Below are 72,089 nucleotides of genomic sequence, written 5' to 3' on the forward strand. Positions count from 1 at the left end.
AAGCTTTCTCAAAAAAGAAATGTTTAAAATTTAGTACATATTAGGAGGTAGGGCCCTCCGCCTAATAGACCATGCCCACCCCAAGTATTTTGCTGTTCCTAGTACAATGGGCATTTCGGTGGAGGTACAAATGATTCTCAACCCCTCTACACCGCTTAATATCCCAAGATTTCTACAAACAGGTGCCAGCCATAATTTCCTTGGGTTTGCATAGGCCTCGCACAAAAATAAAAAGTGAATAATACTTTCAATAGGGGCACCACATGCAGGGCAACACGAGCTATTACTACTCCTCCAACTACATGTCAATGACCTCAGGGGGAGAGAACCTGCCCTTAACTGGAAGAATAATTTCCTATCTAACGGAACAGTTATACTGTCCCAATACTGTTCCAGTGCAGGTCTCGTTTTAATTTCCATAAATCTATCCCCCATTGTTTCTGCATGTGTACTCCTCCAGAGCTTATGTTCTATATAATCCCAATATATGGCCTTAATAGTATTTTTACTTGGGAATACTTCCCCAAGAGGATTTTCCCAGAGATTAGAGAGACCGAGCTCAGCAAGAACATCCCTGAGCATCTTCAACCATGTAATTTTATGAAATACATCCGATTTAACTAGGGCTAGAAACCCATCAGCATAGTGTCTGATCTCTGGGGTCGTCCAAAGCCGTCTCCAATAAAGGATAGGCCTTAGTCGGGCACGGTCACTAACCAATCTCCTTCCTAAATCCAGGCCAAGTGGTATTAGTGGGGTACTCTGGGGGAGACTTGTTATTCCTCTCAGGAACCTATTCTCAGATATTTGTAGGGTGTGGAGCCTCTCAAAACCCCATGCTTCAGCCCCATACAGGGCTGCACCCAAGGCTTTAGCATCGTAGACCATGAGGACCGGTTTTATAGGCCTAGTTTTCGATTTTACTTGTTCTACCCGGAGCGCTCCTGAAATCTGCTGGTGTTTCAATACCGCCTTCTCAATGTGTCGCGACCAACCTGGCTTACTCGATATCTCTACCCCTAGGTAAGTAAAGACATTTACTACCTCAAGCTTAATGTTATTCAGAGATACCCTTGGTTGGGATCGGCGTTTTTGTCCGAAAACCATCAGCTTTGTTTTACTAACATTAACTTCGAGACCTTGTTCCCTGCAAAACATATCAAATATGTTCAAGGCTCGCTGGAGTCCTGCCGGAGTTTTGGACACAATCAGGGTATCGTCAGCGAACATCAGGATTGGAACCCTGATGCCCGCTAGCGATGGTGCGTCTACCCTTGCACCCAGCATCCTATCCACTATACCATTAATGAACAAGGAGAATAGCAGGGGTGCCATTGCGCATCCCTGCCGTACACCCCGCTTGACTGGAAAATTAATGGTAGATTCCCCGCTCCTCCCCCACTGGACTTTAGCAAAGTTACTTTCGTGGAGACGCATTATTAATGTAAGCAACTCTGGTGGGACCCCTATCTTTTTCAGAACTACCCACAACTTGCTCCTGGGCACCAAGTCGAAGGCAGCCCTCAAGTCTACGAATGCTACATAGAGGCTGCCTTCGCCAAGGAGTACAGTCCCCCACCATAACATGGTAAATCGAAATATTTGATCTACCGTGCTAGTTGCCCGCCTAAATCCTGCCTGGTAGGGGGAGAGGGCATTATTATTCTCATCTACCCAAGCCATAAGTTTGTTGACCACCATCTTCCCCACCACTTTTTGTATGGTGGCAATCAAACTTATCGGCCTATAGTTGGCCGGGAGTGACCGATCGCCTTTCTTAAAGATCGGTATAATTATTGCCCCCTTCCATATTTCAGAGATTTAAGCCCCTTTAGCTAGAGCATTTCCCAGTAAGGTCACGTACCTCGCCCACCGAACCTTGTCATGCTTAAATATATCTGAGGGAATTCCATCTAACCCCGGTGCTTTCCCCCCTTGTAGTGTTGAAATTACCAATTCAGCTTCTTCATTTGAGAATAGGTCTCCCTTGCAAAATACCACTGGGATAAGTTCTATGGCCATAATATCCCTATTCTCTGCATACTGGGGTTTAAAATACTCGACCCATGATGCCTCATTAACATTGTTATCTGGGCTGTTAGGGGTACCACCTCTGCCCCACTGCACGATTTTCCAAAAAAGTCTGGAATCTCTTGACCCAGAAGCTTCGAGTAGCTCCTCCCAATATTCCTCATCCCACTGTTTCTTAGCCTTACGGATGTTATCATTGTATTGTTTCCCGGCTATACTAATCGAAGCCTTATCCCTGCTTTTGATTTCCCTACCCAACTCCAATCTGGTTAACCTACACTGTTTGTTGAACCACCTCGCCAGTTTAATGGGTGATTTTCTATTTGCCTTAACTAATCTAGTAAAATGCGGTTTTATCAAAGAAAAGAATGGGTCATGTATGTCTGTTGTTGAGGAGGAACCAGGTGTTACAGGATTTACTGTTTCCATGGCGGCAATTGCTTTGTCCACCTCCAAGTTTATATGATCCAAGGAAGCCAGGTTTGCCAACACATTCGGCCATTTCACCCTTCGTGAGTCATTAGCCATAACCGGTACGATCACGCTACACGACACTGGGTTATCAGGCGTAGCCCTCCACCAGGAATGGGTGACACAAAGGGGATTATGATCGCTTTCTAATCTACCCTTGATTTCCATATCACCTACCCCACACCATAACTTAAGGCTACAAATGACATAGTCAATCCTACTTTTACTGTGACCATTGTCAAATGTGCAATTTCCTCCCTGGTCACTCTTTATCCTGCCATTAAGGGCCCTCAGGCCATATTCCAGACATAACGCGTTTAACAACAGTATATCTTTTGTCCACCGCTTGACTGGTACAAGATTTAGGTTTGGGACACCCCATTGAGCATCTTCCTCCTGCCCTATTGGGTGTTCCGTATTTTCTAGGGGCTCGAATGTCCTATTGAGGTCACCAGCCACAACCACTCTATTTCCCAGTGACTGTGATTCTAGGGAGGTGGATAGAGCTTCTAGGGTAGGGGAATTCCCAGCATATGTACCCCTAGCATAAATATTATAAATGTCTATCACACCCCCCTTTTCTGGTGATATTCTTAGCAATTGTATATCCTTACAGCCTAGGTCAAGCACTTTTATTTTAACTTGTAAGCTTTGCTTGATCCAAACTGTTAGACCTCCCATAGGTCTGCCCCTTGGGCCTCTACTCGCTGGTATACAAAAATTTAAGTAACCTGGGAGGAAGATTGGGTTTGAAAATATGTTTGTGTATTGATAATTATTTTACAGTTAATTATTAATTGGTAATTTTCTTATTAAGTATTCATTTTTTGTATTGAAAATCAATTTGTTGTTAATTATTTATTAATAGGTAATTAATTTTTAATAATTAACATGTATTGGTATATAAAATTAATTAATTCTTAAATAATTTGTTATTGGTAATTATTGTTTAAAAACTTTTTATTGGTATTGATAATTAATTTGTATATATTTAATTATTAAATCATTACTTTCCATACTGTTGCACTCACTGGAGTGGAAATTGGAATTTGTACACCTACGCTATCCAACACGTTTTTTACTGTTGCGCTCACTGGAGTGGGAATAGTAATTTTTACTCCTATGCTATCCAACACTTTCCCTACTGTTGCACTCACTGGAGTGGTAATAGTAATGTTTACCCCTATGCTATCCAACACTCTTCCTACTGTTGCACTCTCTGGAATGGGAATAGGTATTTTTACCCTCTCTATATCCAAAACTTTCCCTACTGTTGTACTCTCTGGAGTGGAAATAGTAATTTTGACCCCACACTATTCAACACTTTCCCTACTGTTGAACTCACTGGAGTGAGAATAGTAATGTTTACCCCTATGCTTTCCAACACTTTCCCTACTGTTGCACTCTCTGGAGTGGTAATAGTAAATTTTACCCTCCCGCTAACCAACACTTTCCCTACTGTTGCACTCACTGAAGTGAGAATAGTACGTTTTACCCTCCCGCTATCCAACAGTAAAAATATTTAATATGTTTTATTATTAATAAATTGACATATATATGTATTAAAAAATAAAAATGCAAGTTTATTTTTTTATTACATGAATTATTTTGTAAGTTTAAGGTTACTTAAGTATTTTTAAGTATGTTTTACTTAAATGTATTTGTTATTCCATTACATTACTTTTTAGACATTTAAAAAAATCGATATTTTAACGAACTATGGGGCATATTATCAAGGGGGTTATCTCTGCTTTTTTGGCTTTAAAAGCCAAGAAAGCGGAGATAAAATTATCTCCCTATTACCTAGCTGTCGCTAACACCAGTTAGCGACAGCTAGTAGGAGATAGCGACCATCTTGGGCCCCACTTTGCATGTCAGTGATATTTATCACTAATGACATGCAAAGTGGGCGTGCCAAGATGTTAGAGACTGAAAATAGTCGCTAACATCGCTATCTCCTATTACCAACTTTTGGAGATATTCGTGCTAAGCGCGAATATCTCCAAAAGCTAACACCTGCCCTGAGCAGTTCCTAGCCATGTTATCCAATGGGAGGTGGATAACATGGCTAAGAACATTAGCTCGGTAATGCATGAATATCGCTGACTTTTCAGCAATATTCATGCATTGCGGCGATTTTTATCGCATTTGCGATAAACCTTGGTAATACCAAGGTTTATTTGCGGTAAAAATCGCCGCAGCTCAGCGGTAAATTTTTGTCTCTAACCAAGCAACAGCGATAATAGCTAGTAATTTATACTCCTACCCTATCCAATGCTTTCCCTACTGTTGCACTCCATGGAGTGGGAATAGTAATTTTTACCCTGTCGCTATGCAACGCTTTTCATACTGTTGCACTCTCTGGAGTGGGAATAGTATTTTATACCCCTACGCTATCCAACCCTTTCCCTACTGTTGCACTCTCTGGAGTGGGAATAGTAATTCTAACCTCTACTCTATCCAACACTTTCCCTACTGTTGCACTCTCTGGAGTGGGAAGAGTGATTTATACCCCTAAGCTATCCAACGCTTGCCCTACTGTTGCACTCACTGGTGTGGGACTAGTAATTTTTACCCTCCTGCTATCCAACGCTTTCCTACTGTTGCACTCTCTGGAGTGGAAATAGTAATTTTAACCTATACACAATCCAGCACTTTCCCTACTGTTGCACTCTCTGGAGTGGGAATAGTAATTTAAACCTCTACACTATCCAACACTCTCACTACTGTTACACTCTCTGGAGTGGAAATAGTAATTTATACCCCTACGCTATCCAACGCTTTTCATACTGTTGCACTCTCTGGAGTGGGAGTAGTAATTTATACCCCTACGCTATCCAACTTTTTCCCTACTGTTCCACTCTCTGGAGTGGGAATAGTAATTCTAACCTCTACTCAAGTCAAGTCAAATATCTTTATTCGATTGTTTGCATTTAACAATCATAAAAGTAAATTTCAAAACATATACATTTGACACAGATAAAATTGTAATAAAAAGACATTACCAAAAAGGGAAGGACACAAGCGGAATATGTAGTTAAAAAAATAGATATACGATTAGATAAAAAGATATAACTATCAGTAGCATAATTAATTAACCTTCCATACTTTTTCTAAACTTAAGTGCTAATTTTAAAAAGCTACATGCAAACATGGTACAGTCACAGTTTAGCATTTGAAGGTAATAAAGTGCTGGTCTGATTTGTGCAAAATTCAGCTGTTTAAGAAGAGGGTTTTAAAAACAATTTACGAGGTACTGTATAATAAGAGCAAATGAATAAAAAGTGGGCAAGATCTTGCGGAGACTTACTGTAGCAGCCGCAAGCTGGCAGCACTTGACCTCTGTGGGCCAAACTTGGTAGGTGAAACAAATCAAAACGAAACCTTGACAACAAGAAGCGTTCATAACCAGACATGGGCCAAGATAAATAGGGTTCCATTTGTAGACAGGTTTTTGTCAAAACATGCTTCCTCACACTGTCTTTCTTAAGCTCTGTCTCCTCCCTAGCTTAGTACCTAGATGACATAAAGGTGTTCTTCACATAGGTTACATCTAGTTTAGTTATTGACTCCGGGGCTAGGAAGAGATCCAGCCGTCCCATTTCAAGAAGACATTTTCTAACATATTTTATCCAAGGGATCTTGTACCTCCCTTCCCACGATAGTGCTTCATGTAAGATGTTTTGGGTGAGGGGTATGTCTGCATTCAGCCAGAAATTTAGCCAGCACAGCAAGGGATTAGCATCTATTCTGTCGCTTAAATAGGACATACCTAATTCTTCATGAACAGAGATATTAGCCGTTCCCCTTGGCACCCTTAATACTTGTTTTAGGAAGTTATTTTCGATAACCTCAAGATCGCCTAGGGGAACAAAACCCCATATTTCACTCCCGTAACACGCAACGGTAGTGCTTTTAGCTTGGTATAGTTTCAACAGAGCAGCCACCGGGCTATTTCCCATTTTTCTTGCGAAATTTATTATCGCTGCATTTGCCCGCACTACCTCACCCTTCTTCTTTCGTACCGCAGGTGCCCACGTTAGATGGTGGTCAAAAAGAACACCAAGGTACGAAAAGGTCTTTGTTGTCAGTATTTTTTCACCATTTACTGAAAAGGAGTATAACTTTCTAGAGCCTAATCCTGTCTTCACAACAAATGATTTCGAATTATTGATACTCAGGCCTCGGGAGTTCATAAATACAAAAAAGGAGTCTAACAAGGTTTGGAGGCCAATTGCGGTTCTAGAAATTAGGACGGCATCGTCCGCATATAGCAGGACGGGCATGCCCTTCCTTCCTATATATGGGTAGTCTGTGCCTGTTTTTAAAAGATGATCCTCTAATTCATTAATATAAAGATTAAAAAGAAACGGGGCTAAAATGCACCCCTGCCTAACCCCCCGATTTATCCTAATATCCCTAGTTACTTTCATGTCTTGGGTGTAGCGGACATTTGCTCTTGTATCCGAATGAAGGTCGGCCAGAAAATTGATCAGGTTTTGCTCGACCCCCATTTTTGACAGGACATCCCAAAGCCTGCCTCTGTAAACACAGTCAAAGGCGGACGATAAGTCCATAAAGGCCATGTGGACAGTACCTTTTCTGGCCATAGTATATTTGCCATTGATTAAATACAAATTCAGACACTGGGAGACCGTTGAGTGACATGGTCTGAACCCGTATTGAGTTGGCGACATTACATTATTATCATTTGCCCATGCTACCAGCCTATTTAAAATTATACCCCCCACTACCTTAGCAACTGAGTTAATCAGACAAATAGGCCTATAGCATACTGCACTGTTTCGGTCACCCTTCTTAAATACAGGTACTATGGTTGAAGACCCCCAAGACTTTGGGCACCCAGTTAATACTCCTGCATTAACTACTGCAGTAAGGACTGGAGCCCATAGGTGGATGTTGGATTTAAATAGGTCTCGGGAAGGCCGTCAGGGCCAGGAGCCTTATTACAGGTTAAACCCCGAATCCCCTTCTCTACTTCCCCAACTGTAAAGCACAAAGAAACTTCCTCAGGAGTTTTAATGTCATATTCCACAAGTGGCTCATCACTTTTAAAAATTAAACTAAAATGGGAGACCCACTCTTCCTCGGGCATATTAGTGCCAAGCACTGAGTCACTAGGATCATCAAACAGTGGTTTGTTAATAATGTTCCAAAACTTTGAGCTGTTACCCAAGGTTGTAGGGTCGAGCAGAGATTCCCAGGTGTGTGCTTTTACTTCTCTTTTCTGAGAAGCCAGAGTTGCCTTATATTTAGCTCGCAAGGTTTTAATGCAGGCAGAGTCCCTTGGTTTAGTCTTTAAAGCCTTTTTAAGATTTCGTCTGGACTTGGAGCAAGCTTGGTTGAACCATCTTGGATGGCAATCAGACTGACCCTTCACTGGTACAGTTAACATTTGACCAACTCTTTGTACCACAACAGCAAAAGCAGTTAGGGTAGTTTCAGGCGATGTGGTTGGAGAAACACAAAGTCCAAGTTCATGGCCCCAACTGGTGTTAAATGAGCTATACAGAATGTCACTGTTCACCATTGAACATTTCAGTCAGCGATTTCCATTTATCGACTTTAGAGACCCACAGCCTTTGCGCGTCTTCCGCTGCTCAAAAATACCTGCTCCCACTACAATGGAGATAGGATTGTGGTCGCTGTGAATACTTGTTTGAATTGTAAAGTCAGAGGCTAGATTAGCAAGGTCAATGGAAAGTAAAATGTGATCTATGTAGGAACCATGACCAGAGCCTTTATAAGTGGGAACATCAAAGATGTGAGAATCCGCCGTCATGGACATAGCAACAGTTAGGTTCATATCATCAAATAGGTTATTGACATGCGTGCCACACATGGAGTGATCAAAGTGGAAACCTGACCTGGTATTACAACCTAAGGAGCCCATGGATGTCACTTCTGGATTGCCCCAGGAATGCGCATTAAAGTCACTAGCAATTAATATATTTTGGGGCAAACTCGCCACTTTGACTTTCAGAAAGTTGTGTAACTGAAGGATATTGCACTCCCCTTGTGGAGTTACTGCGTTGTAGAAGTTGACCAGGGTAAGTGCCCTTTTACCCCTCCTAAGCTCCAAAACTTGAATGTTTCTATTTTCAGGTTGTCTATTGGTGACCTGGCAAATAAGTGCAAGGCTAATGTATGTTACCAGGCCCCCCTTTGATCTGCCACTGTTCGACGGGTCTGCTGGTGAAAAAAAGCTCTGGTAGCCCTCAATGTGAACATTTTTTTCTTCCAGCCACGTTTCTTGAAAACACAGTACAGTATAGATCCTTATATATGCCACCCAGGTTGGATCCTTTACCTTAGCAGCCAGTCCAGCTATGTTCCAAGATAGATATGTTATGATGCTAGGTGCCTCATAGTCTAATCCTATTTCCTGGGCCAAGTTTGAGGGCGAAGATGGAACTTGATTGCCTCGGCCTGTCACTACAACTGCATGCGCTTCGCTGATAGGAAGCGGGTGATTGACCTCAGTGAGGGCAGGGCTGTAAACTTTGGTGATAGGATGTGATGAAATAAACCCGTTTTGTAAGAGCGGGCTCTCAAGACAGTGTGCTAGAGGCTCTGCTATACAGGTTATGTCTAACTCTAGTGTGGAAACTGGTGCACTCGCTGGATTAACGCTTTTTATTATATTAGGTGGTGCTACCCATTGCGAAGAGTCAGAATGGGCAGGTAGGGGCGAGAGTGCTGTTAGTCAGTCAATCTCATCCAGGTAATCTTGAGCATAAAAGGCATCAAATCTATTTGAGATTGGAACCCCATATTGCATGTTTAAATGATATGGGTATGAGTAATCTTGTTGATGTATATGGGGTAAAAACCCCCTTCTCTCATGAAATGTTGAGAGATAGTTTTTAGGCCTACTCTCCCATAGTGGTTCCTGCCTTTGGTGTGTAAGATCCGTTGTGATGACCTGGCCATGGTGCCATGGAGTTACCCTTGGTTGATAGTGGACTGATGGCTCAAGCATCCCCCCCTGTCCGTGGATCGACTGGGGTTGTACTTTATTTGGGCCAGAAAGATTAGAAGGGTAGAAATAGCTTAGATCCATCGTACGGATCAGGCTATTTGTCAAGCCACCCCTCCAGCTGCTAATAAAACTAGCCACGCGACTATCCCTAAAATTAACCACAATACAGTCGCCCTCAGTCGATTTAAATCTGGTGCCCACCCAGTCTACCCTCCTCACGTGAGAAATTTGACCCGTTATATGATGGGGAATCGGTCTGTGTGCGGACAGCCAGTGGCTCACCTTATTTTTTAGTTCCTCATGGGTCTCTGACCTCTCCCCGACTAGTTCGGGTACACCAATCACACCAATGGTGTATGGGTTGGATTCAGGAGGGAGGTTTATATGAAGGGGTCTTTTAGCTGCCACAGATTTTAACAGTTTATCCCCTACTGTATTTGTAGTTGTGGTCAGGTTTGGGGTTTTGGTATGGCGCAGGGGCTCTGTGTCAACTTTAACTAGCTCGGCAGGGGAACCCTCAGCGGCCCATTCGCTTCCATCATTTTCAATTACAGGCAAGATTGGGACACTGCTCGGGATTGTAGCCACTATCAATGGTGTATTGTCATCTATGTGTGGATTTGTTACTAATTTAGTAGGGGCTATATCACCCTGACAATGGAGAAGAGGCTGTTTGGTGGCAGCATTTTGTGTAACTTTCTTGGCCCTCGCATTTTTGGTGCTAGTTGAATTAAGAAAGCTACTTGCCGGTATGAAAGTGGAAGTCGATTTTGGTGCTTTCAGTATTTTTAACAAACTAGTAGATGCATCGTTTTGGGCCCTCTCAAATTTCCCTAATGCCTTCTCAATGTTGATGACTCTCTCGCTGATAGGCAACAAAAGAGACCTAACTAAGGTTTCTATTTCACTCAGGAGGGATTTATTCGTTGTCGGTAACTGGTCTGTCTGGCTTGTCTGGTGTATTACCATATTTGTGTGCACAGCCCGCTTTTCTCTTAAAAGTGGTTCTAGACCTTGGCTAGATGGTGGTAGGCCCGGGATTGCTGTTTTTTTGGCAAGTTTAGCCAGTCTGACGTTTGACCAAATATCCTTGACTGAGTGTTTCTGTTTGGCTATTGGGCGATAAATTTTCCTCGTTAAAGATTTTGTTTTGCATTTTTCCCACAGCGCCGATTTACATTTGATGTAACATAACGTTTTCCAGGGGCAGGTTGTGTTATAGGCAATAAACCCCCCATGGGTACATCCCCTGGGACTGGAGAGGCTGTGGGCGGAAAACGTATATTATCGCCGTGATTGCAGGTCAGCATAGAACTACTATCCCTGCTGTTACCTATAGAAGGTGTAAACAGATCTGATGGTGTGTTGTCTCTAGTTTGAGAGCTTGGGAGCCCCGTAAACGATTGCATTAGTATGGACTCTTGGGAATTCATTGTGTTGTCCATGATGTTAATGTTATCGGTGGTATGCAATAAATGATCAGGAAAGCAAAAATCTGGAGTTAATGAAAGGCGTCTCTCTGTATCTTGTATAGCATCCGCCACTACGCCGATCGTTTTCTGGATCATGAGATCGATAGCAGTTAAAGATGGTAGTAGCGTGTTGGAGACATTTTTAGTTCTTGTCGTAGATCTCATGGCCACAGGGGTTTTCTGTGCTTTAGACATCCTTTTACTTGGAATAGTGTGTAGTGTGTACTAGGTTACGCCTTGATTATCAACTATACTGCAAAATAAACAGAGTTCACCTTGGATGTTGTATGCGGCAGAGGATGTCAGGGGGTGGCATGTCCCGTCCTCTTCTGTCCCCAGAGGGCCACAGAGGGCCCGCCCTTTGCCCGGGCTTAGCCCGGCGCGGCCCCGCGCACTCCCGCGACGAGGGAGGTGAAGGCCGTTTTTAAGCGCCTCCTGGTGCGCTCCGCCTCAACGCGACTTGCGGTCGCGGAGGCCTCTGGTAGATGTAGTGACACACTCCCCCACACTGCGGCAGCACAGGTAGAGAGAGGCTGCGGCGGGGGGAGGTGGCAGGCAGCAATGGAGCAGCGGTGAAGGCAGCAGTGCCGGCGGCTCAACAAGGGCTCCCAGGCAGGTAAGGCGAGGATTATCTACACGCTGGAAAGAGTCTATGCAAGAACCTATCCAAGCACTCTATCAAACACTTTCCCTACTGTTGCACTCTCTGGAGTGGGAAGAGTAATTTTCAAGGCCAACCACGTCGTCCCTTACCTTGTCTTGACTGAAGTTCTCTTGGAAGACGTGGATGATTTCGCAGGGACGCAAGGGACCAACTTCCCTAATCACTAACTAAAACTCACTGACTTAAATATGCACAGCAAGGTTTAAACTAGAAATTAGGGAGGAGGGCCGGTACTGGGCGTTGAAGAGAAGACTGTGGATCTTGCTGTCGACCTGCGAGGCAACAAGCACCAAGACTTTAGTATTCAGTCTTAAGAATCAATATTCCTAAACTTTCCTAGACCCTCCACTACAATCTCTATCTAATTAGAGCTCCTAAAATCAAGTGATGCTTTTTAGAGGTCCCCCTACCTGCAATCAGCAAGTTGTAGGCCTTCGCCCAGTATGTCTTTGTAGGGATGTAGGGTAGTTGTGATGAAGTCGTCAGATGTCCTCTAGGATAGTTGTTTACTGGTGTGAAGTCAGCTTGTTCGTCTGGAAGTTCACATAAAGAAAGGAAGGATTAATTTACTATTCTTTAAGAGGCTCTTTGCATTCTTTCTATCTCTTCCTAAGACTTACTTGGCATTTAACCTTTTGCTTCTTGGTCTCGGGTTTCTAGTTCTTGTTATTATTGCTATAAAAGAAGCATAAAACAAAGACACACCAAATCCCACGTATCTTTCTTCAATCACACTATTTTCAAATAAAATCTAAAAGTTCTTGGTAAATCTCTTCAAAATTCAACACTCGTAAATGATTGGCAAATAGTTCTCAAATATAAATAAGCAAAAAATGTCCCAAGTCTCTTTCTTTGCGAAGACTTTCACAAAGTAATTGTTCCAAAAATTCTGTTGACCTTTCTTGCGAAGGGCGCCTTAAATCAAGCAAAAGTACTTAGCTTTCAAACTTAGTTGTTGAGGTTTCAATCTCCAGAAAATGAGAAGCACCGCCGTGGAGTCCTGCCAGGATAGAATTCTCCTTCAGGTGAGCACCTCCATCAGACGCGACCTTCTCCGAGGGAAATCCGAAGGCAAAGCGCCTTCCAGAAGGCTGGGTGCGGTTTAAATACCGGACCACACCCAGCCGCTCCCAGTCACGCTCTGTGAACGTGCGCGGGGACGCTGCATGCAGTCCCGGCTCTAGCGCGCACCGAATGGTAGCGTGTAGGGATGCGAGGAGAGATCTGTGAGACCTTCGCGGGGGCATTGTCTCTCACGAAGCTGTGCGCGAAGGTCATAATGCAAATACATTGCGCTCTTAATCTTCAATAACCACACAAGGCAAACAATAGTTTACAAGCAAGAAGGCAAAAGTAAAGGCATGGTTAGCAAAACCTTAAGAAGGTGGTAAACATGCATTATAGCAGAAGTATATGAAAACACCAAATCACACTGACAAGAAGCGTGCGTGGAGCACGGGACAGGGGTGGGTTTTCATAAGGGGGAAATCAGCACATGTCTTAGGAAATGTGTGCTAAGGGTAAGTGGAATCATGACAGTACTCCCTCCTCAAGATCCCCCCAAGAACAGTTGAGATGGGTTTTGGTTTCTCAGGATGTCTTAAATGGAAGAGTCGGATTAACTTAGGAGAGTTTTTTAGATGGTCCAAAGGTTCCCATGACCTTTCTTCTGGGCCATAACCTTTCCAATCAATGAGGTAAAACAGTTTTCCTCGAACTCTTTTGGAATCTAAGATAGTTTAAACCTCAAATTCAGGGTGATCATCAATCAAGATGGGAGGCGGAGATTTGGAGATACGGGTCTGGGGATGGAATGGCTTAACCAGAGAGACATGAAAAACCGGGTGTATCAAGTACTTGTGAGGGAGACTCAGCCTTACACAAACCGGGTTAATTACCTTTTCAATAGGAAAGGGACCAATAAACCTCGGATAGAATTTCCTGTTTCCCCTAAGTTTCAAATTCTTCATACTCAGCCATACTTTATCACCTACTTTATATTGAGGTTGTTCAGATCGATGTCTGTCCTTGGTCTCTTTCTGAGATTCTTTTGCCTTTGCCAAGTTGAATTTAGCCTCTTCTTGGATGAAAAATACTTTGGATACATAGTCAGAAATTGCGGGTACAGAATCATAGTTAGTAGAACTTTCAGGAATACATTTGGGATGGAATCCAAAATTACAAAAGAACGGAGACATCTTGATAGATGAATGCTCGGAGTTATTATAAGCGAACTCTAAGGGGCTTAAAAGATCAGACCATTCTTCTAGAACATTGGGCAACATACATCGGAGATATTGTTCGATTGTTTGATTAGTTCGTTCAGTTAAACCATCAGTTTGGGGATGGTAACTAGAAGACAATCGAACGTCCATTTGTAGCAAGGTACCCAATTTTTGCCAAACCTTAGAAATAAATTGGGAGCCTCTGTCCGAAATGACCACTGATGGAATTCCGTGTAATCTAATCACGTGTGACATAATTAGATGAGCAAGCTCTAAAGCAGTGGGAAGTTTCTTTAAAGGAATGAAATGGGCCATCCTCGTGAACTGATCCACTACTGTTAAAATTGTATTAAATCCCTTCTTGGTTTCAGGTAGTTCAACTATGAAGTCTAGCGATATCGTATGCCAGGGTTGAGGTGGGATAGGCAGAGGCAATAACAAACCACTAGGAGCTTGATGAGAAGACTTATGTTGAATGCAAACACTGCAAGTTTCTACAAATAACTGAATGTCCTTGAACATCAAAGGCCACCAAAAGGTTCGTCTTATGAGTTCCATAGTCTTCAAAATGCTAGGATGAGCAGTTAACATGGTATCGTGGTGAAGCTGGATTATGTATTTTTGAATCTTTTCAGTAGGAACGAAAATCAAACCATGTACCATCATTAAATCATTCTTCTCTAGAAGGTAAGGATGATCCTTTTTCAAAATCTCAACATCCTTATCTTTCAAGGCCTCCTTGATGTCATTTATAATGTTACTCGTGGTTAAACTTCCCTGAAAACAAGAAGTCGGGATTACAGGATGGACAATTTCGGGTTGTTCAAGGCCTTTCTCACCTATTCTAGACAAAGCGTCCGCTTTCAAGTTCTCTTTTCCAGGACGATAAGTTATCACAAAAGTGTAGTCATTGAAGAACATAGACCAACGTAACTGTCTAGCAGTCAGAGCTTTTACAGATCTTAGAGCTTGAAGATTTCGGTGATCTGTATAAATAGTTACGGGATGACGAGCCCCTAACAGGTAGTGGCGCCATTCTTCAAAAACCGCCTTAATTGTCAATAATTCCTTATCGGCAATGGCATAATTTTGTTCTGCTTCTGACAACTTCCTGGAAAAGTAAGCTATAGGGTGCATTTGGCCTGTATCAGTATTTCGTTGTGAAAGAATTCCTCCTAATGCATATTGAGATGCATCTGCTTCTACAATGAACGGTTGATTGGGGTCTGGATGACACAAGATTGGGGCCATGGTAAACCTTTTTTTTAAATTTTGAAAGGCTTCTTCAGCATCAGAGTTCCACAAGAATTTCACTCCTTTTCTCAGCAACTTGGTTATGGGTGTAATTAATTGAGAAAAGTTCTGGATGAATCTACGGTAAAAGTTTGCAAAGCCTAGGAAGCTTTGAATCTGTTTCACGGAAGTTGGACTGGGCCAGGTTGTTACAGCTTCCACCTTTTTAGGATCCATTTCAATACCTTCGGGACTAATTATGTAACCCAGAAAGTCTACCTTGGAGACATGGAACAGACTTTTTCCAATTTAACATAAAGAGAATTGGAGAGTAGTTTTTGAAGAATGGCGCGGACCTGTTGTCCATGTTCTTCCTCGGTATCAGAGTAGATGAGAGTATCATCAATATAAACTACGCAACAGATGTCAATAAATTCATGCAATACTTCATTTATAAAAAACTGGAAGGCGGCGGGAGCGTTACACAGTCCAAAAGGCATGACTTGATACTCAAAGAGACCAAACTTAGTGCGGAAGGCAGTTTTCCATTCGTCTCCTTTTCTTACCCTGACTAAATGGTAAGCTCCTCGCAAGTCCAGTTTTGTATAAATCTTAGCCTTCTTAATTTGGTCCAAAAGTGTTGGAATCAAAGGTAAGGGGTACCTGTTCTTAATGGTGACGTTATTTAATGCCCTATAATCTATGCACGTGCGCAATTCCCCTCCCTTCTTCGGAATAAAAAAAGAGCTGAAGATACTGGAGATTTGGAGTGCCTAATGAAGCCGTTTGCAAGATACTCGTCAAGATATGCTCTCAGATGAGTGTTTTCTGCCTCAGTAAGAGCATATATGCGGCTGCAGGGCAAGGTTGCTCCGGGCATGAGATCGATTCTACAGTCGAAATCTCTATGTGGAGGTAGAGTATTGGCCTTTCCTTTGTCAAACACATCAGATAAGTCGTTGTAAACCGATGGAACCCCTTCCAAAAGCAGGACATTAGGTGATTCAATTCCAAAATCAAAACCTTGAACTATGTCTTTAGATCTATTGATTAGAAAACACTGCTCAGTACAAAAGGATGACTTGAAGGTAATTAACCTGGTTACCCAATCTATGATTGGGTTATGTTTTATCAACCAAGGTATTCCCAAAATCATTTTAAACTGAGGGGCATCAATTATGTCAAATTGTATTCTTTCTCGATGTATGGGAGAACAATCCATCTCTAAAGGTTCGGTTTGTCTGTTTACCAACCCTGAAGTCAACTCTTTACCATCTACTGCTCTGACGGTTTCTGGGTGATCTTTAAACACAGACTGAAAGCCTAACTGTAAGAAAAATTGGGAATCAATAAAATTACCTGTAGCCCCGGAATCTATAATGGCTTCCACTTTTCTTGTGTGGGATTCTGGAAGCAGATCTCGGAGTTCTACTAAGATTGAAAAGTGTCTAAATCCTGCAGGAGGAAGAGTTGAGGCCAAACTAGAAAGACCACCCGATAAACTGACCTCTCCCTTTACCGAGTGTACTAGTTTTCCGACTTTTCCTGCGTGATGGCCAAATCGGAAGTTTTGGTTTTAAACTTGTTAGGTCGTGTAGGGCATTCCTTTACGAAATGTCCTGACTTTCCGCAATATAAACACTGGTTTAAACGTCGCCTTTTATCCTTCTCCTCCTTAGTTAAAGGACCACGGATCGAACCAATTTGCATGGGTTCGACAGAGTCAGACTTTGGACCTGATTCTCGATTCAAGGTTGACTTTTCCTTAAAGAACACTACCTTATGCTCAGTTTTCCCTCTTTCTCCTTTTCTCTCAGAAATACGATGATTAAGTTTTACCACTAAATCAATGAACTCACTTATGTCTTCTGGGGGTTCAAGAATCTGAGTTATCATGTCCTTCAACTCCTCCCTTAGACCTCTGTAAAAGATGGAAACTCTTTTGTCGTATGGCCAGTCAGCTTCTAATACCAAACGGTTAAAGGTGGATATGTAATGTATCAGATCCGAAGACCCTTGCTTTAAGTTTAAAAGCTCATTGTCTGCTGACTGAACGAAAAGATGTTTTGCAAACATCTTCTTTAAAGCTCTCTCGAAATCCTTAAAATTATACAAAATTCGATCATCTTTTTCCACTAAAGGAACTGACCAAAGGGCTGCATCTCCCCCCATATAGGATAACATAAATGCTACCCGGGAAGAATCGTCTGGGAAGGCTGTAGTCTTAGCTATAAAATGTAGGTGACATTGCTGTAAAAATACAGAAAACTTATTACAATCCCCATAAAATCTTTCTGGTGGGGCTAAGGGGGTGGGGAACGGAGTTACCACTTGGATCTGAGTCTTGGTATCTGCACTGGATGTGGAACTCTGGAAAGTGGCTGGTTTTTGTTGAATAGAGTCCTGAAGAGAGGATAAATCCCTACGTAAGGCTACGTTATCCTGCCTAATCGCTTCTAAAACTGCTGCCAAATCCTGCATGTTAACTTGATCCATTGCGTCCGGGCGAAATTATCTTCGTGGGCTTTGCCTTCTGTCAAGGCCAACCACGTCGTCCCTTACCTTGTCTTGACTGAAGTTCTCTTGGAAGACGTGGATGATTTCGCAGGGACGCAAGGGACCAACTTCCCTAATCACTAACTAAAACTCACTGACTTAAATATGCAGAGCAAGGTTTAAACTAGAAATTAGGGAGGAGGGCCGGTACTGGGCGTTGAAGAGAAGACTGTGGATCTTGCTGTCGACCTGCGAGGCAACAAGCACCAAGACTTTAGTATTCAGTCTTAAGAATCAATATTCCTAAACTTTCCTAGACCCTCCACTACAATCTCTATCTAATTAGAGCTCCTAAAATCAAGTGATGCTTTTTAGAGGTCCCCCTACCTGCAATCAGCAAGTTGTAGGCCTTCGCCCAGTATGTCTTTGTAGGGATGTAGGGTAGTTGTGATGAAGTCGTCAGATGTCCTCTAGGATAGTTGTTTACTGGTGTGAAGTCAGCTTGTTCGTCTGGAAGTTCACATAAAGAAAGGAAGGATTAATTTACTATTCTTTAAGAGGCTCTTTGCATTCTTTCTATCTCTTCCTAAGACTTACTTGGCATTTAACCTTTTGCTTCTTGGTCTCGGGTTTCTAGTTCTTGTTATTATTGCTATAAAAGAAGCATAAAACAAAGACACACCAAATCCCACGTATCTTTCTTCAATCACACTATTTTCAAATAAAATCTAAAAGTTCTTGGTAAATCTCTTCAAAATTCAACACTCGTAAATGATTGGCAAATAGTTCTCAAATATAAATAAGCAAAAAATGTCCCAAGTCTCTTTCTTTGCGAAGACTTTCACAAAGTAATTGTTCCAAAAATTCTGTTGACCTTTCTTGCGAAGGGCGCCTTAAATCAAGCAAAAGTACTTAGCTTTCAAACTTAGTTGTTGAGGTTTCAATCTCCAGAAAATGAGAAGCACCGCCGTGGAGTCCTGCCAGGATAGAATTCTCCTTCAGGTGAGCACCTCCATCAGACGCGACCTTCTCCGAGGGAAATCCGAAGGCAAAGCGCCTTCCAGAAGGCTGGGTGCGGTTTAAATACCGGACCACACCCAGCCGCTCCCAGTCACGCTCTGTGAACGTGCGCGGGGACGCTGCATGCAGTCCCGGCTCTAGCGCGCACCGAATGGTAGCGTGTAGGGATGCGAGGAGAGATCTGTGAGACCTTCGCGGGGGCATTGTCTCTCACGAAGCTGTGCGCGAAGGTCATAATGCAAATACATTGCGCTCTTAATCTTCAATAACCACACAAGGCAAACAATAGTTTACAAGCAAGAAGGCAAAAGTAAAGGCATGGTTAGCAAAACCTTAAGAAGGTGGTAAACATGCATTATAGCAGAAGTATATGTAAACACCAAATCACACTGACAAGAAGCGTGCGTGGAGCACGGGACAGGGGTGGGTTTTCATAAGGGGGAAATCAGCACATGTCTTAGGAAATGTGTGCTAAGGGTAAGTGGAATCATGACAGTAATTTATACCCCTACGCTATCCAACGCTTTCCCTACTGTTGCACTCCCTGGTGTGGGAATAGTAATTTTTATCCTCCTGGTATACAACGCTTTCCCTATTGTTGCACTCTCTGGAGTGGGAATAGTAATTGTAACCTAGACACTATCCAACACTTTCCCTACTGTTGCACTCTCTGGAGTGGGAATAGTAATGTATATCCCTACGCTATTCAACGCTTTCCCTACTTTTGCACTCCTTGGAGTGGGAATACTAATTTTAAGCCCTATGCTATCCAATATTATCTTTACTGTTGTTTTTTTTTAGTTGTAATATTAGTTTCATTCCCTCTGCTATATAATATTTTTTGTAATATTTTAGTTAATGTAGTATATGATTAATTTTAAAATTTTGAAAAGTAAATTAATTATTTCACATGTGTTATACATAATCATTTAATTTTCATTCATGTAATTGTGTTATGTGCATAGATGTATTTGTAATTTATCATATTTTTTCATAATTTATAAGTTATTACATTAATTATTAAACTGATTATTAAGTAAGTGTATATAATAGTTATTATATGTATATGTTTAATTAATGTTTCATTACATTTTATATATTACTTGTTAATTTGAAACAATATGAAATATTTGTAAACATGTTTATTTAGTTTGTTTTACATATTTTTTAACTAAAAATACGATTTTTTAATAACGATATTTTTGTCATCAATATTTTGATTCCAAGATTTTTGTACTTACCATGTTGTAGATATGATGTTGATATTCTTGATATCAATATTTTTGCTTCAATATTTTTGTAGGTTGATTTTTTGACCTTTGATATTTTGTCAGAGATCCGTTTGGGTGGTATCACTTTCCTACCACTTTTACGTGGCTCTCCCTAATCTTCTGAAGGTGCCTTGGTATGAACATTCCTCTCACTTTCAGTGACTCTTGTGTTCAACTGTAGACCACACCTTGTGTCTGCTGTTGCAACATAATGATAAAAGACTGAATCATCCCTGTCACATTCCAACAAGATTTGTAAGTTCATCTTTTCAACAATATGTCTTCAAATCTTATACACTCTAGAGATGTTCCACCAACTTTTCCCATTGGCTCTTACAGCATAGCAAGAAAGAGCATCCACTTTTATAGGTGGGCCAAACTTTGACAACTTGCTAAAGTCTATGACTTAGTGTGATTTTGATCCAATCTCCCACCCAGGCTTTGGATTCACATTTCTTTGATTCATTCACACATTCATTAATTTCATTGTTATCTCTTGATTAAAATGTAGACTCCTTCTTATGAGCACCAACACCTTTAGGCAAATTCTGTAAACCCAATGTTTTCAACCAGGCAGAACACATGCCAAAACTATGCACTCTCCACCACAAAAGTTCAAAAGGACTTTTGTCAGACTTTTGATTGGGGAGTAGTGCGATGCGCCCATTACATGCTGTATACAACTTCCTTAACATCCACCCTTTTGGTCACTGCCCATTGTATACACTCCATCAGCACGCATTTCATGGGCTCAATAAACCCATTGGGTTGGGGATGTTACAGGTCCACCCTGTGATGTAAAATATTGGGCTGCTGTAAAAACACAGTCATCTCCTTTGCAGTAAATTGTACTCCTTCGTCTGAGAATATTTCTTTGGTGAAACTCTCCCTTGGAAACAATGCTTGAAAAATGGTAATCACACCTTCAGTGTTGGGATCTGCCATGAACTGAACCTTCCACCACCACCACAGCATACTTATACTTATTGGGAAGGACTTGACGGAGTACAAATATTAATGGTCTTATTGCTAGTACAACATGTCACACACCCTTTGACAACTTCATCAATCTGATGGTCCATAGAGCGCCACCAATAGATCTTACAGATTCACCTTTTAGTGCTCATCTGTCCAAGATTACTTTCATGTCCTTATTCAATTATGCGACCCCTTAGCCTTTCAGAAGGTATACAGTTCTCACCGTGCATGATCATGTCCCCATCTTCCACAGACAATTATTCAGAAATGTTAGCATAGGGCTGAAGTTCAGCACTTAAATTATTTTCTTTAGGCCACCCTTGAATGATGTGCTCTTTGACAGCGTTAAGTACTCTGTCCAATTCTAGACTCCTAAACCACTCGATTTCAGGAACAAACACTGGCATTACGCACATCCACAGCTGCAATTAAGCATTCCTCAACATCCTCGAGAAAAATAGCATCATCTATTGTCAAAGGTAGGGATGATCTGGAAAGAGAATCTACTCTAGTATTTTCTCGTCCAGGAATGTGCTCAACCTTAAAGTTGTACTGCAACAACTTCGAACTAAGTCTAGTGATCCATGGGGATGATCTTTAACCAAATGACCGCTCACAGTGGGAACGAGATGCTTGTGATCAGTCAACAACTTAAAGGATCTACCCCATAAAGAACACTTGAACATCTCAACCGCCCAACAACCGGCCAATAGCCCCCTTTCAATGACAAAGTAATTCTTTTCACTTGGATGCAAAGCATGCAAGGCAAACCCTACAGTATATTCTTTGCCCTGTTTGATTTGAGTGCCTGTACCACTCAACCCATCAAGGCTAGCCACAACAGAGACAACACGTTTTTTTAGAGATCAAACAGAGTAGGAATTTTCTAAAGTTCCTCCTTTATTCAATCAAACTCTTTCTGACAAGCATCACTCCTAACAAACATGACCTTCTTCTTCAACAATTCACTCATGTTCACTGTCTTGTCTGCAAAATTGGGAATTAATTTACCATAAAATGTGCACACTCCTAGGAATGATAACACTTGATCCATTGATGTGGGACAAGGTGCTTTGGCAATTGCCTCAACTAAGCCAACACACGGTTCAACACTCTTGCCAGAAATACCATGCCCTAAATACTCAATGGACTCAACACCAAAAACACACTTCTGTTTATTGGCAAATATGCAGTTCTCCTGCAATCTGTTCAAAACCTCAGTTAAGTGTTTGTCATGTAGTCCTCTTGTTTTGCCAGAAACTAAGATATCATCTTGAAAAACTACAATGTCCTCCACCCGTTCTGAAACCTTTTCCATGATGCGCTGAAAAACAGAAACTGCTGAAGCAAGCCCCAAAGGCATCCTTCTAAACCAAAAATTCCCTATCGGAGACACGAATACAGTCAGGTGTTTTGTACAACGGTCTTGCTCTACTTGATGATAGGCTGAAGATAAATCGATCTTTGAAAAAATCGTGCCCCCCACAAAATTTGACAATGTCATCAATCCTTGGTAACGGATAGGCGTCTACCCAATTTACTCTGTTTATGCTGTGCAAATCAATGCATACCCTCAGATTACCGTATTCTTTGGGCTGACCACCAAAGGCAAAAGCCACAATAATGACTCATTTGGCTCTACTACACTTGAATCACACATCATTCCTGAGTTCTTCCACAAGATCATCTCTGTAAGGTACATTGCGCAATTTGTGTTTAATGGGAATAACATGTTCCTTTACTGTAATGCAATGTTTGAACCCTTTGATACATCCCAATTTGTCATTAGAAACTTCCTTGTGTTTATTTGCCCACGATTGCACACCATCTCCATTGTTGCTGTCTCCCACCAAAGGCACTTGCTCTCTAGTTCCAGGCCTTGGGGGGCGATTATGATGGTCGGCGGAGCAGCTTCAAAAGGGACTGGTGCGGCTGTCCTGCTATACGAATTAGGATGCGCCCGCCACACTGGCGGGTGCATCCTGTATTTTTACATTGTGGTGGGCTTCAGCACCCGCCACAATGTAAAAATACAATTTGTGCATTTGAATGTACAACGTGACAGGCCCCGTGCAGTGCCTTCCACCTTGCACAGGCAAATGCAGGGAGTACCATAGGTACCCCCATGTGCAGGACCCCACCCCCCCACCGCCCCCCTGGGGACCCGCAACGGGCCCCCTAAGGCATTCTCGGCCTGTCTTTTTGCGGCAGGATCTCCACCAAAAAAGACAGGAATCCTAATGCCCACAGCGGTGCCTGCACGGCACTGCTGCCATTGCCCCATTATACCGTGTACTGCAAGGCGTTCGGAAAAGGACCACCTAAACATACCACGGCGGACGGTCTTTCGGTCTGCCGCAGTACCATTCCCCTTTCCACTGCCATCCTGATGTGGTGGTGGGTATATTCAGGTTGATGGAGGGCGGCCCGCAACCGCCGGGCTGGCTGTCCTCAACACCGAGCCGGCGGTCCTCACCGCCGGCCCGGCAGTGGCAGACCGCCCACCATCATAATCGTGCCCTAAGAGTCTTACCAAAAAACGACCCTGGTGGTATCACCCCAAAATGTTGAGCCCTTTCCTTGTTACATTATCTTTGCCCTGAATACAACAGACTTTAAATAGTAAACTTGTTTCAAAGAAACCTTTAAGTTCTATCCTTCTGCCCTCATAGGATATACGACTTCTATCAGAAGGCTCAAGCCACTTGTCTGACGACTTTTTATCAAATAATTCTTCAGTGATCACTGTCATACACACTCCCCAGCCCACCAATAGCTTCAACGATTTACCATCCACAATTATGTCTACATAAGCGTCTACACATTCGTCTGATTCATCCTTAACAACCAGAGTCAAATCATTCATGGAATTCAGAAGTGTCACCCTTCGTATTATTAACATACACCAAATTCACCTTATCTTTGGACACACACGCCTTAGAAAAATGTCCTTACTTATCACATTTGCGGCAAGAGGCATTCCTAGCAGGACAAATATGTCTAATGTGTAAATTTGAGGGAATCCCACATTTCGCGCACATATTTTCATGAAAGGTATTTTTACTTTCTTTTATAACAACAACAGGATTCTTACTATATTTGTGATCATTGTTTTGTTTTTCCCCTTCTTCCTTGTGTTACTTAACTGCTCCCACTTCTGCTTTGTCTGGCTTCACCAACTCCTTCAATGCTTTTTGAAAGAGCTCGATGCTTTTGACAATGCTAATAGTGTCTTGCAATGATGGATTCTTTAACGTGAGCAATCTCTCCTGGACTTTTTTGTCTCTACAACGTAACACTATTTGGTCTCATATCAATTGAGTGGTAAAATGTTCAAATTCTCATTCTGACGCTAATATACACAACACAGCCATATACGAAACAATATTCACACAGCCATATACGAAACAATATTCACGTCAGATTCTTGTTCCTGTGTGAAAAACTAGGCACAACTGAACTCCCTTCCACATCAAACAGTTTTTTCTATGAAATGAAAAAGACAACACAGAGAGTGCTCAAGAGAATATACCAATGTACAACGAAAGGCAATAATATGTCACAGTGCACTTCTGCTTTAACACTGTGGTTGGGAGACAGGATAACAACATGAAGATGCCGACACACACTTACGCTAAAGCACGGAGGTCAGCGGTCTAGATGTCTCCTGTTCATTCCTCAACGGTATATGCATGGAACCCAGAATACTCATTTCCGCGTGAGAGCGAATAAATGTACTTCTACGTTAGTTTGAAGCGGCGTAGACTAGTGGCTCTTTCAATCCCAGCGTAATGACGAATTGCCCACATGTCATCAGACGAGAAACATCTCTCGAACAGGACGGAACTCCTCTGCCACCAAACTGCCAAGGGTACACCATACGCTGGCCACAGATCTACAGCAAGACCGCAACACTTGTCTTATCAATTTTCGTGCCCTCCACCTTTGGAAAACTGCAAATGTCTGCTCTTAGATACTGAAGCACTACAACTGCTGCAAATTGTCTTGAAAACAAAAACAGTCCCCAATGCCAGGTCACAGTGAAAAAGGTAAACTGCACAAGTGGGTGGTGTATATAAATCGTCAGCAACTTTGTAGTGATCACTCGGAGACAGGTGAGTGGTCAAGCACTACAGTTTATTCGTTGTATATCTCCGCAGTTTCCAGAAAGAATTGCAAGCAGTAACTGACCATTCAAGCAGCAACATTCTATGACCGAATGCAATGTATCGCATTGGATGTGCGCTAGCACAGATTATTTACTTCAGTTTCCTTTATGAATCATGTCCTAAAACGTCACACAGTGGTTCTGATTTACAAGAGTACCAGTGGTCACTCTTGTTTTTTTGTACTAACTTACACTCTGTTTTGTGAATAGTCAAAAGTAGTAAACTTACTCAAAAGTGTAAATTTACTCAAAAGTGATAGTTACCTTTGTAAATCAGGCCCTGCTAATCACAGACTTTAATCACTAGGCCAAAAGTGAGTCTTTTCTTCAATTTTAGATGAAAAAATAACTGACATTTGACTCCAAAAATAAGTCAAGGTGAAGCCATAAGGGAGTGTTCACTGCTAGCTGTCATAGTCTAGACCAATCCCTCTTTATTACAGTGGCTTTGTTCTCACAAGAAGGTATGAGGTAGGGTGAAAAGAAACGACTTTACACACAGTGGCAAAACTACAACTTTTCTATAACTAAACATAAATGCAAATGCAAAATACAAGAAACGATTTTGAGTCACAACCTGGATGTCACAGAATAAAATAGTAACTGTGCAACGGATAGACCATTTTCCACTTTACTGCCCTCACCTCAACAGCTTTGTGCTATTGTAGAGTTTAAACAGAAATGAAAGAGATATTGTCCATAACTATCAATGCACCCTCACATCTAGGAATAAACAGAAGGGATTTCAATGAAAGCACTTTAAAAGTCTGGTGCAATCACTTTAAAACTTACTGGGCATGTAGAATATCACAGCCAGCTCCATATAATGGCTGAAATATCTGAACTGTACACTAAAATGTAATATCTGTCAAGAGACTTGCATCTGAGCACTGTAAGGCAAACAAAAGTAACCCTGGGCATAGTTTGCATAGTAGCGCTATGCGTAGCTAGGCGTAGGGCACTTCCACTACGCACACTATGCGTAGCTACGCAAACTGCGTAGTGCGTTAGGGAAATGCTGTTCGCACTGATTGCCCAGTGCCCGATGCTTGCCTGCACCATGCAATCATTGCAAACGGCATCTTGCACAGTGCAAGCAGTCGTTTTCTTCTGCTATAGTAGATTTGTACTCGAGCGGCAGCTTTCTTAACACGGACTGGTAGTTTCTAATTGCGAGCGGTCGCGAACATACGACACCACTCACAGTGAGAAACCTGACCTTCCCACGTTGAGAATCTTGCTGGGGGGTTTACTTTCCATGCTCATGATTGGCAACTTGATGTTACTGATCACGAGCGTGGAAAAAGTCTCGCCGGGATGTTGATTTTGCTCGCTCACGGTTGCCAACTTGACATTGAGGACCGCGATCAAGCAAAAAATGCCCGCTACGCATTTTTGCACTGTGCTACTTGCAATTTGCATAGTGCCTAGTACCGTAAACTACGCACACTCCACCAGCGTAGCGTAGTCCTACGCCCAGGGTTAAACAAAAGCCCAGGAGATGTTACCAGGTGTCCAGTCCAATATTTGTGCCCTTTTATCCCCTGATGATTTACTGGCTTTGGTATTGTTACTTGTTTGATTGTCCCTTAATACAAGGGTCTCATGTCTTCCTTTCATAGGGTGACATTGGTGAATTGATTACTATGAGAGGGGGATGCAATTGTTATTCCTTTGTGAACAGTGTATTACAAAGATCACAATGATTAGCATAAAGCTGTGAACAGTACATTTTGAGTGTAACTCAAGTTTATTGTTGAGGATCTGTGAGTTGTTTAGTGGCACATTTTACTATTTCTTTTATTGATGAATGTCTCATTTTAAAATGAGGTTAAAGTTTTTGTTTCTTACGAGTACAAACTTGCCAATCAGTTTTTATGCAGTTTTGAATTGTTATTCTATTTTAATTTTGTTTTTCCTTCATACCACCTACCTAACCAGGTGCGTGTGATCTTGAGGATGTGTTTAGCTGTTCTTGATTGTATGAAAACACTGATGGCTACAGACCCTAGTGGAGAAGAAACAATGCTCAAGTTTCAGGCTTCCCTTGCTGTTGTGTGATACTCTCTTTGTCAGTCTGTCATTTGCGTTATTCTAAGCAGGTCTGTCTGAAGGCCATAATAAACTGTATGTGTTAACAGTCGGACACAAGTACCAGAAAAAAAATCTTCACTGCCATCTGTTTTACAGCCACCATCCCCACAGACACCGCTACTTTTTTAGAATAAAATAAAAAGGTAATCACTGGGCAGGGCAAAAAAACAGTAACATTTAATACAGGGGCCTCCAAGTGAGCTTAGTGTGGGTAGGAAAATCAAATATGTGCCTAATAAAATTCAAATGGCATAAAGAGGCTAACATTTCGCAGTCATTTAGCTTTGAAGTAATTAGTATTCAATGCTATTATCATGGAGTACAAAACAAGGTGATTTGGATGCTGGCGGCGTGCTCTGATTGTAACAGAACTCCCCGGTGTGCCTCTTCAAATTCCTCTTTAATGTATTCTCTAAGGCCTCGATTAAAAGTGGTACTATCCAAATCTTTGCACTATAGCCAGATTTCGGCATGGCTTTAGTGCAGCGCACTACTTGCCTTAAAAACAATCTCTGGCTTCCAGTCACCTTGTGCTGCGCATTCAATGAGGTAAATGAAAAGAGTGACGTAGTTTCCTTGTGAACTGAATTCAAAATGTAACTGGAAATAAACCTTAGCAAAGTCTATAGATATGATTTGGACACCGTCTTTTTTATTTGCTAATGCATGTTGTTTTTGTTCGCCGTGGTTTTACAAAATGTTATTGTTGCAAAATCTGCAGGTCCCTTCTCAATTTACTTTTTTTTTAAAAACTTTAGTTTAACGTAATAATATATTTTTTGTCTCAAAAGCACATTTTGCGTTCGCAATCCTACTGAGTGATGGCATATACTCGGTGTGTCTATGTGCTACGTGAGAAAGATCAGAATGCTGTTAATCACAGTGGTTAGCCAAAGGCTAAAGTGAGCTGACCGCATTGGCCTATCCTATAAGCTGTAATGGGGGGGAAAAAAAGGCAAATGGCACATCATCAATCCAGAGGATGAAGAGGGCTTGCTGAAATCCCATTCAAGTAAGTATATTATACATATAATTTAAATAAAATCAAAATATATATAATTATATGAAACAAGCAGTGAGTCGACCGCACTCGTTTGGACAGCCCATGTTTCTGCAGTGGCCTGAAGCCAGACTGAAAGAGGTTAATGGGGTCATAAGACTGATAACTTTTTTTTGTCGCTTCCGAATAACCGATTGTTAGTATCATGCATTAAAGGTGAATTCAATTTATTAACTTGACAACAGCACGCCCGTGTGTTTTTGAGTAATGAGGATTTAAGCAGCTGTAAGCTATTTGCAGAAAATATTAATATATGTTTTTGTTTTGAAACCTAGTATGACAAAAGATCTAACCAGCAAATGTGGGAGATTATATTTTCTTTTTTGTCTCGATGAATGCATGAAAACGGGTCGCTATACTGTAAAAAATGACCTTTCAGTAACAAACAGCACATTTTTGGCCACTGAATGCCAATATAATCTTCCATTCAATGCGAAAACCTAAATCTGAAACTTGCAGGTTTACCATTTTGCATAGGCGCATATTTGCGACTTTAACGAATTCACAACGGTTTCCAAAGGCCCACCTGGCAGTTCACCTGAATGCTGAGCCAGTCTCATGTTTCTAGGCATGCAATTCTACCATATGTTTCTTCTTTTTTTCCTCTGTGGGGAAAACGGGAACTGTGGAGAAACCCCTTCCCTTACACCCTTATCTATTTGGGGGATGCTCACTTCCCCTTATCACCATGGAAAGAGCCACACAGGGGTTTGGGAGCACCCATAAACACTTAGGGGCCGATTAGGATTGCGGTGAATCCGCATCCTCTGGGCCGGCGTAAGCCACCGCCGGCCTGGAGGATGCGGATTCACCGCTGCGGTGAGAGTAAAGACCCCCCCGCCAGATTAGGATGGCAGGGGGGTTGGGAAGACCGTCCGCAGCTTTTCCGCCATGGTCCCGCAGCGGAAAAGCTCTAATATGGTGGTGGTGCCTATCAGACACTGCCAGCCATATTAGGATACATGGGGAAACATGCTTTTCCACAGCAGCTTTTCTTCCGTGGAAAAGCATGTGGTCTTTTCTGTTTGGGGGCCCGTTGCGGGCCCCCAGGGTGTCAGGGGGTGGGGGGTGCACATGGGGGGTACTTTTGGTACCCCCCTGCATTTGCTTGCACATAGCGGCAGGCACCGTGCGGTGCCAGCCGCTTTGTGCTTGCAAATGCACTGCATATATTTTTAGCATTGTGGCGGGTGCTGCTTCAAGCAGCACCCGCCGCAATGGTAAAAATACAGGATGTGATCGCCAGGGTGGCGGTCACATCCTAATTCGCACGGAGGGACCGCCGCTGCCCCTGCGGACAGTCCCTCCACCTCTGTGGTGGCGGATGGACGCGGGTCCGTCCGCCATCATAATGACCCCCTTAATTGGTGTTTTTTCCCCAAACTTTTCAGGGAAACCCCATCATGCAACCCCCAAAGAGCATCTCTTGTGTGGGGTCTACTCATATGCAATAATACTCTAACATGGGGTAAATCTGCAAATGAATGAAAGGATTAATGAGTGTAAAGCCCCCTTAGTGACTAAATTGCACTCATAAAATGAGCATTTAGCTCATGTAAGTCTGACGTTTATTCACGAATTGCTCTGTGAACTGATCACTCATTCTGTTGCTAAACTGAAAGGAGAATAAGCTGCCTTTTGTTTTGGACCAATTAGCATATGCCTTGCACAAATAATGATGTAAGGATAAATAGGTGCGGGCATTGCAGGTAAGAGCGGCGAGGCCGAGTTGTGGTGGGGGATTTGACAAATGACCATGAGGGAAAATTAATACAAATAAATAAATAAATACTTTTCCCTTGCCCTCTGTCGAACCCGCTGCACCCCCCTCTCAAACCTGACCCCACTGCTCTTACCTGCATGGGCCGCTGCTGAATTATAAGTTTTTTTAATTATTATAGCAGCCAAAAGACTTGCATGGTGCCAAGGACTTCAATTTGATGTGCCCCGGGTTTGCAACTGTTATTCATTTTAACCCCGCCACTACTTTTGTTACCCTTGATCACGGGGTTCATGAAGACAGAAAGAGGCAGGAACAGAAAGTGAAAAGGTCTCTTAGAATCCTGCTTATTTTCAGTCGTTTCTGAACCACCGCCCCACTACCGCCCCATCTCGCTTCTTCCATTCCCGGCCAAAGTCATTGAGAAAGCTGTCAACAACCAGCTCGCCACCTTCCTCGAAGCCAACAAATCCCTCGACTCCTCACAGTCCGGCTTCTGAGCCAAACACAGCACCGAGACCGCACTTATCGCAGCAACAGACGACATTCGAACTCTACTGGACAATGGAGACACAGTCGCCCTCATCCTCCTTGACCTCTCCGCTGCCTTCAACACAGTCTGTCATAGCACCCTTCTACAACACCTCAGAAATGTCGGAATCCAAGGAAAAGCACTGGAATGGATCACCTCGTTCCTCACCGGAAGAACCCAGAGAGTCCGCCTCCCACCATTCAAGTCAGAGGCCTCTGAAGTCATCTGCGGCGTGCCACAAGGATCGTCACTCAGCCCCACCCTCTTCAACGTATACATGAGCCCCCTTACGGCCATCGCTCGCCAACACAATCTCAACATCATCTCCTACGCTGACGACACTCAACTGATCCTCTCACTCACCAAAGACCCTAACACCGCCAAAACCAACTTACACGAAGGAATGAAAGAAGTAGCCGAGTGGATGAAGCACAGCCGTCTGAAACTGAACTCAGACAAAACAGAAGTCCTCATCTTAGGCACCTCCCCCTCCGCCTGGGATGACTCTTGGTGGCCAGAGGCCCTTGGAAAAGCACCCATCCCGACGGACCACGCACGGAACCTGGGCGTCATCCTGGACTCCTCACTCTCAATGACCAGACAAGTCAACGCTGTTTCATCATCTTGCTACAACATCCCTCGCATGCTCAAAAAAACATTTTGCTGGATCCCCACCGAAACTAGAAAAACGGTCACCCACGCACTGGTCACGAGCCGCCTGGACTACGGAAACACCCTATACGCCGGTACCACCGCAAAACTCCAGAAAAAACTCCAACGCATCCAGAACGCTTCAGCCAGGCTCATACTAGACATCCCGCGTAAAGATCACATCTCTGGTCACCTAAAAAAAACCTCCACTGGCTCCCCGTAAATAAGAGGATTACTTTCCGCCTCCTAACCCACGCACACAAAGCACTTTACGAACTTGGACCCGAATGCCTCAACACACGACTGTCCTTCTACAACCCCTCCCGTCAGCTACGATCCTCCAACCAAGCCCTTGCCACTGTACCTCGCATCAACAAAACCACCATGGGAGGTAGATCCTTCTCCTACCTGGCAGCTAAAACCTGGAACTCACTTCCCACTCACCTTCGCCTTACTCAGAACCACCTAGTATTCAGAAAGCAACTTAAAACTTGGATATTCGACAAGTAATTCCCCACCCTGCCTCAAGCGCCTTGAGACCCTATGGGTATGTAGCGCGCTATATAAATCTTTTGACTTGACTTGACTTGACTTATCCTCCCCTGCCTCTCAGTTCCAAAACAGGGGACTGCCAAGGAATAAAGGGGTACACAAAGGGTAATTACTGTGATGCCCGGTGGGGACTGACAACTGATTCACAATGACACTTCTGTCAGCTGTGGCGTGCATGTTGATGCAATGATGTCCATGATATCACGCATATCTATGCTATAACACATATTCACTAGAAGCCTCATTGCTGAGGACTGAGACCTGGTGCGATATTTGACAAAAAAAACTATTTTTTTAAATTTAGCGTTGTGAATAAAAGGCAAACTGACAACATATGGCATGGTTACATTTGCATTTGAAGTACCACAGCATTTCCTATTAATGAGTCTCATTTTTTGTGCCTTCTTGACTGGGACCGAAAATAGGAGGTTGAGTTAAAAAACAAATTCAAATATTTCAAAACGCTGTTTCTGATCAGGTAAACAAGAGGTATATGGAAAATGTACAACACACCTGTTAGATTTATAGGTGGAGAGATTATATTCTTGAGCTATAGTTTATACAGTGCCCCTGAAGGCACTTTAACAGGATGCATCACAGAGGTTTTCTGTAGACCCATATGTAATAAAGATAGCGCTGGTGCAAATGCAGTACCACCTGTATCTTAAGGGATCATTCCCTCATATGTTTAGGGTGTGGTTCCATGAAAGTGAGGTAAACACTTTGGCTTAGAGCTCACCCCATATTTTGAACTTGGATGCAGGGGAAAAGAGCATCAAGAAAGCACACTGACCATCTCAAAGAGGTGGTGTGAAGTCAGTGTGAGCCTAGGGTGCCCTCTGACCGAGGAAAAAGGGAGTCCCATTGTCCTCTTGAGAGATTCCCATGGAGGGGGTGGAGTCACTTACTGCACAAGTCTGTGGCGGTGGGGGGATTTTTGTCCTCCAGATTTCAATTGCAGGCCAGGTGCTGCCTGCATTGTGAATGACAGAGCACTTGCTTCAAACAGACTTTTTTCCTATCACTAATGCACTGCACTCAGAGTAAACTGACCCTGTTTGAGCCAGGCACATCTCTTTAAAGGAGCACCACAGCACAAATAAGTACAGTACTCCCTAAGTATAATACAGAACTTGTCTTCCAAATATCTTCTGTCCCTGTGTGGAAATTTGGCAGAGATCGATGTTAGCATTTCGCTGAAGCCATCTTGTTTCCGGCAGCCATTTTGTCTGCCTTGTGCTCGCCATGTGCTCTTTCCTTCTTCTCTGTCATTTGCCCTTGTGCCTTGCTCAAAGAACTGGCTATACTTAGCTTCTGCTACTCTGCACATGGGCAGAGTAGGCTATAGCTGCCCATGCACCTGTTTAGGTCTGTTACTGTCAGGATATTTCTACTGAAGTCAGCAACTGTTAGCTCCTCCTTCTTTGTTGACTGTGCATTTCTGCATGCCCATTTAGGTATGTAACTCTCCTGTGTGTGATTTTACCACCTTGATTCGAGCCCATGTGTGGGTATAAAATACCCATGGTTCTTCTACTCCTTGTGCTACTTCATACTCTACCGAAGGGTGTAGTGTGAATGTAGTTCCACCTCATGAGTTTTAATAAATATCTTTTTTGACATTTCAGTTTCCGTGCCAGCTTCTATTTGCTGGTCTGAGGACTTGCGTGCAGAGAAGGGCGAACCCCTACCACTGGTAGGCCTGGTTGAGGCCCACCTCTACAGATTGGCGCCCAACCAAGTGGAGCTCATCGGCAACTCAGATGCCCGAAGGTGTGGTCGAAACGAAGGATTGGAATCTCGCTGAGGACGATCGCTGCCCGAGGAGACCCACGTCTTGGCACCCACAGCGTTTTACCTCTCTTTCTGATCTGACCCTCCAGGTGGTGTCAGTCCTCGACTGAGATCTCTTCTGGTGTTCGCCATGCAGAGACTATTTGGTCGATTCAGAACTCGGCAATTGGAATTTGGAGACTTTTGTTTGGTAAGGTCGTTTGATGTGACACTATGTATGTGGAAATTGGACAATAAATGGAAATGTATGGCAATAAGGGGCGGACAGTGGCAGTGTCTCCCAACCCCGCTTGGTGCCAGGTAACGAACTATCAGAGCGGAGCACTCTGAACAGCTAGCGGACGAATCTGTGTCACTGTAAAATTGATATAATAATTTTAAAGTCACTTGCGCCGCTTTTAATTTGACCGTATACTTTCAGTTCCTCACGTTATGTTATATTAGAATTGATTGCGAATTTTAATATAATTTCTGACAGTGCACTTACTATCTCCCCCGAACTGTAAGGGGCTTTAGGGGCCCAGTCCTTGTCTTTGCTCGGTGATCCAGCCTACCCGCCCGGGTCCGGCTTGGTATCCTATACCGTTGAGGGGAGGGCGGGCTAGACAAGAGCAAGACACGCCCAACAACCCTGAGACAGCCGAGCGGTTAGCGCTCTAGCAGCACTCCTCACAGGGCTTTTTAGGCTGCGAGGAGGCTTGGCCATTTGCGGTAAGGGGCGGACAATGGCAGTGTCTCCCGACCCCGCTTGGTGCCAGGTAACGAACTATCAGAGCGGAGCACTCTGAACAGCTAGCGGACAAATCTGTGTCACTGCAAAATTGAAATAATAATTATAAAGTCACTTGCGCCGCTTTTAATTTGACCGTATACTTTAAAGTTCCTCACGTTATGTTATATTAGAATTGATTGCAAATTTTAATATAATTTCTGACAGTGCACTTACTATCTCCCCCGAACTGTAAGGGGCTTTAGGGGCCCAGTCCTTGTCTTCGCTCGGTGATCCAGCCTACCCGCCCTGGTCCGACTCGGTATCCTACACCGTTGAGCGGAGGGCGTGGTAGACAAGAGCAAGACACACCCAGCAACCCGAGACAGTCGAGCGGTTAGCGCTCTAGCAGCACTCCTCACAGGGCTATTTAGCCACTCGTCGGCCAAAGCGCACAGCGGTTGCGCGCAGAGGGGCGCCATTGACGGCGCCGAAGACAAGCCAAAGACCAGCCCGTCTGCGCCCGTCCGCGACAGGACGCGGCCAGGGGCCATGGGGGCTGCTACAACAGACTCACAAAGACTCCCTCCAAAGTGGATAACGTATACTCCTCAGGTACTGCTGGGACTTAATACAGATCCGCTACTGGGCTGTAGGTGTGGAGATTTTCCGGAGGTTGAAGGGCCTTTTTCCTGCCTCCATAGCCACACCCAGTTTTCCACACATATGAGGGAGAATCACAACTTTAGATGTCCAAAACCCATCATTCCTGATAATAATAATGCTGCTAAAAACAAACACACTCCCCTGGGGAGGAAAAATATCCTTTGTAATATCAGGTCACTCCCCAAACACTCCGCGGAGGTTTGGGACTTAATTTCTTCTAAACAACCCGACATATGCTACCTAACAGAAACGTGGCTCAAACCACACTCCACTCCTGCTATAACAGTGGGAATTCCAGGTAACTATAAAATAGCTAGATTAGACCATCCCACTAAAATAGGCGGTGGAATCGCCATTGTGCATAAACAAGAAATTAACATTTCTGTCTTAGAAGAATTAAGCACTTCGGAAATTGATCTTTTAGTTTTTAAAATAATACTGTCCCCCAAAGAAAGTCAGAAGGGTGCCCTAGTATATCGGCCGCCTGGCCCATGTAATAACTTTCCTAACACGCTGATAGAGCTACTAGCCCCACATGTCAACAACGACAGTGACTTCACGCTAGTTGGAGACTTCAATGTACATAGCGACAGGTCGGATTGCAGCGAGGCGCAATCCCAATTAACAGATCTGTCCTCCTTAGGACTAATACAGAGGAACAGTGGGCCCACACATCAGGCAGGTCATACCCTGGACCTGATATTCTCCAACGTCCCGTTAATCTCATGCCTAATTGCAACACAGGTTAATTGGACTGACCATTTTATTGTAGAATTTACTACTCCATGCTCTAAACCCACACCCTCCCTAGCATGGGGTCCGGTTGGGAAAGCACCAGTGGGACCCACCATCAGACTACTCTGCTTGTCTTCCCCCCCCTCACCTTGGACGGGTTTGACAAACTTGCGTTGCAAGTCAAATCTGGATCTCCATCCGATCCAGTAAGGCCTGCTCTCTTTCGAGATCAGGCTTTTATGGGACGTGCAGCTGTATGTTCCCTTGTCAACCTTTCCTTGGAAACAGGAGTGGTTCCAGCTAAGTGGAAGCAAGCTCTGGTGTCCCCTATCATCAAAAAGCCCTCTCTGGACCCGTCCAAGCCCGAAAGTTATCGCCCCATCTCGTTGCTACCCTGGCCAGCCAAGATTACAGAGGCCCATGTCAATCTGGCCCTGTCTGAACATCTTGTACGGACCAATGCCCTCGATCCCACACAAAACGGATTTCGTGCCGGTCACAGCACAGAGACCGCGTTACTTGTGATGGTGGAACATCTCCGTGCAAGGTTGGATGCTGGTCAAACGGTAGCGCTTATATTATTAGACCTTAGCGCCGCCTTTGACACGGTAGACCACAGCATTCTCCTGCATCGGCTCGAGGAGACTGGCATTGGCGGCCAGGTACTGCAATGGTTCCGCTCCTTTCTAGACGACCGTTCCTTCTGTGCTGCCATCCCTCCCTTCAAGTCCAATTTCCAACCGCTGGCCATGGGGGTTCCGCAAGGGTCCTCGCTGAGTCCCACGCTGTTCAACCTTTACGTGAGACCGCTGGCTGATGTCGCTAGGCAGTGGGGCCTAACTTTGGTCTCATATGCCGACGACACACAGCTGGCGGTTACTCTCAGCGGGGATGCGGAGATTGAGGCCCCCAGGTTTCAGTCTGGACTGAAGGCGGTGGCTAGCTGGTTGACAGGCAACTGTCTCCAGCTAAATGCCACAAAAACGGAGGTGATGGTTGTCGGTAAGGGAGTGGAGTTGTGGGGTGACCAATGGTGGCCCCCAGAGCTGGGACCCACTCCGACCCCGGTATCGGAGGTAAAAAACCTGGGGGTTTGGCTGGATGTGGGCCTCTCCTTTGTAGGGCACACCAAAAAAACTGCGGCCTGTTGTTTCGGACTGCTCAGGGGCTTGAGACCTGTTCTCAAGTTCTTTGATGCCCCGACCAGGCAGCTGGTGATCCAGGCAACTATCATCTCCCGCCTGGATTATGCCAGCTCTCTTCTGGCCGGGGCCAACCAGGCCGAGTTAACCCGTCTGCAGCGGGTTCAGAATGCTGCGGCGAGGGCGATTGTCGGACTGCCCAGATTCAGCTCGGTGGCAGGTGTCCTTCGTTCCCTACATTGGCTCCCTGTAAGGAAGCGCATCCTTTTTAAGGTTCTGTGCCTTGCCTTTAAGATTCTGAGAGGTATAGGCCCGGAAATCTTATCTAGCTGTCTCTCCTTCTATGTTCCCACCCGTACTCTCCGTTCCCAGGGCTTGGCCCTTGCTGTGGTCCCCAAATTCAGGCTCAGTCGCATGGGAGGCCGCTCGTTCAGTGTAAAGGCCGCGGCAGCATGGAACTCCCTTCCTGTTGAAATCCGTCTGATGGAGGATCTCTTGACTTTCCGGAGGGCTATAAAAACATTTCTGTTTTAGCTGTTTTTATGTTTTTTACTCTCCTGTTGTGTTATGGTCTACCTTGTCTCTGCGCCGGGACGCTCCTTGGCTGGAGTATCTGTGCGCATAATAAATCAACATAACATAACATAACATAACATAACACGCCCAATTCTACTACCGAGTGTATGTAGACAGTGGCATAGAGTCACTGACACCACCTTCAAGAAAAAATGTAACTCCCCCCTCTTCGCCCCTAAGGAAAATGTTGTAACCGCTCTTAATAAATTTGAAAGGGCAACTAGGAAAACCATAGATATAATTGCCCCTCTGAAACAGTTCGAACCCAGACCGGCCAACAAGCAAGAAATCTGGTTCTCTGACCACTTAAGGGCACTGAAACTAAGTGCCAGGAAATTAGAAAAGAGGTGGAAAACTTCCCACCTGGCAGAGGATAAGAAAAAGTATTGGGATGCACTATCCATATACCATAAAGCTATTCGCACAGCACGCAAAACCTATATTGCATCGCAAATCAAAGAAGCAGGGAACTCTCCAAGGGTCCTCTATCAAATTTTACAAACATTTGTTAAACCTGTTGCCTGTGAATCCTCTGAGATGGCCTCTCAACAGCTATGCGATGACATCTCCTGCTTCTTCACCAACAAAATTAATATAATCTACGACAAAATAGTCTGCGCTAACAAGGCAATTACCACAGATTCGGTGCTCCCCCAGATAGATACCGAACTGAAGCAGGATACATACTCTTTAGATACCTTCCCTCCCATTTCCTTACGAGAAACTTCCTCATTAATACTACAGATTAAAAGTGATAGTCCAGATGATACCATCCCTGCTAGGATAATGCCTGCCCTAACAGAACAACTCTGCCCCACGATTGAAAAACGAGTAAATCTCTCACTCAGCTCAGGTACCGTCCCCAAAGAATGGAAATGAGCCCTTGTCAGACCCATTAGGAAAAATACTGCCACTCCATGGACTGATTTATCCAACCTTAGACCCATATCCTTACTACCATTCCTAGGGAAACTGACTGAAAAGCATGCAAACCATCACCTGTCCAGATACATCAAACTTGCTGGCGCCCTGGACTACTCTCAGTCAGGGTTCAGGCCAAAACACAGCACGGAGTCCACCCTCCTGTCTGTCACAGACGATCTACATATGTACCAGGACAAGGGCCAGTGATCCTGGTTCTATTAGATCTGTCGGCAGCATTCAACACCGTGTCTCACACCATCCTGACCGATCGGTTGTCGAACTCTGACATCAAGAACAACGCCCTTGACTGGTTGAAGAGCTTCTTATCCGATCGCACCCAGAGAGTCACCATGGGTGCGTATCGTTCAGCGGAAGTAGAGATCTCAAAAGGGGTGCCACAGGGCTCCTGTTTAAGCACAACCCTTTTTAACATCTATGTGGCACCCCTGACAAGAGTGATGCGCAGGTATGGTTTCATCCCAGTATCATACGCAGATGATACGCAGCTCCTCTTCCCCTTTAAGACTCTCTCCGCTGATGTAAGAGACTCTTTTTCATCAGGCATGAAAGGAGTGGCAAACTGGATGTCCTCCAATTACCTTCAGTATAACGTCAGCAAAACTGAGGTAATGCTGTTTGGGGAAGCTAAAACGCTATGGACTCCAGATTGGTGGACGCAAGATCTAGCAGCTGTTCCAGTACCCAAACAGGCCATGAAGAATCTGGGAATTCGATTTGACCAAGATCTGTCGACACGGTCGACTACACCATCTTGGTCGACCGTGTCGAGCAGGCAGGCCTCAGGGGCCCGGCACTGAGCTGGATCCGCTCGTTCATCTCTGGCCGAACTCAATCGGTTAGACTAGGCACTTTTACAGCTCCCACCTTATCCACCAACTGTGGAGTGCCTCAAGGCTCTTCGATGTCTCCCCTGCTTTTTAATTTGTACCTGCGTCCTCTTTTGTTCTCCCTCAGAAGCGCTAAGGTCACCATCTTCAACTATGCAGATGATTTGCAGCTCATCTTTCCTCTTAACACCAAGGACTCTGTGGTAGAATTTCAAAACACCATGTCCCACATTCTGAGTTGGATGAGCTGCAATCATCTGAAACTTAACCCAGGCAAGACCGAACTGGTCTTGCCTGGACAGAGTATACATAGTTGGAATCCCAGCTTCTGGCCCTCCTGCATGGGTGCCCCTCCATCGAAGTCACCCTCGGTCAAAAGTCTGGGCATCTACATCAGTGAAGACCTTTCCTTGAAAAAACAGGTGGGAGCAGTTGTATCCTCCAGTTTTTCCAGCTGAAAAAAATTGAAAAAATTGCATGTTTCTTTTCTTCTGCCGCTCTCACTCAGATCGTTATTTCCTTGGTCCTATCCAGATTGGACTTTTCCAATAGTCTCTATCTTGGACTCCAAAAAGGAGAGCTTAGACGCCTCCAGCTGGTTCAGAATCAAGCAGCCAGACTGCTTCTGAACATCCCCAGAAGGCAATCAGTCAGACATGGCTTGAAACATCTACACTGGTTGCCGGTGGAGCAACGCGTGGCCTTTAAAGTGGGCTGCATTTTATTCAAATCCTTACATGACATTGGCCCCAAATTCATGAGAGATCTATTCCAAAGATACAGCCCCCTTGCTATCTCCGTTCCACCCATAAATCCCTTTTGATTGTCCCTCCGTACAAAAGGAAACGTCTCGGAGGCAGCTGCTTTGAACATCTTGCAGCTGCCTTCTGGAACTCTCTCCCCCTCCATCTAAAACTAAGTGACAATCTCCTTAGTTTCAGACATCTTCTGAAGACCTGGCTCTTTTCTCAGGCACATCATTGAGCTGCTTCATACTATCAAACGATTGACACGCCCTGTTCCTTCCTATAGCGCCATGAGGCCTCCGGGCGTACGAGCGCTCAATAAATGACAGTTAACATTAACATTAACATTAACCTAAACAGCACACCAACTATATCTCAGGAATATGTTTCCATACCATTAGCCTGTTGCGCAAAGTTTTCCCTCTGCTACCTGACTCCGTTAGGAAAACTCTTGTTCAGGCATTGGTTCTAAGTCGGATTGACTATTGTAATGGCCTGTTGCTCTCGGCCAACGAAGGCGTGTTGGCTAAGCTTCAGGTCATTCAGAACACTGCAGCTCACCTTGTTCTAAATGTCCCCCCGATAACAGCATCCAAGCCTCTCCTTGAGCAGCTGCATTGGCTCTCAATCCGGCAGAGAACTAAATTTAAAATTTGTTATCTGATTCATAAATGTCTAAATGGACAAGGGCCCGCCTACCTTGAAAAGAAATTTGTTCCCTACATTCCAACTCGATCTCTCAGGTCTAGTAATAATCTTCTTTTAGTGGTCCCCCGTGCCAAAAAGGCCAGACACAGGAGTAAAGCTCTATCTATCACAGGACCCACTCTGTGGAACAAACTCCCTCTGTCTCTGAGACAATGTAAAGAACATCTTACATTCAGGAAACTCCTGAAAACTGTTTTGTTCAGAAATGAGATCTAGCTCCCACTCACTCATAACCTCCGTTACTACCGGCACCAAAAGCGCAGAGATACTCCAACAGGAGTCGCTTCGAGCGCTATACAAACCAGCAAATATTCAAATAATTAAATAAATATATAAATTGCAATTTATATAGGTAGGTAATGAGGAGACTTTTCTCTAACTTTCTGAATTATATATAACAGCACATTTTGTGTTAAGTGCCACTGCTGTATAGTATTGTATATACTACAATATTCTTGGGCATGCCTGTTTCAAGCACACTTCGTAGAATGTGTTACTTCTTTGGAGGTACCAATGCGAGTATTGAGAGAAATCAGTTGGCTCCACCCGAGGGGAAACCTAATAGTATATTAAAAATGGTATTTCTTCTCTAATGTGCAGCACATTATGAAATAAATATACTAGCAAGGATCCTGAGTTGCGCTGGCCTATGCATGGCTGATTTGATCTTGGAAAGATTCAGTATGTGGAACAATGTATGTTTAAGTGCAACAGTAGACAAGACATGTTTGACTGTGTACGAATATGGGAGAAGGAAGCGTGTGAATGAGTGAGAAGAGAGCAAGCTTTGATTGATAAGGATCAACGCAAAAATATCAATGCGAAAGCGCTGGAATTAAAAAATAAAGAAATTAATGTATAAAGAAGAGAGAGGATAGGGAGCGTTGTTTACAGGTAAATTTCCAATGCCCTGTCCGGCGCCCCCTCTACCCTCTCCTTAATAAACCACAGGATGATTCAATTTTGCTAGATCGTTCTCAACCTCCATATACATTTCCCTCCGCTCCTATCCCTGTCTGCTTAACCATTACATCAATAGGTTTTGATGGGATACCTTCCCTTAGCCCACTGTCACAACCACTTGCATTTCATGTTGATAAATTTACTGCTCCATGTTCATTTTTGCTTTTCCCCAACACACCGGACAATATTGTGGGTCTTGACATGCTCAAATATTTTAGGGCTACAATACGCTGTTCCCCAGCAGGTGTTTGTGTTATTTTGTATGATAACAATCCGGTGGTTGAGAAGTCCTGTTTTATTAGGGAGGTTGTTGCATTGGCCTCACTTCCTAGTACTTTGTGGGCGACTTCGGACACTGATGTTGGGCAAATTCCACTAGTGCACATTCATGTCAAAGACGGAAGTTCATTGCCATGATTGCCTCAATATAAATTTTCTCGAGAAGGTGAAGAGGCACTTGTGCGCATTGTTCATGATCTGATTGAAGTGGGGGTCGTGAATGAAGTCCCTTACAATATTTGCAATAGCCCTATCTTTCCTATTTTGAAGAAAGATACTGATTCTAAGATCTACAGGTTTGTCATTGATTTACGAGAGGTTAACAAGATTGTAGTGCCACAATATCCGGTAGTCTCTGACATCACAACACTTCTTACTTTGGTTCCTCATACTGCTTCTACCTTTACCATGACTTGATTTGAAGAATGCTTTCTTCTCAATCCCTATGTATCCTGATAGCCGATATTTATTCGGCTTCATTTTGAATAATCAATCATTTAGATTCTGTAGAGCTCCCCCAGGGTATACAAAGAGTCCTAGTATTTACAGCCAAGCATTGAAAAGACAACTTGATTCTTTTCCTGGGCCGACTGGGGTGGCTCTCATACAGTATGTCGATGACATCTTGTTGTCCACTGATATGCGTGAACAGTGTGAAGACGGAACGCTGTCATTGCTTTCCTTCCTTGCATCACACCATCATAAAGTTTCACAGAAGAAATTGAAATATTGTAGACAGAAGGTTACCTATTTAGGTCACCTCCTGTCTAAGGAGGGACGTGCACTTACACCAGATCGCATTCAAGCTATCTTAGACACACCAGTGCCCCGTACTCAGAAACATGTCTGTGCATTCATTTGTCTTACTTCTTTTTGTAGGCAATGGATTTAGGCTTCTCACACATTGTTAAACTCTTGTTGGCTCTTCTGACTAAAGAAACTCCAATGCCCCTTCCATGGACGAATGAATGTCAGAATGCTTTCCATCAGTTGCGTCAAGCTCTTTGTTCTGCACCAGTGTTAGACACTCCAGATTATACTAAGACTTTTACACTCTTTGTACACGAGAGAGATGGGTCTGCACTCTCAGTTTTAGTACAGACACACAGTGACAAGCAATGTCCGTGTGCATATTTTTTAGCTGTTCTCGATCCAGTTGCTCTTGCATTGCATGGGTGTTTCCGTTCTGTCGCAGTAGCAGCCGTGTCTATACGTCAGAGTGAAGGGATAGTTTTGTCACACAGAGTGTTGGTGTTAGTACCCCATGCAGTTGATGCCCTTTTGAACCAAAGCAAGACACAGCACTTAACTAGTGCTCGTTTGACAGGATACGAATTGACACTCTTTACCCCTCATATTACTTTGAAAAGATGTTCAACTCTGAATCCAGCCACTTTGTTGCCATACCCAGCGACTCAGTCACAGGAGCCTCATGAATGTATATTCCTTACTGAGGGACAGACAACGGGTCGTGTCGACTTGCAAGACACGCCCCTCTCAAACGTTGCTGGGGAACTGTGGGTTGATGGGTCTTGTTTGAAGTTACCAGATGGCACGACATCAGCTGCATATGCAATTACAACACTTCAGACGGTAATTGAGACAGCTCGTATCCCACAGAAGTCAGCTCAGGCAGCTGAGCTAATAGCTTTGACACCAGCGTGTGAACTTAGTACTGACTTATCTGTGAACATTTATACAGATAGCCTCTATGCTTTCGGAGTGGCTCATGATTTTGGGTTACTCTGGAAGGAAAGAGGCTTCCTTACATCTCACGGGATGCAAATAATGCACAGAGCATTGGTGCATAATCTTCTGACTGCCCTGACATACCGGAAGAAAATAGCAATTGTTAAAGGTAACGCACACAAGAAAATGACCGATAAAATAGGACAAAGCAATGCCTTTGCAGATTCCCAAAGCATGTAAAACTGCGAGGCAGTGAAGCACCACATCCATGTACGTCACAGGCTGAACGCTGGCATGATGTTAGGCAGGAAGTGCTAGACATGCAGAGATCTGCCTCTGCTGAAGAACTTGAGCAATGGTCTACAGAGGGAACATTGGATGATGAGGGCTGTTGGCGAAAAAAAAAAGACACGACTAGGTGGAAGCTGTCCACAGCCTATTTACAACCTATGATTCATATGGCACATGGGCCGGCACATGTTGGAGCTTCCTCGAAAACGAAATTGCTCACGCAAGTTTGTGAGCATCCAGGAATTGCCGGCACAGCTAAAAGGACAGTACAGTCCTGCTTGATTTGTTTCCAGTGCAATCCTGGTAAAGGGACACAAACTCCTACAGGAGGGTTTGCTACACCAACTGTACCTTTTGAAGTTTTGCAAATGGATTACATCCAGCTTGAATGCTGTAACAATCTGAAGTATGTTCTAGTAGTGGTATGTGCCTCAAGTTAGTGGATAGAGGCGTACCCTACGAAGGATAATAAGCTCTTACTACAGCAAAAGTGCTTCTGAAAGAAATATTCCCCAGATTCGGTGTTTGCAAACTTTTATAGAGTAATAACGGACCCCATTTCATTGAGCAAGTTGTTGGATATGTCCTGAAAGGATTAGGGATTAAGCAGAAGTTTCATGCCGCCTTCATCCACAATCAGCAGGGCTAGTGGAGAGATACAATGCTATTCTCAAGTTGAAGCTAGCTAAAAAACAGGATGCTACATCCTTGAAATGACCTGATGCATTACCTTTGGCCTTGTTGTCCAATACAACAGTGCCACATTCACGAGCTGGGCTTACACCATTTGAGGTAGTGTTTGGAAGACCTAGAAATATTTGGGGGATTCCTAAGCCATGCCCCATACATGATGTACCATGTGTCTTGATGAGTGACTGCCTATCACAGTTGACAGACAGCTTGATTTCTATTAATCAAGAGGTTCAAGAAGCTCTTCCTGACAGGTCAGCAGGTGAGAGTTCTGGACTCCGGCTTTGGGACCATGTAATGGGCCGATCCTTACAGAGGTTGAGCAGCTTTGATCCCAGGTGCTAGTACTCCTTGCAACGAGAACTGCCGTTCGAGTGACGAATAGAAGGAACTGGGTGCATTCCACCCATTGCAGGAAGGTGCTGTCTACCCTGCTATAACCTATTGCCTTGATCAACCATCGAGACATCCTGGATATGGAGAAAGGCCAAGTCATATCACCTGAAGAACCTGCGGAAGTCTTCCCGGACCACACGATCCCTGGTGTATCCCGATATCAACTGCGCCCCGGAAAGAAACTTCATTGTCCAAAAAGACTGGTTGAGCAACAGTCTTGGGTAAGTGAGAGACTGAGCTGAAGAAGGGGGGATCTCTTGGGGTAGTGACACCGTCTTAACCCTTAGTGAAGAACCCAACGACTGCCCAGGACTTTAGAGCTTCAACGATTTTTGTTACTTCGACACTGAGATGAATATGCCTAAAGAGAAAGCATCAACTGCTGCAAGAATCTGTGATAAGAAGATAATGTGCATTACTGGGTTTATTGTCACTGTGGTCACTATGGCAGTGATAACTTGGGTTGTAGAGGAAGTGGCTCCTGCTTGACAAGTTCTGTCTGCCACTACTCCAGCACCCATTGAACACCACTATTTTACTCTCCCTTACCATTAGCATAGACAATCTTATCTGAACAACAAGTTCATCCAGATGTTGCACCACACGCACAATGCTATGAACATTACTAACTGTTGGATGTGTGGAATGATGCCAGCTCATCATAAAAAGGGAGGAATAACTTTAATTTCTCCTTCCTTTTCCCATAAGCTTGGTTTGCACTTCTATTGGCTTCTCAATTGGTTAATATCACTGATATGGGTGTGAGGAGAATAAACTACGATCTCAATAAAGCGTGATACCCTGAGGAAGAAGGTGATTCACAATCTAAAGGGACCAAGTGGGAGATGGAGGAGTACCGACGAGCAAATGGCTCTACACATTATGTTTACCCAAATACACGAACTACCAAGGGTAATGGGCCATTTGTAATAGCTGTCACCAGAGCTCGAGCAAATTTGTGTGTGAGCAGTGTTGGGAAAATTCCAGTAGGAATAAGGGAATGTACTCAGGTTTTGACCATTGAGGGGAGTAACAATAGTAGCTTCTCGTCTTCTCATAAAACATATTTAATCTGCGGGAACAAGGGATACTACCATCTACCTGTTGGATGGTCGGGAGTCTGCTAAGTGTCTTTTTTGCTGCTTTCTGTGTTTCTGGCACCTGCATCATACCACAAGACCTATTGATTGTTTATTGACATTTCTAAAAACCAATACAAAAGAACTATAACTAATTATGAGGTGGACCAGAATGACACTGCACTACAGCAATATGTTGATTTTAATTTAGGACTGTTCTTGTTTGTTGGTGCTGCCTTGAACAGCAGGAAAATCAGACGATTGACTTGTGTTGTCGAAGCTGGGACCAACCAGTCAGCTATGGCACTTGGAAACATCACAGAGGAACTGCAAATTGCAAGGATTGTGGAGCTCCAAAACCGTATGGTCCTAGATGCAGTCTTGACTGATCGAGGTGGTGCATGTCAAATTATCGGAAGTAGTTGCTGCGCGGACATTCCGGATCATGTCCTTCAGTTTTTGATGCGATTTCCAAATTGCATAAAATTGCTGCTGAAATCCACCCCGAGACTGGCACATGAACTTTTGCCAGCTGGTTTTGGACACTACTTGTTACCTGGGGCTGGAAAGTGTTAACAGTCCTGTGTATACTGTTTGCAATTCTGCTGACATGCTGCCTATGTATACAATGTGGTCCAATGCTTTGCTCCAACTGTTTTACTGCCTATACACCTGCTAAACGTAATGTTGCACAAATGAATGCCCAGCACATATTTGACAAAAGAAATTAATCAATTGATGCAAATTGATTTACATGACATATATTTAGACTCCTCTAGAAGGTGAATGTCTTCAGCTAATGCTAAAAAGGTCATCTGTGGAAATTTGGCAGAGATCGATGTAGCATTTAGTTGAAGCGATCTTGTTTCCGGCAGCCATTTTGTCTGCAATGGGCTTGCTATGTGCTCTTTCCTTCTGTCATTTGCCCTTGTGCCTTGCTCAAGAACTGGCTATACTTAGCTTCTGCTACTCTGCACATGTGCCGAGAAATCTATAGCTGCCCATGTAGCTGTTTAGCTCTGTTACTGTCAGGATATTTCTGCTGAAGTCAGCAACTGTTAGCTCCTCCTTCTTTGTTATCTGTGCATTTCTGTATGGCCATGTATGTATGAATCTCTCCTATGTGTGCTTGTACCGCATTCTTTTGAGCTCCTTTGTGGGTATAACAGACCAATGGTTCTTCTACTCCTTGTGCTACTTCATACTCTTCCGAAGAGTGTAGTGTGAATGTAGTTCCACCTCATGAGGTTTAATAAATATCTCTTTTGACTTTTCAGTTTCCGTGCCAATTTCTATTTACTGGTCTGAGGACTTGTGTGCAGAGAAGGGTGAACCCCTAGCACTGCTAGGCCTGGCTGAGGCCCACCTCCACAGCTGATAACTGATATGAAAAGAGCTATCATTGTCATTTCTGATTTAGGAATAAATGAGTCATAATGCTTGCTATTTAGGTGATGGGCATAAAATGCATTTGAAGCTCTTATCTACTATACAGTGGTGTTGGCCCAGCCACCCTCGCTACACTGGAGTGCACCACAACACAGTTTTATTATGCTCATTATGTGAGAGAGAGTGGCTCTTTGAGAGGGCACTGCCAGCACAAAGTAATCCTTCAACATCCTAAAGCCCTGGGAGCACAAACCTGCTAATAAAGAGAGGTACACACTTGCTACTAGGGCAGGAACCAGCTGCGGCGCGTAAAACTGCAAGGCGCCTGAGCAAACTACAGATTCTGAGGAATAAAAATTAGATTTTCCTTACATCAGTAGTATCGACCTATATTATGTTAGCATGATGTATCTACATGTACCTTTTCTTCTGATATACACATATATGCTTTGTAGGAAGGACAATGTTTGTATACTCCTAGCATATCCATTGATAACGGGAGCAGGCCGATAAACCATACAGACACCATTTTCGAACAAGGGCTTCATTCACGTGATTCTCTTCGGCGGTTGTCAAGCTCCAGTTCATTTGAGTTACTGAGAGAAGCTGAAAGTAGATTGTTTTCTTGTCTGTCCTGGGAATTAAGGTCCCATCTGGCTTTGGGTGCAATAAGCGCATTCCTAGAGGCGCCATGCCTACACTCCCGGGCACCAAGACGAAAGGGAGTCACCCCTCCTGACCTTCCCAGTAATAAATAGTGAAGCTTTGAACTAATCATGTGTGTTATATATGGTACTTTCCTGAACTCGAGCGCCAACTGGTGTTTCTCCTTTTACAGTGATTATGTGTGTTGAACCGATAGGTATATAATCGTGTGTTTGAATATGAGCCAGCAGTCTTCTCCGCGCACCTGATGGGTGAGGGTTGGAGAGGCTCCTCTATAGAGTATTTTGCTTAATAAATGATTGAACCTTCTTCACTGCCAACTGACTGATTATTGGGAAATGGGATTCGGCTATTGGTAGGTATAGCCCTATATGTTATTTTGTAGTACTTCAGTTGGCGACTCTGGTGGGACTCCGTGATAGGGTCGTCCTCCCCATAAACGGGTAAAGGGACAAAAGAGGGGAGCTCTGGTCGAGCGGGTGGACGGATAGAAAAAAATATATATATATTTTTTTGTTTTGTTTAGCCTTACTCCGCTCTCACGATCAGAGTGCCCCAGCTGCTAGTGACCCTTCGCCGGAGTCCTACAGGTGTAACCTAGGAACTGACCATGTTAGTCTTCAGGAGTTGGCAGTGGAGAATAGGCAACTGTACCTGTGTGCACCAGGTGAATGGATTGTTTTTGATGTCTTTTGGAACGCGCTGTTGAGCAGTGCTTTGGAAGCAGTTAACTATGTAGGATTTGGTGGTCAGTGTACCAAGTAGAATTTTGGGGATCTGATGGGGCAGCATTGTGGCTGCATGGGTAGATGCTCCATGGACTTGTTTTATGAATAATAAAGATGCCAATCGGACGCCTTGGTGTGGCCTGTGTGGTGCACACCCGGCAGGACTGGTCTCGGAAAGGCCCATGGTTGTACCTGGGTAGCCTGGGGAACATATCTGAAGCGATGCTAAGGTAGCAGGCTTAGTCAGAATAGTCCCAAGGGTGAACCAGGAAGACTTCGGGATGGTCTGTAGGACAGTCTGTGGTTATACCTGTCCGACGGTGCCTTGGTAGTCTTTGGATTGCTTGAATTTGGTATCTGTTGGTCTGAAATCTGAATTGATTAATTCTCCATGGACAGGAGTCGGCGAGTTCTGATCTTTGTTTTGAAAGAAAGAAAAAAGAGAAACATGTTGTTTTGAAAATCTTCGTATGTGTGTGTATTATTGCTCTGTATGGGTTCAAATATGAGTGCGGTCGAATATGTTGCGAGTATATAAACATGGCCATGTTTGAAAGTCTGTGTTTATTTTGAATGAAGAATAAGTGTCAACAATCATTATGCCGTGCATTAGCAAATTGTGTTTTGGATGTTAAAACAACAGCACAGCCCCTGCACTTATACAGTATTAGTCCATTCTTGGTAATGTTGGTTTCTTTTGGAAATGGTTGGTAATATGCATTAGCACTTTCAGAATAACATTTCGAGAATAACAGTCCTTCCAAATGACGTGACAAAGTTCAAAAGGACGTTCTGGTGTGGAGTATCAATTTATTGTTCCTTAAATTGGGCCAACACGTGTTTCATCGCAGGGAACACACTGCGAATCTTCAGGGCTGGATAGAAAACATAAGAAGTGCATTTGCAACAAAATTTCGTATATCAAAAGTTATGATGGTGACTTCATTGTGTATACCATGGTGAAAAATAGTGAAGAAATAGGCATGCCATAGGTGACTCTGTGTCATTGTGACTCAAAATCATTTGCTTTCTGTACTAATTTTCTGTTATTATCTGTGTTCTCATATATATATATAAAAGACAATGTGAACATATTACACCTATACATATGGCTCCGCAACGATTTATCATTAAGAAGGGTACACACCTACAGTAACAGACATAGAACTCAATTGCAAAAATTGTTGAAAGGGTTCTTTCGAATTACAAGTATACCCCCTGTTTATAACATCATTACCAATTCTTTATCTCGGCCACACAGAACAGGTCTACATGCATTAACGAACTAACAATCGTTAATTCCATTACAATGTGGAGAGAGACCCAAATCCCCACAATAATTTTTATTATACACATCAAAAAACATTAATATAAAATGGATTCAACTCGGACGTGGTTTGTTGCTCTTTTAAAAGACGCTTTCGGAACATAATTGCAATCACGTAATCTAATTTACCCAGCTAGTTGTTAATAACACACTAACCCTCTCATTCCGCACCTAGAATATGAGTGGTTGAGTATTTCTTCTCTGTGTTTCCAACCATTATCAGCACTAGAAAGCCATCTACGTTCTAGTCTTTAGTAAACACTAAAGCGGAACAACAGTATATATCCCGGCATGATTTCCGGTCACATGACCGTCATTGGCAAACGGCGCCGGGAACTACAAGAGGGAGCAATATACGGATAAGGTGAGCGAGCTCCATGTAGAGAAATAGGACCCGATTGGAAACGCTTTACTCCCTATGAGTAAATACGTTCATTATTAAATATTCCCCATGTTGTTTTCTTTCATTTAGGTGTACCCGCCTTTTCTTAGCCGAGCACTACCACTCATAACGACTCCTCCCGGTTACAGTTAGTACTGATAACCTTCAAGGTATGATTTGTTAAGGATCATGTTATCCAGCTAATGTATAAACTTCCGGTACTAAGAAGGAATTAACGAAATATATTTCATTTAGATCCGACCATTACGCGGACAGCGTATTCGCAAACTTTGAAATTTCAAGCCGATACACACCTCAGGTATCACTCTGAACTGTTTTCTTACCAACACCAACTCGCTCTATTTTCAGATAAGGGTGAGTGTATGTAACGTTTGAGACAGTTGTTTGCGGCGACTAAGGAGCCATACTTAACTAGTGGAAAGAGTACTACATTATCTTTAGTACTACAACCATAACCTTCACACCAACCTATCTCTAATAAGGTGAATAGAGCTAATCCAGCTCTAAACTACACTAGTCTGGCACACTATACCTATTATAACAACCCACATTTCCTCCCAACCTGTTTTCACAACTACTTCCATAATCTCTTGGTAGACATGATATATAGTCTACCAACTGACCGGTCTGCTCTACTCCCTTAACTCCTAGAAATAGCACCCCACACTATATAAACATGATGACTACTATTAACTATAAACTAAAGGAAACTTGGAATATAGCAATCTTCAGTGATTTTAGCTCAACAATACATAAGAATACCTACACTTTAACAATTTTTCTTAATATTGTAATGAATGTCGAACCGCAGAATATGAGTTGAGCTGACACAAGTACGATGTTTTATATACATAGGAACAATCACAATTTGTCATGCTTACCTAGTCATTGTTGAGATATCACTGGAGTCACATGGGATATCGTCCTTTCTGACACAACAACACTCTCTGCACTTTGTCACCAACATCTCTTTCTTCCGGTCAGTACATTAAAGAATTTTTTGTGTTTTAACTTTTCTGTTGAATGGATCAAATTCACAAAGTAAAGGATAACAAATAAGAAATATGCAATAGTTTCACCCAATCACACACACACTTCATAGTTCACTAAGTCACTCAGCCAATGATTTTGAGTCACAATGACACAGAGTCACCTATGGCATGCCTATTTCTTCACTATTTTTCACCATGGTATACACAATGAAGTCACCATCATAACTTTTGATATACGAAATTTTGTTGCAAATGCACTTCTTATGTTTTCTATCCAGCCCTGAAGATTCGCAGTGTGTTCCCTGCGATGAAACACGTGTTGGCCCAATTTAAGGAACAATAAATTGATACTCCACACCAGAACGTCCTTTTGAACTTTGTCACGTCATTTGGAAGGACTGTTATTCTCGAAATGTTATTCTGAAAGTGCTGATGCATATTACCAACCATTTCCAAAAGAAACCAACATTACCAAGAATGGACTAATACTGTATGAGTGCAGGGGCTGTGCTGTTGTTTGTATGTTTTGTTTGGATCATCTTGATCTAAACCTTGAGCGGTTGTGAGGGATTACCGCTCGCCCCATTGCCTATACTGTTTATTTTATGTTACATCTCACTTTGCGGCCACTCAGGTTGTGCACCTAATTACTCTGGTTACCTAAAAAACCTCCTAGCTGTATACTGTGTTTTGGATGTTGTTGCCGCCAAAAGGACAGGCGCTTGGCTGAAAGTCAACCTGCCCCGCCTGAGGGCAGCCCGAGTTATGATATGCATGTAAAGCATGGTATTACCCCTATTTTGTTTAATAACCTATGGCATAAATACACTAAGGATAATGTGGAGTTGCCATGGCCCTTAACTGGGTCATTTGATAAAAACAAAATACATTTCTTGCAAGATCGATTGTTTTCTAAGTGTAGTCGACAGGCAATGTTTGATTCTCTAAACATGTGGCAGAAGGAAGCAAAGCGTAGGCGTACACGGGAGGAGAAATTATGTAGAATAAAGGGAGGTCAGACGATTACGCAGAAAGCTATAGCCTACGATAAAGCAAAAACGGAACAAGGAATTGATTGTGCAGACCGGCAATTTAGATTGCAGGTGGATAAGACCTATGTGACTAGGACTGAAGCGGCGGATGAGGTGGAGGATTTATTGGATACTCGTCCACCTCCATCTTATGCCCCACAACGTATATATCCTGTTGTTCCCTCCAGTCGAGCGCAAGTCCCTCTAGCCTCTGCCCCTGTTGTTTCCTCTTCTTCTGCCTCTCTGGGAACATCCTCTGTCTTATCTACCTCTGTGTCTGAGATGGCTACCTTATGGTCTGTTACATTGCCTTCCTCTATTATGTCCACAGTTGTCTTGTCTCCCCCTTCTCTTGCGTGGGCTTCCCAGTCTGCAAGCACGACCCCATCCTTGGCTGCTTCAACTCCAGCTCGTGCTCCGGGGATTTTGGACACACGAAAGTTGTTTACTCTTTCGACTGTAGGACTGACTGAAAAACATATGATTGGAAATCAGTCATCCCAGTGGATGCGACAGCCTATTTATACTATAGATGATATATGGGGTACGCTTCGAGACTTTGAGCAGGTTATGCATCAACATGCCCTGAAATATATAGCTACATGTCTTATTACTTTATGGGAACAGTGTTTTGCAGAAGGGATGGCGCCCCCCAAGTGATGTATGATATTCCAGACAGGGCTCATAAGTCTGATCTTAGACCGGAGGAAGTGTACAAAAATGTTGAGGTTTTGTGAAGTTATCGAGAAAAAATGCACCAAAAATGGACCTCATGGGACTCTCACCACCCTATGAGGGAAGTCCATCCTATTTTTTACCCTCAGCTACCGGAACTTAAAAATGATCAGAATGTAGTGACTAGACCTCGTGTAGAGGCGCGAGTGCAGGAGCAGTGGGTCTACACTCCATGGAAAAGGAGTGAAGTCATTTTGTTAAAATCGCAGCAACCTGACCCCCGTAAAAATCCTACAGCTTACTACTTAGAGCTCACAGAAGCGGCTTCCTCAGCCGTTATGACCTTAGCTGATGTATAGCTATTTTTCACATTGCTAGTCCCTGTTGATGTGTGGCGTCTGGTGCACGATCAGGACCATGCTACAGAATTGAGTGGAACATGGGATCAGATAAAAGATTGGGATAAGGAACCTAAGCCTGGTGATAAACCAAAACCTGAACTGGTGGCTTTACCTGGCCATATTATTACTTACATGCATTCCTTGATTCCGCCTCATAAGGTGGATTGGGATAAATTGACAGCATGTAAGCAGACGAAAGATGAAAGTGTTTCTGACTTTTTTACTAGATTTAAAGGTGTATTCATTGATTTTAGTGGACAGGATTTATCAGTGGAAGGTGGAATATGATTATTTGTTAATCGTTTCGTGACCAACTTGTTACCAGAAATCTCTGCGCAGCTACAAGCCGCTGAGAGCACTTGTACCATGCCTACTCCCTTGGTAATATTGAGTATGGCCCAATATTACGAACATAGGGAGAATGAGAGTAAGGATAAAACGGAAAAGAAAGGGAAGGATCTTAAAACACGGGTGTTGATGCAACAAGTTGACCGAGGATGAGGCGTAGAAAGAGGCGGTAGAGGGTTCGTCACCAGGGGGGCGGGAACTGGACGAGGAAGAGGTTCTGCTGTTACTTTGGGAATAAACCAGTGCGCCTATTGCAAGGAAGAAGGGCATTGGCGATTTCAGTGTCCTTTGTTGCTGACTGAGAATGGGGCTATAAGAGGGAGAGGAAGAGGTCCAGGTGGTGTGGATCGTAGTGACATGTGACGAGAGGAAGCAACGCATGTTGGATCAGAAAAGAGCTATTTCGATAATCCAAGAGGTAGGCAGTATTATAATGAAGATTGTGTAATGGATACAACTTAAGGTTATGACTATGCATAGGACAGCCAAGGACAGAGTGGGGGCCAGGTGTCAGTACCCGTTGATCAGCAAGGTCCTTATGTAAAGGCGCATTTGATTGGGACATCTGAAAAATTCTTAGTTGATACGGGTGCGATGAATAGTTCTATTTCTCATTCACTGGTCCCAGGGGCTGCTCTGTCCAGGAAAAAATAATGTTTCTGTGGGAGTCTCAGGAATTCTGGTGGTGAGTCCCATGTCCAAACCCATTCCATTTACGATTGGTCCAGTTACGGTAGACTCCCCGTTTCTTTTGACCGCCCATTGTGATGAAAACTTATTGGGCTTGGATTTGTTGAAACAATTACATGCTAAAATACATTGCTCGCCTGATGGTGTTTATTTGACTATCAATTCCCCTGGCAAGCACACTTTGCAGTGTTTTACTAAAAACAAACCTCTCCCTCCTGAGTTTGGTGTTATCCCGGCGACACTGTGGGCCACTGGAGACACCGATGTAGGATTATTAAAGATTCCACGCATTTCTATCATCCTAAAAAGCACAACGCCCGACTAACGGAGAGTCCTAGTATCTATAATCAAGCTTTGAAAACATTGCTGGATGATTTGGTCTTGCCCCCCGGTAATGTATTTTTGCAATATGTTGATGGTCTATTGGTGGCCTCGGATACTGAGGAAGGTTGTACGGAAGCCACTGTTAAATTATTTTCTCATTTGGCTGCTAATGGCAATAAAGTCTCCCTTTCTAAATTCCATTATTGTCGACAGGAGGTGACCTACCTAGGTCATCTACTGTCGGAAGAGGGGAGGAGACTAACCCCTGAGCGTGTGACTACCATTTCTAATATGTCTTTGCCTCGTACTCAATGTGATGTTCGTGCATTTCTCAGAATAACTTCCTACTGTCGCCAATGGATCCCTAACTTTTCCCTTCTCACTAAACCTCTCCTGTACTTAACCACTAAAGATGTGCATGAACCTTTACCCTGGAACGATGATTGTCAAAATGCTTTTGACTCTTTAAAAACTGCTCTTTGCTCTGCACCTGTTCTTGGTACTCCTGATTACCAGAAACCTTTTGTGCTTTATGTATACGAGGTGGACTGTTGCTCGCTTTCTATGTTAACACAAGGATTTGGTGGTAAGCAGAGACCTTGTGCCTATTTCTCGACGGTGTTGGATAACTTTGCCAGAGCACTCCCTAGCTGTTTATGGGCTACTGCTGAGGTCGCAGTGGCCATTCGACAGTCGGAAGGGCTCGTTCTTAACACTGATCTCACAGTGATGGTGCCGCACGCTGTGGATGCATTATTGAACAAAACGAAGATCCAGCACCTTACGAGTGCATGTCTTACAGGTTATGAATTGACTTTGTTTGCTCCCTACAATACGATTTAACAATGTGCCACTCTGAACCCTCCACGTTACTACCCCTCCCTTCGAACGAAAGGAACAATGATGTACATGATTGTATATTTCGGACGGAGGAAGAGACGAAGGGACGGGTAGACCTGACAGACTCTCCTCTATCTGACCCTCAGGGGAGGTGTATGTCGATGGCTCTTGTTTCAAACTACCATGGTACGACAACTGCTGCATATGTGATAACTACTCTACACACTGTAGTTGAGACTGCTTGAGTACCCTATCAATCGGCACAGGCAGCTGAGTTAGTGGCATTGCTTCGGACTTGTGACTTGAGTGAAGGACTAAGAGTAAACATTTACACTAACAGCTAATATGCCTTCGGTGTGGCTCATAGTTTTGGCCGACTGTGGGCTGAGAGAAGTTTTCTTACTTCCCATGGTCGCCGAATTCAATGCGGCCCCTTGATTTTGCAATTACTGACAGAATTGACGTTACCAGAGATGGTGGCTGTAGTGAAATGCAGTGCACATAAGGCAGTGGTCGATGCAGTGGGTGAAGGAAATGCTTTTGCTGATCAAGTAGCTAAGGAAACAGCGAAATCCAAATGTACCTCAATGTTTGTGACTAGCTCTGCTAGGTGGGTGGTGGAAACAGAAATGTTTGATAAGCCCCTGGAGAGTGTCCGAGAATTACAGAAAGAAGCTACCCCTGTTGGGTTGGCTCATTGGAAAAAGGAAGTGGGAACATTAGATGCAAATGATTGTTGGATTGATCTAACAGAAAAACAGCGGTGGTTGTTGCCTAATGCATTAGTGAATGCGGTAGTGACAGTGGCACCTGGTTCAACTCATAATAGGGCCAAAGGTTTCTGTGCATTATTAGATCCTGTATAGTACAATCCCAATATTCCAAAGAGCGCTGCTCATTTGGTGCAATATTGCATGGTTTGCTTACGACATATTCCTGGGGAAAGGGAGCCTGTTTTGAGTGGAAACTTTGCACCACCATCTCTACCTTTTGAGGTGGCTCCAAATGGATTATATCCACCTAGAGCGTATAAATATTTTGAAGTAAGTCTTGGTCACGGTGTGCGCCTTCAGCAAATGGGTGGGAGCCTACCTGACTAAGGAAAATACTGATTTAGCAACAGCAAAGGCTTTGGTAAAGGAATACTTCCCACGCTATGGATTGCCTCGGGTGATCTGGAGTGATAACGGAAAACACTTTAATGCAGGTCTTATCAGTCACATATGTAATGGACTACAGATTAAACAGAAATTCCATGCGGCTTGACATCCCCAGTCCATTGGGCTGGTCGAGAAGTATAATGGAATACTAAAGCTTAAATTGGTGAAAGTGCACAAAAGTACTGGACTAAAGTGGCAAGACGCTCTGCCACAGGCATTGATGTTCATACAGGTTATCCCACATTCTCGTTCAGGCTTATCTTCCTATGAAGTCATCTTTGTGCACCCTGCTAATGTTTGGTGCATCCAGAGACCAAGAACATTTCGTGATGTAGAATATCCAATGTTGACAGATTATGCGTATGCTTTGACTAAAGATCTCCGTTCCATTCATCAACAGGTCTCAGCAGTTTTGCAGCCCCTGCCGGAGGGTCCCGGACATCGCTTGGAGCCAGGACAGTGGGTGTTGGTTCGTAACTATCAGCTGAAATCCAGCCTGGAGCCCCGTTGGTCCGAATCATTCCAAATCCTGTTGGCTACGTGGACAGTCATAAAGGTGAATGGCAAGCAACACTGGATTCACTTGTCGCATGTGAAGAACTGCCCCTCCCGCATCCGTATTATCAACGAAGTCAGGAAGAGATCCTGACCCAGGAAAGTGAGCGAGTTTCTCGTTTTGTCCCTTTTTCTGACACCCAAGTACTCGGAGAAAGGCAAGAAGAAGGTATCTCGGGTTCAGAAGGGGCTTTGTCATCAGAAGAAGTTATTGCCCCATATTCTGTTGCCCCTACAGTTGAAGGAGAGGCTTGCAGCACCCCTACTGCACCAGCTGCATTATCCCCTCTTTTGTTCTCTGATCAGGAAGTGCCTGGCCATGCTTGACACAACATACGGCCCAGAAAACGACACCGTACCCCAGTTGAATATTGTAGGAGATAGGGAGAGATTTGAGAGATAGGGTACAGGCCTGAACTACCATTGTCTGTTAGTTACGCTTCTGGGGTACTGAGCGAGACTCTGGACTGAACGCGCTGAGAGCCTTGAACATTTGCTTGCTCTGTTCAGAAAGAAAGACTGAATTTCTCATCAAAAAGGGCCCAGGTGTGCTTTGTTCAAGGGTTGTGTAAGAACATAACTCCAACGTGAGAAGTTAGCTTTGATTTAATTTGTGATGAACAATAGGAGCATACCTGTGAGGCTCTAAACGGACACAGGAAAGAAGCACCCTCTGGCAGGTTGGACTGCATTGCCATAGTTTATTTTTGGACTTTTAGTTAGTATGTATCGCTTTGCTCGTTTTGTTCGCGAAGAGGAACGCCCTTTTGCACCATGCTATTTACCTGCATATATGCCTGTCTTTTCTAGTTGGACCCAATGTGTTAAAATTGCATTTATAGTAGTGATAGCAATATTACTTATCATATTAATGGGAGCGTTCATATATTTAGAATTTCACCACCCTATGCATACTGTCTTGGGAACAACTGCCTCACCCCCAGAATATGTGTTTTATACTTTAGCCCCACATCCGGACAGGCATCGTCAGACTTATGTGAAAAATGTTTTTGTCGAAATGCTTCATCCAGCACACGGCACCACCAATACGACAAATTGTTCGGTTTGTGGTCTTTTGCCATCTGTTATGCACAAGTACGACTTATTCATATCTTTCCCTCTGTCTTATTTGGGAAGTTGCAACGCCTGGTTTAAATTGCTTTATATGATGTATATGCACTATACTGTGGACACTCAAAGGTTCTCTGAAAAAGATTACGAGATGATTTTAGCATATATTGAAATTTATCAAGCATTTGACCCTGAAGGGAATAATGGAAAAGCAACATTAGATCCAAACGCATGTATGAATATGTACACTATGCATGAAAATGTCACCTGGTTAGAAAACGAGATTTTAGATTTCGAGGAATTTAATTTTACTCAATATTTTTGACATTTTCAAGTAGGTAATGTTACTGAAGATAGGGCTATTCCAGTGCCTATACTAAATAGCACTTCTGCATTCTGTGTTCAGGGAGTAGGGTACATTCCAGTAGGAGAGAGTCAATGTAATTTTACCCATCAGTTACGTACTTTTAGCAGCCCTCCATTATTAACCCCGCCTAATGTATACTTTGTCTGTGGCGAAAATGCCTATACTTGGCTCCCACGAGGGTGGGCTGGATGTTGCTACCTATCTTTTCTGTACCCTCCAGTCTATATTGCCCCTTCAGATTATCATAAGGATCACCGCTTAGATAAACAAAGTGTACTTGTTGGGAGAAATAAAAGAATGATAGATACTGCCGGTATAGATCAGACAGATACTCCACTACAGCATTTCATTGACATTATAAAAGGAGTGTTTCCCTTCTGGGGGCATATAATCACCAGCAAAGAAGTAAGGCAATTGTCCAGAGTAGTTGAAGGGGTAATTACCACTACTGCAGGAATATTGACTAATATAACAGTAGAGTTCCAGGTGACCAGGCTCGTTTCACTTCAAAACCGCATGGTTTTAGACGTTATCTTGACAGATCGAGGAGCGGCATGCCCTGTGATTGGCAGTTCCTGCTTTGTTTATATCCCTGATTCCGGCCCCTCCGTTCCTTTGGCTATTCAGAAGCGACATCGTTTGGCTTCCGAAATACATACAGACACCGGTACATGGTCCCTCTCTGGTTTGTTCTGAGGTCTGTTGTCTACCTGGGGATGGAAAATTTTGATGGTATTGGCAGGCATAGCCGGTATCATATTCACGTGTTGCCTTTGTGTTCAATGTGGACCTGCATGTTGCTCCTATTGTGCAACTAAACTCACCTCTTCCTTGGCCGGTCCATCCCCAGCAGCAGTAAAGGCTCAGTTAGTTCAGCAGGAGTTCAAAGATTTAATGCAGATTGATGAAGGAATAGTTGAAGACTAACTGCTTTAGTTAGCTACATCATGCTAAAAGGGCAGTTCTGAGAGATAACATTTAGATTTTGCTTACATCAGTAATAGCGGACCTATACTATGTTAGCATGATGTATCTACATGTACCTTTTCTTCTGATATACACGTATATGCGTTGTAGGAAGGACAATGTTCGTATACTCCTAGCATATACATTGATAACGGGAGCAGGCTGAAAAAACATACAGACACCATTTTCGAACATTTGCTCGAACAAGGGCTGTAATCACGTGATACTCTTCGGTGGTTGTCAAGCCCCAGTTCATTTGAGTTACTGAGAGCAGCTGAAAGTAGATTGTTTTCTGATCTGTCCTGGGAATGAAGGTCGCATCTGGCTTTGGGTGCAATAAGTGCATTCCTAGAGGCGCCATGCCTACACTCCCGGGCACCAAGACGAAAGGGAGTCACCCCTCCTGATCTTCCCAGTATTAAATAGTGAAGCTTTGAACTAATCATGTGTGCCATATATGGTCCTTTCCTGGAGCTCGAGGACCAAATGGTGTTTCTCCTTTTACAGGGAGAATGTGTGTTGAACTGATAGGTATATAATCGTGTGTTTGAATACGAGCCAGAGGTCTTCTTCACACACCTGATGGGTGAGGGTTGGAGAAATTCCTCTATAGAGTATTTTGCTTAATAAACGATTGAACCTTCTTCACTGCCAACTGACTGGTTATTGGGAAATGGGATTGGGCTATGGGTAGGTATAGCCCTTTATGTTATTTTTTGCTAATTCAAATCCTAAGAGGTGTCTTCGGCCTAGCTGCAAGGTCTGAAGGGCTGGGCCTGCTGAGACATTGCCACAGCACCTCAGTGGAGTGCACACTATCCTGCAAGTCGGAGTATTGTGCTGTACAGGCTGGTAATTGCACTGAAGGGTTGCAGTCTGCTTTGTGGAGTGCCTGTGAAGGCGTGTGGCCTGCCCGTACCCACGCAGAGACTGCTGCAGAAAGATCCGGCGGCAACCTTCTCACACTGCCAAATACTTGGCAGCAGAGAACTAGCGAGCAGTGAGCAGAGAGAGCAGTTGCAGCTGAAGCAACAAGCGAGCAGGACTCCGAGCAGGACGCCATCGCCATCCTCAGCAGTCCGACGCCTGAGGTCCTGCTTAAGCCAACCACCTTGTTTCTGGTAAAGCGCCCCCTGGAGCAAGCGCTGAGCCGGGAATACGGAGGGGCTACGGGGCTACGGCGGTGAGGCAGTGAGGCGAGGCACGGCGTGGCATATTGAACCGACATATTGAAACGCTCTGCCTCTGCCTCCTGCTGGCCCCCCCTCCCGGTACACTGCACACAATTCCCCGCCAACGAGTGAGGGAGGGCGAGGGAGCGTCTTGGAGGACCGCTGCGTGCCATTACGGATTGGTGGACCGCCGGGCGCCATTATGGATTACTGCGGACCATTGACGGCGAGTACCAGTGAGTGGGGAGGAGATCACCGCCATCTGCTTAGTACCAGTAGCCTGGTATCAGCATACTAAGCAGTATACAAAGCACAATTAGCAGCAGATATCAGACGCCTACTTCACGTTTGGGGGGAACCTGCGAAATGCGGGGGGTGATGTAGCGAGACTCTCCAGGGATAAAGAGACAAAGCTACTGGACTTGCGACTTGGGGCTGAGTGATAATCAGAGTGACGCCTTCCAGCAGTGTTTGGTATCGTACACCAGACTGACTTGGACTAATTTGTAGACTGCGCAGCCTTCCATTGTCTCTTTTAGATGACTTTTAGATGACTACTCTCCCCCTTCCCCCGCAAAACTGCCAATCAGCCAATCAGCCAACAGCGCGCCGGACATCAGAAACCTGTGCCTAGCATCGGTCCCTGCATCAGACAAGAAGCTAATCTAAGCCCGAATCTAAGCCAGAAGGAGGTGCAAAGAGAGGCATTAAGAGCCCCCACCCCGGCAGGCGATCAGCCGACAGCCAGCGGTCTGACACAGCGGGATTGCTGCACCCGCATCATAATTGCAGGCCATTCTGGTCACTCTGGTCATTGATTATTGACGCAAAAGCTGAGCCGAACAGACCCGAATCCAGAATAACTATGAGGTCCGGCAAAGTGAGAAAGGCTCCAGGAGAAAAATCAACTGCACTAAAGGGTACAGCAAAGCGGAGAAGAGTTGATAAAACAAATGCAAACAAGGCAACTAGTACCTTAAAAAACCCTTTAATCTCACCCATTGCTTCCCTCTTCGAAAAATCTGCTATAAATAAAAACTCTTTACAGAGCTTACGATTCCAATTCTTGAAAGATCCAGGGTCAGCACTGTTTTCCTTAACAGCAGCAGAAGTTGCAGGATTATCGACACCCTTGGACCCAGTGAGAGATTTTGCGGCAAACAATCAGCGGCTGGAAGACGCTGCGCATAAACGTATTTCAGGGAATTTAAACTCCCCAATTTAGCGAAAACTGTGACTCTCCTAAAACACAAGATCATTCGACAAACCTTGCACATAAGCAAAATCTGGTTGAGACAAAAACCAGCATAATCACTTCAGCTATAGTACATGCGGCTCTCGACGACCTTACTGCTACATCTACACAACAAAATCCTCAAGCAAACTCGATAAGTCAAAGCCCAAGTCTAAGTTTTGAAGCAACGAATTATACTCAACAAAACTATATACAACCTTTTCATTCAAGCTGTGATGAGCTTTCCAACCTATGGCCTAACCCTAGCCACTTATTTGAGAAAAGCGAAAAGAAAGATCCACTGGCTGAAACAATTTTAGCCCAAGAGGAGATCCATGAGGAGGCAAACGTGGAAGCTGAAAAGCGCAGCAATGATGAGTATTTACAATCAGCAGACTCGAGTTACAACATAACTCATTGCAGGACAATGGGTTTCCTTGAAACTTATTTACCAGCAGTAAACGTGCAGCATAGCAAAACAACAACAAACGAGGCCAAGACAAATTCCCGCAAGGAAGATGGGCCCTTGGACTTTGCAGCTCCCCTCTTACAAATAATACAAACATCTATGACAACTTTAATAATGGAATCTGATAAATTGGACATCCAAATTGACCTAATGAACGTAATCGCATCTTACATAGCAGGGATAAATAAGAAATTAGACAATTTGAACAACTTAATAATAAGAGCTCAGGCAAACACTCTTGATCTCCAACAAACTTGCCCTTGCGGACCACTTACTCTAAACAAACGCTTCATTAACCCTGATACGGATTCAGATCGACAGACAACCTCCAAAATTGAGTACCAACTTCCAATTAACAATGAGCCTTCCTTAGGGCAACTGAATAAAGAAGAAATTCTTAGAGGGGGAGAGGTGTGGTGCCACGGCCAGGGCGACTGACGTTGGAATCTGGGGATCACGGTTTGATCCCCGGCGCCGGTGGCAGATTAGTTCATCACCATGTGACTCTGGGCAACAGTTTGCTTAATCTTCGTGATGGCCCCCAGGGCCTAGAGACCCTTACGGGTGATTGTTCGCGCTTTACAAATGTGGATTGTTATTAAGTACGGGAGCGCTATTATTATTAGCGATGAAACCAGTGAAAAAATCCCGCCTGAGGCACCCATTGCGGTACCAATAAAGCAAATACTAACTAAGAGACAAAGGAAAAAAGAACGGAAAGCTAGAAATAAAAAATGCGAAGCAGGTTCACAACCAGGCATTAGAATGTATCCCATTTTTTCAAATCTAATCACAGGGAGAATAAAAGAGGACTCACCAGGGGAACTAGCCCGGATGCAACAACAGGAGCTAATATGACCACTAATGCAAATCTGGTGTCCAAAAAGGAACCCAAGGGATCCCAACTATAGGGAAGCTCGATAACCACCCTACATATGACAAAATCTCAGCAGAATTTCCCGTTAGAAGTGAATAACTTGCCTGTCATTGGCTCAGATAAAAACTCCAATAAAACTGCGACTTGCGAAAAAAACAGTGATACTTATCCAGAGGACAACGCGCAGCTTCATGATGGTCGGAAGAGCGTGCCGCCCGGGATCTGGTGCCAGCCCTGGAAAACAACAACATGGCAAGGCACAATCAATCAACTGACATCATAACAATACCGACACCCCAAATCATGCAAGTTGGAGATTATTCAGCTGGTATTAAAGGGGCACCAGACCGTACAATCAGCCAATCACAAACGGAACCTCGTAAAGAAGCAGGTAAAAACCGATTGCCTGCTAATGCTCCACAAACAGTGCTTCAAATAGGAGCAAAAGATATTGTAGGTAATCCCCAACTACATTTTCAAAATTCAACATCAGAAACTCAGAGTAATTTGATTCAGAATAAATTAAGTTTCTGTATACTGAACAAGGAAATCATGCAATTGAATCAGGAAGAGGAAGAAAAGTCAAGGTCAGACTCTTCTGAGCCTGGTGACGACTGTCTCCAAATTATTTTGACTCTGGAGTATAAGACACAAGGTAGTCACGATATATAGAACAGGAGCAACATCTTGAAACTCATGGCTGTAATTAAGGAATTAAGTGTCATTAAAACCACTGATCTAGAACGGGTTCAATTTCTAAGTGGATCTAATGAAATAATAAATGAACAAACACTGACTACTTGGAAAACCCCTGCGATAGTGCAACTAATACTAGGGAAATCAGTTACATTTCAAATATGGGGTATTCAATAATCTCAGCCTGCTACCCCACGTTATCCATTTCCTCTTAAGAAATATAGCAGCCTGCAACTCACTAGGAAACTGGCTGAACTTTCTCCCCAAAAACCAGTCTATTCGATCCTACATAATGCCAAAGGCAGAAGTGATGCAGCCACCTCACAGGAAGGACTTGATGTAGATAGAATTGGGGAATCTCTAATATCAAGCGATACCTGGAAATGGCTCCCCAGCATGCTAAATGACAAGCGGATGAATTGACCGAACAGATCTAAGTCGAATCACACAGTAAACAATGACATACACGTACTATCATGAAATATCGCCGGTGCTAAAAGATTGTTGAAAGAGGGATTAACCTTAGATGAATGGGCTGACTGCGATATAATCGCTTTGCAAGAAACATGGCTGCTAGAAGAAATTGCACTGGTCGGCTTCATTCACTACACGGTAGCCGCTGCAAACTGTAAAACCTATGGTCGAGCCACCGGAGGCCTCTCAGTTTATGTGTCAACAGCTTTAAAAATCGATTTGGAACAACTTAAATCTCCAGACCCAAGTATTCAGTTATTAAACTATCAGGACAAAATTCATCCTATAACAAGACGACAATCCTGATTAATTATTATACTCAACCTAATCTTCAAGTAAAAAAGATGTCATGCAATGTAATAATGGGTCTACGAAGCACAGAGCCCCTTTGGAACATAATATTAACTGTAGTTTTCAATTCCAATTTGATATACTCCCCAGATGAAGACAAAATATTAGCAGCAGAGAATTTGCACTGGAGCGTTCCACAGCAAATACAAGGCGGGGCAAAGACTCGAAAGGAATGATTAGTCATACAAATGGTAATAGAACTAGAGTATCTAGGCATGTGCATCCTGAATAGAAGAACAGACAAAGATCGACCACCAAAAAAACTTACTACGGCACGCATGCCCAATCAACATTGGACTTTACCATCGTAAGTCTTTCATTGTTCTTCCTACTAATCCCTTTTTATATTGAATACACTCCCATGAGTGACCATGCGATGCAACATGTTAAATTCAACTTCTGCATGGAAAGACTACAACCATCATATATACTAGAGGGCCAACTATGTACAATCAACCAAAGACGAATAAATTGGACTAACAGCAACAAAGAAGAGTGGTTCTCAATAATAGAGGACACGCTGAATGGGATAGATAACGCCACAATGAATAAGATTCAAGCTTGGACCCTCTTCTTGGAGAAACTAAAGACAAAAATGAAATCACCAAACATGAGGGCTAAGAGAGTCAATCCAAATAACAAACTGCCAAAGGAACTGCAAGACTTAAGAAGGGATCTCCGCAGAAGTCAAAAGAAGCTGCAGTTGAATGACAAAGAGCGGTGTCATTTGGAGAATTTTCTTGCACAAAGAAACCTATATAAAAAGAATGTCTGGGAGCATAAAAAAAGGACGAACGATGATTTTTGGTCTAAATTACTCGCCAGTTCTAAACTCTTGGATTCAAATAAATTCTGGAAGATCATAAACCAACTAACAAGACCTCGACATTTACTTACATCAAACATTCAGGAAACCGAATGGGCTACTTTCCTCTCGTCAAAATTTAAAGAAAATCCACTAAAAGTACCTGGGCACCAATTCATTTTGAAACATTATAACAAACCAATAACTGAAGAAGAATGCTGCAGTCAGTCACCAACAACTGAACTACGGAATACTTCATTCCCTATAGCAACATATGGCACCTACTCTGCAGCCCATTGATGTTTTAATCAAAAACCAGTGTAAGACTTTATTTTTCAACTGACAAAAATCCTCCCTGGAGCCCCGAGGAAGAGTTGGCATGTTCCCTAATACCACTACATAGGGAGTAGATGCTAGTGGTAAGTGAATGATCGGTAACTGCTGAGGAAGGAGATCCCTATCCCCCTGAGGCTGACTACCTGACGGCCTTCTAGTTAGATATCTTCAGGGAACCGACTCTGACTGAAACTGATTTGGCAAACTAACCCTGGTGTGGTTATGATTTTCCCCTAATGTCGTTGCAGCCCTATTGGTACTTTGGATGTCCCCTTGCATGTCTGCTACATAGCTTGCGGTTACTTGCCCCCGGGTGGTATGACTGTGAGTGAAACTGAGGCAGTGACTGACCCCTAATGATTTTAGGTGGACTAATCAAAGTGGGTAGCTGCAAACTCTATTGGCTTTTTGAACCCCGATCCTTCCCAATAGTGAGGATGAGTCACCATCTTTGGGGGCCTTTAAACATTTTTCAATAGCAGCTAAGTGACTGAATATCGGGCCCAAATTTGAGTCAAACAGATTTGTCATCAATGCTAGGAAATATGGATAGCCAGGATAGCCAGGATAGCTTGGGGGCGTGGCTTGACCACCAACGAGCATGGCTGCGTGAGTTGGGAGCTCCGCGCTTGTCTCAGGGGTTTTATCCTGATTTACTGCCTGCCCAGCAGCGTCCGTAACTGGAGGGGCTCCCTGAAGCCGTGTGGGTACCTACGCACTAGCCGGAAAACGGTAGAGGAAATCCCAGATGACTCCGGAGAGGAGATTGCTGCAGGCCCGAGGATCAGGGATCGGCCATCTTGCGGCGGCCTATTCCAATCATTGCATCCCCATCCTTGCGTGGCCGAGAGGCCGCCGCGGAAGCAGAGTGGCCCTCCCGTGGCTGGTCCTGGCCCCGCTGCACTTCCAGTATTAGCGGCGATTGACAGCGGAGTGGCAGCGGGAACGCTGGCGGGTGCCGCGGCGGTCGACCTTGTCTGGCAGGAGACCTGGTTGGCTGCGAGACCCAGGACGGTGGCCCTGTGACGCTGTGGGGAGATCTTTGCGGCGCCCCTACCGGGCTCAGTGATTGGCAGCACCTGAGTACCTGGGTGGCCTGTGAGGTCGGCCTTGTGAAAGCTCCTCTGTGGTGGAGGTCGGCAATGCTTGTGGTGGAGACCCATTACTCCCCGCAATTTCAACCGCTGCTGGAGGTTTGAGGCCGAGCGTCAAGGTGGCTGGCGAGGTGGTTGGTAACTGAGCAGCAGGAAGCGGCATACCCTCGGCCGTATGGACGGACCACCCTGCCACCTGGGGACATTGGTCCTGGTCCACGGCATGTAGGAGGCGAGCCCGCTGGAAGTGGTATGCCTGCAGATTGGGACTGGAAAGAGACGCCAAAGAGCGCTACCCTACCAGGATAACTTATTGGGGACCTGGAGAAACGATGCAGCCTTGGGCTTCGGTGGTTGGAGCCATTTTGGTGGCATTGCCTCAGGAATGAATCTTGGTGTGGAGACTACAACCCTCCTACAGTAGCCCAGCGCCTCGTGGTTTGGGGAAGCCATCGGATAGTGTGGATGCTGGGCGGTTGTGCTTATCTCCCTGCGATACTTACCCGCACCGTTGGCAATCTGGTGGAGAGGTGCCTGACCCAGCTGCACGTTACCAGCTTGTTGAGGGGTGAGTGAGCGACCCTGAGCTTCCACCAGTGTCTCTAAGGCCTCGTCGTTGTGCGCCCTCCACTTGACGGACACTGGGACAAACACCTGGTTCCAGGAATATGAGAAAACCAAGAGCAAAACCTGGGGCGCCGCCCCCTGATCCTACGGAGGAAATGTTGGAGAGCCAGGATCAGAATCTCTCCGGAGCACAGGCGTCGAGGCTGCAGCAAAGACAGATGGAACAAATCCTGAAAGCTATTTCAGACACAAGGGAGGCCTTGCATCATGATATGATGCAAGTGTCCACAAGCTTGGGGCTATTGCGTGCGGACCATGGAAAGCTAGTGGACTGAGTCAAAAACACAGAGCTAGCTTTAGAGGTGCTAGAGCCGGCTCACAAGGCGACCAACGCGAAAGTGTGGGACCTGCTGAGGAGGGTGCCACACCTAGAGAGAAGGGCGGAGGACGCTGAAGGTTGCAACAGGCGTAATAACGGGCAAGTGGTGGGACTGCCAGAAAAAGTTGAAGGGGACGATATGATCGCCGACCTGGAGGCCTGGCTGCATGATGTGGTGGCCCCTGAGGGATTGTCGCAGTTCTACACTCTGGAGCAGGCCCACCGGGTGCCAGCCTGCCCGCCAGCCTCTGGCTGCCCTCCCTGACCTGTGGCGGCACGTTTATTACATTTTAAAGACCGGGATGGTATATTGCAGAAGGCATGAACAATGGGCCCCTACCGGATGGATAATGCCTCTGTGTCCATTTATCCTGACTATTCCTCTGAAGTCCAACGCAGTCGCTCCACTTTTCTAGCGGTCAAGAGGGCCCTCCAAGAAGAGGGCCTACAATACTCTCTCCTCTTCTCGGCTCGCCTGAGACTGTTGGTGGATGTCAAAACTTTCTTTTTTGACTCGCCAGACGATGCATGGAGTTGGCTGGATACTATAGGACAGGCACGGATGGCAACAGGATGAAAGAGAAGATGACGGAGACCAGCCCGAGTCCCCGCAGGAGATGACGGGCCAGGGGACGAGCGGCATCTGATCGAACACCATCGTAGTCGCAGACGGAGCTGGACCGACGTGTGGCCCTCCAGGCGGTCTCTGCCATTTGGGGAGCAATGGTCACGGCTCCTGTAGTGGACTCAGGATCCCAGCAGGGGTCAGAGGAACTGGTGTCAGAGGGATATGACATGGACAGCCGGGCCTTGCCATATGTCACGCTAAGAACTGCAGTTGGCCTCCTGGACGAGTGACTCTTGTGTGACCCAGTTCATATACAGTAAGAGGGTGATGTCCTAGAACTAGGCTGAACTAGTAGGGTGTGAAACGGGGGAGCTTGACACCAGGATGGGAGAATATTGTCAATGTTTTCATGTTGTGTGGGGTAAATTGCTGAGCGTGGATCATGACATGGTGGTATCGTTGCCCAGCTTGGTCTGGTATAGTGTCACCCCCTCACTCTCACGCTAGTTGTGAGACTCTGGTAGTTGCCAGAGAGTTCCCGTTCTCGGGACAGGGTTTGGATGAGTACCTATGATTTAGCATCTGTTCTGGGGAAGGGAGGGAGGGCGGTTGGTTGGGGATGTTTGGGGTTTGGGGGAGCTGCCCGTGTGCCTACTTGGGAGAGGGAAAAGTTGTGTCTTTGTGGAATCAAGTATGGGGACCCGCCTCGAGTTGAAATGCATCACCTGGAATGTGCCGGGGCTGAACTCCATGAGGAAACAATATAAGGTACATGCATATTTGGTACGCAGAGGGATTCAGATGGCCTTTTTACAGGAGACCCACATTGTTCAGGCTGAAGGACGGGCGCTGCAACGCAGATGGAGAGGCCAATTGTTTTATACTACTTATTCTGCATATGCGCGGGGTACATTGATTTGGGTGCGGGCGGGTGTTCTTTTCCAGCCTTTGACTACAGTGATTGATCCAGAGGGAAGGTTTGTAGCAGTGCAAGGGCGATTGGATGGGAAGGAGGTGGCCTTGTGCAATGTGTATGCCCCGAATGTGGAACAACCAGCCTTTTTCTCGCATTTGTCTAGGAAGCTGGCGTCCCTCCTGACTGGCACGGTGTTTTTGGGGGGCGATTTCAACTCAATCACAGATGTGGATCTAGATCGCTCACATCCTCCGCTGGCCCAGTCAGCGGTACATCGGCTAGCGAAGGTGAGGTGAGATGGCCAAACCACCTGGGGCCTGGTTGATACTTGGCAGACACACCATCCAACAGATAGGGACTACTCGTTTTATTACATACCACATGGCTTGCATGTGCGAATTGATAGTATCCTGTGTTCACCAGAAGCCCAGAGGATGACCTACCATAGCGAATATCTGGCGAGAAGGATCTTGGATCATAATCCCTGTCTACTAGCGGTGCGATGGACAGCACAGCAACAGGCGATCCCCACGTGGTGTTTGAAACCTTTGACCTTGGAAGACCCTGTTTTTAGTGGCGAGGTCCGAGATGGTATAGAACACTGTTTCACTGAAAATGCAGATACGGTGTCAAGTAGGGCTCATGAATGGGATGCATTCAAAGCCGTAATGAGAGGGGTGTGCATCTCGTCTATGACGGGAGCCCGCAAGACCTTATTGCGGGATATAGAGCGGGAGGAGGATCGGTTGCGTTGAGCAGAGAAGGCGAGCCATACTGATGCGGCAGACCCTCGCGATCCTGGAGGCACGTGAGGCAGTTGCCACTCAGGTTGAGCGGTTGCCTTGTCTTGATTATAAGGAGTACTTAGTGCGAGCCCATGCGGAGAGGGACAAAATGGGATCTTTACTAGCTTGGCTGGCGAACCCGGCGGCCCCGGGTACCCCGATCTTATCTTTGAACACAGCGACCGGGGACCTAGTGTACTCTCAGAAGGAGATCAATGATCAATTCCTTAACTACTATACCTTGCTTTATGGGAGCGCGATGCCAGACCCGACAGAGGAGATCCACGATTTCCTTTCGGCAGCCCATCTTCCAAGATTGGACCCGGCACGGGGAGGCAAGTTAGGAGAGGTTATTTCTTTGGGTGAAATTAGGCCGCACATGGCACGGCGAAAGACGCCAGGAGCCGACGGTCTCCCTGTAGAGTTCTATGCAAAGTTTGTCGACCTCTTGGCACCGCAGCTGCAATTGATATACAGGGAAGCGTGGTATCTGGGCAGGCTGCCTACAACTACTAGGGAGGTGATTATAATACCATTGCGGAAAAGGGTGGAGATGCCTGCTTACGCTCGGCATACCAGCCACTCTCAATGCTTACGGTAGACTATAAAATTGCCAGAAAGATCCTTGCGACACGGCTCTTAGAACATATGACGGCTCTTGTACATCCGGATCAGGTGGATTGCATTCCCACCAGGCCACAGCGATGTGTATACGTCGGCTGCTTAAAATTTTGAAAGGTGGTTGCAATGGTGCTCCAAGCGCAGCTGTGCTTTCAGTTGACATAGAGAAGGCCTTTGATAGCGTAAAATGGCCCTATCTGTTTCAGGTCTTAAGGGAGTTTGGCCTTGGAGATCAGTTTATACAGTGGACTACGGTATTATATAGCTCTGCTACCGCCAGGGTTAGGACGGGACCAACCATATCAACGGCATACCCCGTGGGGAGGGGCACTCGGCAGGGCTGTTCCTTATCCCCACTGTTGTTCGCTCTTGCGATTGAGCCACTAGCCGCACATGCTAGACTGGGGAGATCATATGAGGGTCTGTTGCTGTGTGGAGAGACCCATTACATTTCTCTGTACGCTGATGATCTACTGATGTTTTTATCGGGAGTAGGTGAGCAGTTGGGAGGTGTCAGAGCTCTGCTTCAGAGGTTTGGTAGTCTGTCGGGCCTGCGTCTGAATTGGAGTAAAACCTGCCTATTCCCATTGACCCCAGATGGACGGGAATCTCCGGTAGAGGAAGGTTTGAGATGGGAACCCCATTGCCTGCCCTACTTGGGCACCCGTATTTATCACGCACAGTCTGATCTCTTGGAGGGTAACGTTACCAAGGCGATAAGGGGTCTCCGGGGTAGCATGGACTTTTGGAGTGCCCTCCCCCTGTCGGTTGCTGGACGGATAGCACTCTTAAAGATGGTGGCGCTACCGCGCTTGCTTTACTTCTTTCGTACATTGCCTGTGTGGATTCCGACCTCGGTCTTTCGGACGCACAGGGCCTTGACTACAGGTTTTATCTGGGGCTCAGGTAGGCGACGAGTTGTGCTGAACACCCTGG

Source organism: Lissotriton vulgaris, chromosome 8 (genome assembly GCF_964263255.1).
Source record: "Lissotriton vulgaris chromosome 8, aLisVul1.2, whole genome shotgun sequence".
NCBI classification, from domain to species: Eukaryota; Metazoa; Chordata; class Amphibia; order Caudata; family Salamandridae; genus Lissotriton; species Lissotriton vulgaris.